The following is a 63,997-nucleotide window of genomic DNA, read 5'->3' on the forward strand; positions in this document are numbered from 1 at the left end:
CCACCTTCTGCGATCGACCATTGATCAGAATTTGAGAAACCAATGGTTTGTCTAAATTGACATAGATCGCCATTCTTGCAAAACGACCTATTGTCCTACTATAAGTATTCAAATCTAATTTGACCACTTTCCCAACCAACATTCCAATTTCTATAATGATTTTATGATTATACAAATAACTAGGAAGAGTAGGGAATCTGATCCACGCCATGAATATGCTTGGGTATACCTGAGCAGGGTCAAAAGCCAGCGTCCAAGGCTGAACTGTCAGGCACTAACCGAAAATGGTCCATAGCCCTTCAAAAAGAGATTTTTCGCAATATAGTTTGTTCTGAAACTTGACTAAGAAATAGTGATCGTTCTATGAATAACTAAACTAGACTACGATCACAACTAAGGCAAGCGCACCTATCGAATGGTAATATAGCTATAGTGAGTCCAGAATATCGTCTGCACAAGAACTAAAAGTACTAGTATTAACTATCTTTCTATTATTTAGCCTAAAAATATAAGGGATTTGTTTTAATCTAAAATTAACTAACTAATTAACTACTGAACACGACAGATAGCGAATTGCAAAAAATACTTGAAGAAAACTTATAAAGAGGACAATACCTAGGAAATAATCCACCTAGACTTCACTTATTATTTTAACTCTAAATCAAACGATTTATTCACTTGTTTTGATCCATAGAAATCCCTAAATCATGTTAATATCTCTTTCGAGACTAAGAACAACTGACTCTAGGTTGATTAATTGAAATCTCTTTCTAATTAAAACCCCTATCGTCGCATTAACTCGATCTATGGATTCCCTTATTAGATTTTACTCTAATTCAGTAAATTTGTGTCGCCCTATTTCTAGGGTTGCATGCAACTCCATTTAATTATGGTAGATCTACTCTTAAACAGGGACTCTTGCTCCACTGAATAAGCACATCAACTTAAATTAATATCCTGAAAATATTAAAACAAGAATTAAGAACACATAATTAAGAACAAGAATACGTATTTATCATTAAATTCAAAACATTAAATAATAAGATCCATCTTAAGTTTCATCCTCCTTAGGTGTTTAGGGAGTTTAGTTCATAATGTAATAGGAAGACATCTCAAATTTAGAAAAAACAACAAGACACAAAAAACCCAAATAAACTTCGAGAGAAATTTGAATGGAGATCTTCAATCTTGAAGTGGATCTACTTCTGAGATGATTTCAATGGCTTCCTTCGATTAATTTCTACTTTCTACTCTATGACTTCTTTAGGTCTTCTTCTAGTGTGTTTATATAGACTTTAGAACGCTTAGAAACCCTAAAAATTGGGTTTTTTTTCACGTAACAGGAAAGTAGGGTGCGAAACCGACACAGACTAGCACATGGGCGTATGGCCAGCTCGTGTGGCTCACATGGGCGTGTGGCCAGCCCGTGTGGAAATGCCCAGGCCGTGTGGATCTTGGAAACAATTCTTTTTGCCCAATTTTGGCTTGTTTTTCGCTCATTTCGCTCCCCTATGCTCACCTAAGTATGAAAACATGAATTTAAAAGATTAGGAGCATTAAAATTACTAATTCACATAATAAATCATCCAAAGATGCATCAAGAATGGGATTAAAAACATGTTACTTTTATGGCTTATCAAATATCCCCACACTTAAGCATTTGATTGTCCTCAAGCAAAATCCTCAACTCATAATTAAAATTAATCTTTCTCAACTTGTAATTTTCATCAATAATGTTTGTCATAATTCACAAATAATCACACATTGATAATTCAACTAAAAGAGCCCTTAAGATTCTAACAATCCAAGTCACACATTTTTTTTAAGACATGAAAACATAGGTATCTCCCCTTATCTAAGTAATTTCCTTTAATTCAAAATTGACAAGATTTTACATCCTTACTAAAGATTCACTCAAGTTACTCAAATGTTTGAGGTTCAAAAATTAAGCACTCAAAAGTCAATTATGAAAAGTCATTACCATAGGCTTGCATGAAAATCAAATTTCCACCACTATAAAATGATATGATACACAAATCAAAAGGTTTTTAAAGGGTTGTAACGGGGCTTGGGTTAAAAGTGTGGATAAAGGCTGAAAAAAAAGGTTAGAATCGAGATCAAAATGATAAATTACCTAACTAGAAAAATAAACTAATACTGAATAATTACATCAATCGAAATTATTAAAGAATAACACGAGCTTCTTCTTAGAATATGAAATTAACCACTTAAGCTAAAAAACATAGAACTAGTAATAATTCAACATAAATGTTTTTTTTCACTTTTTTTTTTTAGAACAATAGATAATAAGAAAAAAATTTAACAATTGAAACAAATGAACATAGTTAAGCAACTAATCAAATCAAATCTAGACAAAAAAGGGAGTCAATAAAACGGGAAACAATTCACAATAAATCAAAAAAAATATTAAAGGGTAAATCAAGAAACGGTTTGTTAGGCTTAAAGAGGATTCTCTAAGGGTTTATTATGAAGGTAGGCTTATGGGATAAGTGGGTTAAAATCTAGGTACCTTTATCATCTTAATATATCAAATCAAATGTGTGGTCTCGACATGTATAATCGAAGCAAGTTCTAGAATAACCAATCAGTATTGACACACTCATAACCAATAATAGAGTGAGCAAGAAAAATATATACTCTAAAGGCTCAAAATCTCATAAAAATTACGATTTTTGATGTTAATCTTGCAAATCTCAAACTTCAAGGTAATACTTCAATTTAGGGAAACAACCTAAAAAAATTTTATTCTGAAAATAGACTTATCATGCTTAATTCTCTAGTGTCTTAAAGTTTAAACAATCAATGCACAAGTATCTATGAATATAATCTAAAACATATGAATAAAAATCACAAATCAATAAGAGTTCATTCTAAAAGTAATATGAGAAAATTACTTAAACACAAGGCATAATTCAGGGATTTTCAAATAACTATATAAATAACCTCCCCACACTTAAGATGTACATTGTCCTCAATGTACAAACAAATATAAATCATAATAGAAACAAAATATTATAAGATAGGGAGATAATTGAAACTGCCCTGAATGGTGGAGGAATTTCCCAGATTAGTGAGAAGTAGAATTGTAGATAAATGTAGGGGTAGTGCAAAATTCTGAGCAACTGATAAGAAAATAAACACAATGTTAAAGAAGATTAAAGGGTTACTCGTTAAGAAACAACCATAATAATTAATATAAAGTTCAAAATAGGAAAACAAAATAGACATAAAAATTAAAATTAAAATTAAAATTAAAATTAAAATTAAAATAAAAGATAAAAATAAAAAAATAAACATAAAAATAATCAGACTCAATGGTCTTCATTATCCGATTGATCAGTGTCACGAGCCGGTGACGCTGGAGGAGCGATATGAAGATACTGACAAATCTGCTGTAAAGTCACATTAATACTGTCGAACCTCTAAGCACAATACTGACAGAAACTAGCGAACTCCTCAGAGGATACTACTAGGGAGCTAGCAGCAGAGGGAGCATATCGGTGACTCGATGGTAGAGGCTGTGGTGGGTTCTCGTGATAGGGAGGAACATCATCAGTGAAGTCCTCTAGGTCATGCTGAATGTCAGACTGGACTAGTCTGTACTGAGGGGGGTCTACTCCACGTCGCCACTCGATCATCCTCATATGGATCATACTAGAGATGCCCCGAAAAGACATCTGGCTGACGAGGGTAAGTGTCAAGGACTGCTCTAGTGTATCAAGAAAACCAAAGTGTCGAGCAAGGCAAGTCACGTAAGGGCCTAGATAGATGGGACCCTTCCTGTGGCGATCTGTCTAATGGTGAAAGGCGAGAGCGATGAATTAAGCTAAGTTGAATATATGGTCGGTCGCCATGCTCTAAAAATAGTACTCGTCAGTAGTGCTTACAACTCCTATGCTCTCTCTCCTACCAGTTAAAGTGTGAGCCAATAAGGCATGGATGTATCGTAGAGCCGACAAAGAAATGCCGCCTTCAAGCGACTCACGTCATAAGGTATCTGACTAGCTGTGAGATCAGTCCAATAGCACAAAGGTGAGTAATGGATGTGACGGTGAATGTGAGGAAAGTTATCAGTACCCATAAACTCATCAGTGTAGATGTCCAAAGTTACGCCAAACTCAGGGACGCTCATATGTTGCACCAAGCCACTAAGTCGAAATGTAATGGTACCGTGCTCGTCATGTGATGACATCACGTGCTGAAGGTAAAATGTCGAGCAAAACTCCAAAGTAAGCTCCATATATGTGGGCTCGACGATATCAAATAAACGGTCAAATAGTGCTGTAGTAATGAAAGCGCGAATCTCATCAGCTAGTCCGGCCTGCTCCAACGCGGCCCAGTTAATGCATCGGCCCAAACCTAGTGGTCGCACGCGTATGAGCTGAAATAAGTCCTCAGGTGGGTCTGCAGAAAATCTGAGGTAAAGATGATGAATCTCGGTAGAGGCGCTTGAGGAGGTTGCACGGGACCCTTTCGCTTTTTTGAAGCGGGGACAGCGACCTTGGATTTACCTCGTGTGCTTGTCATGGTGTGCCTGAAAAAATAAAAGAATTAATCAACAAGCTAATGAATTGAGCACGACCAAAGGTTAAGAATGTCAAATTGAAATAGGCCTACATAACAAATTTCTTAAAAGTAAAACATTTGAATATTCTAAAAGTAAAAGCAAGGAAAAGTATAGATAAATAAATAAATAATAATAGAAGGCAAAGAGAACACCGCACTCAATCTAAGAAAGTAAGAAACAATGAGCAAGGACAGTTGAAATAAAAATCTAAGGATGCATTAGGAAAATGGCTAAAAACATAAACAAAATCAGCAGTAGAAGAAATGATGCATTAAATAGAAAGAAAAATAAGTAGCCACTATAATCATAAAAGAAAAAAGTAAGTCTATAAAATATATATATAAAAATAATAGTGAGTAATATGGAAAGACAATAATAATGATATATAAAGAATAAATAAATAATAAAGAACATAGAAGAAAAAATCGATTGAGAAAAAGGTGGTGACCAGAGCTAGGGCGTGGTGATGGTGGTTCGGGCCTGTGGTTGTGGGTGGGGTTCGTACAACGAGGGGGCTGCAGTGGAGAGGGGAGCGGGCTGGTGGCCGTACGGGTAAAGGAAAAAGGAGGGAAGAAGAAGAGAGGGGAAAAAGGGAAGGAAAAAGAAAGAAAAAGAAAAAAAGGGGAAAGGGAAGAACAAAAATGATATGGAGGTCACATGAACGGTGGTCGGAGTAGGGAAAAGGGGAGTGGCGGCTTGTAGTTGAAGAAGATGGGGGGAAAAAGATAAAAATAAAAAGGGGATTTAGGGTTTAAATAGGGACACGATTCTGTGAGCCTCGTGTTGAGCCATACGATAGTGTGAGCCTCCTGTGGGGCCACACGACCGTGTGGCTCGAATCCTAGTCTGTGTTCGTCGAGGAAAATAATGGCCTGCTCATCACACGATCTTGGACGGGCCTGTGTGTCTAGGCCGTGTGGTTCACACGACCGTATCACACGGTCGTGTGCTATGTTGTTCACTTCTCCCACGCCTGTGTGGTCTCCTACACATCCGTGTGTCTGAACACATGACCATGTGCCTCGCCCATATAACCCTCTGACTTATTTTAAATTCGAAAAATTAAGCTCTAATTTTCACACGGCTTAGGACACACCCGGGTGTGGTCCACACTGCCATGTCGCACGCCCATGTGGCCTCTTTTTAGCCCGTGTCTCTATTGATTTTTTAGGGATTTAAGTTTTATTTCCACATAGTCAAGGACAGGCCCATATGTCAAGGCCGTGTGAGATATATGGCCATGTCACCAGGCCGTGTAACACACTGTTTAACCCCTGTTAGAGCACACGGCTTGAGACATGTTTGTGTGTCTAGGCCGTGTGGGTCAAAAACCTGTATTTAAACATGAAAAATAGATAAAAATAAACTAGTTAGTGGTGTTAGTGCTCGGTTGCCTTCCGAGAAGTGCTTATTTAGAGTCTAAGCTCAACTTACCTCGTATTCACATGGTCACAGTGGATCACAGAGTCAAAACTTCTCTTTCTTACTGTCAATTCCTTTATTTAAATAAAGTTTAAGTCGAGTACTGTTTACCTTTAAAATACCGAAATGTGAATGGGTTACCTCAACTGTACTGTATGGAAAGGGATTGAGTACCGTAAAAGGAGTCGCTCTATTTGCATTGAGCTCTGTAGTGATGATTCGAGGGTCCTTTTTATCTAACAGGACTTGGTCCCCAACCTTGAATTGTTTGGTTCTATCGTTCATCTATTTGTAGCATTCGTCTTTTATGGGTGGTTCTATTATTAGTGCATGAACTAAAACGTGGCTCATTTATGCTTCTTGAAAGTGTTTCCTGCAAATGGGATTAGACCACATGGTTAGTCTTATTAACCGGATTTATAAGGTCATCTTCATTACTTGATATCTCAATCGAATCACGAGCCTGAAGAGTAACCGTTTCATCACCTGCACGAAGTGTGAGTTCACCTGTACCAATATTTATAATAGTTCAGGCAGTCGCTAAAAAGGGTCGCCCTAAGATTAAAGGAATGTCACCGTCCTCTTCCATGCCTAAAACAACAAAGTCTACTAGGAATATGAATTTATCGATTTTTACTAGTATATCCTTAATGATACCCCTAGGAAATCTAATAGTTTTATCCGCAAGTTAAATACTCATTCTAGTTTGTTTGGGTTTCCCACGACCTAGTTGCTTAAATATTTTATAGGGCATGACGTTAATACTTACCCCCAAGTCAGCCAAAACATTATTAACAGCTAGACTACCAATTAAACAAGGAATAGTAAAACTCCCTAGATCTTTCAATTCACTGTGTAGTTTATTCTGCAAAATGGCCAAGCAAACTGCATTCAACTCCATGTGCGACGAATCATCTAACCTATGTTTGTTTGTCAGAAGCTCCTTTAAAAATTTAATTGGTTGGGCATCTACGAAAGAGCTTCAATGAACAGTAAGTTAATATGCAACTTTTTCAAAAGTTTAAGAAATTTACCGAATTGTTCATCTGTGCGGTCTTTCTTTGTTACATTCGGGTATGGCACGTGAGGTGTATATTCTCTGCTCACCGGTTTTTATTTATTTTGGCTTTCATCCGCTTTATCTTTACTTACCATACCTTCTTGCCTTGGCTCTGGTTTGGAATCATCTAACCCTTCTTCATCTCGAACAGTAATCGCATGGAGTTGCTCTCTTAGGTTAGTCTTGGTGTTGCTAGGCAAGCTACCTTGTGGTCTTTCTAAGATCAGCTTAGTAAGCTGACCTATTTTATTCTCGAGCCCTTGAATCGACATTTGCTAAATTTTTAGCGTTGTTTTAGTGTTTTGGAAACATGTTTCTGACACCAAGATGAATTTCGTTAGCATCTCCTTAAGGTTTGACTTCTTTTCTTGCTAGTAAGATGGTTGAAAGCTTGGATGGGGTTGTGATCTTTGATTGTCTTGACCATTCCAAGAGAAGTTGGGATGGTTCCTCCAACCTGCATTATAAGTATTACTATAGGGGTTATTCTGAGGTCTAGAATTGTTACCCATATAATTGACTTGTTCGTTCATAGTGTTATGGTCGTAGGTTAGGCATTCTGGATTATTCATTCCTCCTCTACTTGTGTCACACTGCATCACCGGATGTACTTGCATAGAAACACATAAACCATCGATCTTTTTATTTAAGAACTCTACCTGGTTTGATAACATGTTGACTGTGTCGAGGTTGAAAACACCAGCGGGTTTTGTCCTTATAACTTGCCACTGATAATTATTCAGTGACATCTCTTCAATAAACTCATAAGCCTCATCAGGTATTTTGTTATTTAGGATCCTGCCAGCGGCTACGTTGATTAACTGCCTAGTTGAGGAGTTCAGACCATTATAGAAAGTCTGAACTTGTAACCATAAGGGCAACCCATGGTGAGGGCACCTTCTCAATAAATCCTTATGCCTTTCCCATACATCGTATAGGGTCTCTAAGTCCATCTGCATAAAAGAAGAGATATCATTCTTCAACTTTGCTGTCTCGGCCGGCGAAAAATATTTCAATAGGAACTTTTCGGTCATTTTCTCCCATGTAGTGATGGACCCTCATGGTAGAGAGTTCAATCATTGTTTAGTTTTATTCTTCAATGAAAAGGGAAATAACTGAGGTGAATGGCATCATCATAAACGCCATTAATTTTGAAAGTATCACAGTTGATGGTCGTGAAACTAATTAAAAATTTGACTTAGGCAAGCGCACCTATCGAACAGTAGTATAGTTATGGTGAGATCGGAAATATCATATCCACGAGGATTAAAAGTACTAGTAATTACTATCTTTTTATTATCTAGCCTAAAAATTAAGAGAATGTTTTATCTAAAACTAATTATCTAATTAACTAAGATTATGATAGAGATTAAGGTTGAAAAATACTTTTTGAAAAACCGATGGAGAAGACAATACCCAAGGAAGAATCCACCTAGACTTCACTTATTACCTTTGAGTTAGACGATTTATTCACTTGACTTAATCCGTAGAAATCCCTGATTTATGTTAATATCTCTCTCGAGACTAAAAACAACTGACTCTAGGTTGATTAATTGAAATCTATTTCTAATTAAAACCCCTATTGTCGCATTAACTTTATCTATGGATTCTCTTATTAGATTTGACTCTAATCCAGCAAATTTATGTCGTCCTATCTCTAGGATTGCTTGCAACTTCGCTTAATTATGAATGATCTACTCTTAAACAGGGACTTTTGCTCCACTGAATAAGCACATCAGAAACCTGTATTAATATCCTGGAATATTAAAATAAGGGTTAAATTCACAATTAAGAATAAGAACAAATATTTATCATATAACTCAAATAATAATAAGATCCATCTTAGGTTTTATCTCCCTTAGGTATTTAGGGAGTTTAGTTCATAATAATAATAGAAAACATCTCAAAGGTTGGGAAACAACAAAACATAAAGAAACCCTAAGAACTTCTAGGAAATTGGATGAAATTCTTCAGTCTTGATGTAGATCCTGCCTCTGAGGTGATTCTGATGGCTGTCCTTGAGTATTTTCTGCCTTCTACTCTGCGTCCCCTCCCTAATCCTCTTTTAGGGTGTTTATGTAGACTTTTGAATGCCCAAAATAGCCCAAAATTAGCCTTTTTCTGAGTAGAACTAGACTTGGGCTCGACAGGGACACGGCCGTGTGCCACGCCCGTGTGAAGGTGCTCAGGCTGTGTGCAATTCTGACTTGGATTAATGTCAACACGGCTATGACACATGAGCGTGCGATCTGCTCGTGTGGAAGTGCCTAGGCCATGTGAAACACTGATTTAGGCCCAATTTATCTGTTTTGGCTCGTTTCTTGTTCTTTTCGCTATCCTAAGCTTTCCTGAGTATAAAACATGAAATTAAAGGATTAGGAGCATCAAATTCAATGGAACCAAGGAAAAATCATCCATAAATATGCTAAGTATGGGGTAAAAATATATATATATTATGGTTTATCAACAGTACTCTAAAAAGTTAGCCAAATGAGCATTTGGACCCTCATCTTGCAAACCATCAAACTAAATAAACTGTTGGATCATCTGAATGGTGTTCGGCTTCAGTTCGAAGTTATTTGCGACAATAGAGGTCTCACAATACTCGATTCAGCCCCTGCTAAATTAGGCTTAGCATAGTCATACATAGTTCGAGGAGTAGGATTCTGATTTACTGGATTCTCGGCAACCACAGGAGGTAGCGGATTATTCTGATTTTTAGCCATCTCTTAGGTAGTATTGGTATCGTCCTCATGCTCTTCCTCTATATACTGTAGACTCCACCTTATTTCTTTACGATTTTTGCGAGCTGTGCTTTCAATTTTGCTATCAAAAAGTAGAGGTCCTGACAGTTTCCTTCTAGTCATAAACTAAAAAAACCTGCCAGAAGCAAATAAAAGAAAAATTAGTAATTAAAAATAAAATTAAAAACAAAAATAAAATGCAATAAAATAAAAATGGCTAAAGTAATAAAAATCAAGCGTTCCTAATATATTAGTCCCCGAAAACGTCACCAAAAACTTGATGGTTGTTTTATGAATCACTAAACTAGACTACAATCACGACTAAGGCAAGCACACCTATCGAATGGTAGTATAGCTATGGTGAGTCCAGAATATCATCTCCACAAGGACTAAAAGTACTAGTATTAACTATCTTTCTATTAAGCCTAAAATATAAGGGATTTGTTTTAATCTAAAATTAACTAACTAATTAACTACTGAACGCGACAGAGAGTGAATTGAGAAAAATACTTGAAGAAAACTTATAAAGAAATACTCTGGAAAGAATCCACCTAGACTTCACTTATTATTCTGACTCTGAATCAAACGATTTATTCACTTGTCTTGATCCGTAGAAATCCCTAAATTATGTTAATATCTCTTTCGAGACTAAAAACAACTGACTTTAGGTTGATTAATTGAAATCTCTTTCTAATTAAAACACCTATCGTCGCATTAACTCGATCTATGAATTCCCCTATAGATTTGACTTTAATCCGGAAAATTTATGTCACCCTATTTCTAGGGTTGCATGCTACTCACTTAATTATGGCAGATCTACTCTTAAACGAGGACTTTTGCTTCACTAAATAAGCACATCAACTTGAATTAATATCATAAAAATATTAAAACAAGAATTAAGAACACATAATTAAGAACAAGAATAAGTATTTATCATTAAATTCAGAACATTAAATAATAAGATCCATCTTAGGTTTCATCTTCCCTAGGTATTTAGGGAGTTTAGTTCATAATGTAATAGGAAGACATCTCAAATTTAGAAAAACAACAAGACATAAAAAATCCAAATAAACATCGAGAGAAATTTGAACGGAGATCTTCAATCTTGAAGTGGATATCCTTCTGAGATGATTCCAATGGCTTTCTTCGAGTAATTTCTGCTTTCTACTCTGTGCCTTATTTAGGTCTTCTTCTAGTGTGTTTATATGGACTTTAGAATGCTCAGAAACCTTAAAAATTGGGTTTTTCCGCATAACAGGGAAGCAGGGTGCGAAATCGACATGGACTGGCACATAGGCATGTAGCCAGCCTGTATGGCTCACATGGGCGTGTGGCCAGACCATGTGGAAATTCCCAGGTAGTGTGGATCCTGGAAACAGCTTTTTTTGCCTGAATTTGGCTCGTTTTTCGCTATTTTTGCTCCCCTATGCTCACCTAAGTATAAAAACATGAATTTAAAATATTAGGAGCATCAAATTCACTAATTCACATAATAAATCATCCAAAGATGCATCAAGAATGGGATTAAAAACATGTTACTTTTATGGCTTATCAAATAGCTATTTTCAATATCCATCATTTGCAAAGGTGCTGAAGCTTTCCACATGCTGTAAGTTTTGTTCTGCAACACCAAAAAACCAATGTTATGACCAAGAATTTTAAAATCACAGTATTTTCTATACCCTGAATGAGGATTTGATGGATTTGGTCGAAAAAGGTAATAGAAGGCACGTCATTCACAAAGGTCTTATGAATGTCTCCTTCCAAAAAATCAATGGCTTCCTTCTCTTCCAGGATTTTAAAAGCATCCTCCACCGCAAGGCCAACGAGCATATCTTTCCAAGAGATTGGGATGAGCAGATGGTGAATCAACCTTCATGCCATCATTCGATTCCCCGTCCTTGTCTCTGAATCTAACCTTTCTAGGGATCAACTCTTTCATAATGGATTTGTCAAAACCAGGTTTTTCAAAGAGAGAAATCTCCATTCTTATTATTGATGAAATTGCTATCACAAATTTTATTAAATTAGAATATATATTTAAATGTATAATTATTAATTTTAATTAATAACTCTAAATTAAATACATTAGATAAATATACAATTAATGAAAGCAATAAAGTGTGCATAATAAAATTAAAATATATAAAATATTAAAATAAAGCTTTAGCTTAGTGATAAATTAAAAGTTTTATTAATACAATTGGTTCGGGACCAAATCTCATTATATGCATATTTTTATTTGTTTTTAAATAAAAGATTAAAATACTATCAAATAATATAACTTATTTTAATTACGGAAGGACATTTTATAATTTTTTAACCGAATTGGTAATCCGATTGAAGGTGACACTAACTCGCTTAAAAGCTTAAGTAATAGTATAAAAGTATAGATACATAAATAGATAAAATTTAGAAGACATATATACTTATAAAAGTTTCAAATGAAAATTAAAAATTGTTTTAGTTCAATTGGTAAATGAAAGAATTTTATATGCATGATGTCTTTAGTTCAAATCTCGTTAGATTATAGATTAAATATTTCGGATATCACTATTGTTTTATATTTTAAGTATTTGTTTAGATATTTTTGAAAAGGAGATAGAAATATAAGGCTGATGGTATTGACTGTTGAGTATTTATTAGCAAAGCTATTTAGTTGCTATTGTTCTATGAAAATGTTACAATAAGTAAAAGTAGATAGCGGCACGGAAAATTCAATTAAAATCAATAACAAATTATTGTTTCATATAAAAGTAAAATATTGCATTTTGATTTCAAAATAATGTCATAGGCTCATAGCTTCATCCTTGAGAATTAGATGGATAATGTAAGGTTTTTGTTCTAATATAAGTACGTATTGATATTGATGTATTATTTCGGTTCATCTGTATATATATTTATATTTTAATTTTAGTTTCTTAATAAAATATATGTTATATACATGTAAATATATTTATATGTAAATATAAATTTCAAAATTATTAATTAAGTTCAATAACTTAATTTTTAATTACATTTTGATTATAAAAATGTTAAGATTAAAAAAATCAAAGCTATTTTAAAATATCAAATTTCTTGTACCATCCAATGCAAGTCGATACGTATTAGTGCAAATTGATATTAACCTGCAATGACAAGAGCACATTGCAATTTTGACCACTTAAACTATCTAGTATTGGTTTAGGACTGAGATGATAAGTACCACCTGATATAAACTATACCAACATCATATCTACTAGCATGACCATAAACAAGCTTTTAAAGATTAGGTTTCCCTAGCCACTAAAAATGGAATTTAAGATACAAAGTAATCTTAACTTCATATAATGAAGATAAGAAAAATCAAAGATGGCTATATGCTCAATTGAAGGCAATGGTTGACCTAAAATTTACTTATGTTACTAGTTGTCACAACTGGGAAATCGGGAAAAGAGTGGAGAACATCCTGATTTGATAGTTAATAAGCCCTCTCTTATTGATGAAGTTGAAGAAAAAGGAGGAGTAAGAGTTAAAAAAGTTTACTATTTGTTAATATAGTGGTACAATAAGGGAGAAGTATAGAGAAAAATGTGATGGTGTCAATAGAAGTTGATTCACTCAATTAGGATGGAAAGTCAGAAGTTATCAAGAGTGGAAGTGGAGAGAGTTTGAAGGTTAAGTGTTAGGGTAAATTTTGTAGAGTATAGTCTAGTATGCTTAAGAGTTGATCATTTCTTCATCGGCCTTGGGGTATATAGAGGTGAGGTCATGTGCAGGATGGCATTAACGGGTTAGTCCTGCAATCAAATCATCATTATGGGAGGAGTGGGGTAGATGTCTTCGATAGGATGAGGATATCTGTGACAGGACATATTTTCTCATTCATTTTAATTCAATGGTATGGAGCAATTGAACCCATATGGGGTTTGGTGACCAAAAAGATCACGTTTTTAACAAGAGATCGGGTGCTAGGAGAGACAGGTGGTTGTCTTCCTTGAATGGTTACCTCTCACTTGTTTGGGTGGCTAAGATGGAAGGTGAAGCTTTTGGTGACCTTCCAGTTGGTAATTGTAACACCTCAAAATACACAGGGTTAGAATTTTAATTAATTATCAAGATGTGAGTATTAGTTTTGATGGTTAAGAGCTTAGGATATTTATTAAAGAACCAAGTTTAAAACGCACTTTTCCCATTTTCTTTTATTTTATTTTAGGAACCAAGGTCATCTAAGATATATAATAAAATGGTAAAAATAAATTAAGAATGGGTAGCAATGGTTAAGCACTCTCATTTTCCCTTGCACTCAACTTTAAGCCACACCAAACTCATTTCCCTTATTTCTTTTTCTTCATTTTTGACAAAAAAGGTAATTTACCATTTAGCCCCTCAAATTACTAAAACCCTAACTATTTAATCTATTTTTCTAATTACATGTGAATTTCTACGTCTTTTTCAACCCTAACTAAAATTTTTCCTCTCTTCTCTTTAAATACATCTTTTTTCTTTTATTCCCCTTTTTCTTTTTATAAAAATTTTACATTCTTTGTTGGAAACTAATCTTTTGAAATCCCAAATCAAAATCAATTCATGATTTAACCTGTCTCCCCTTCGAGCATTGAATTTATCATCGATAACCTTCGAAATCCCATCAAAGATCGATAAGTATTCTTGTTTCCAATTAAATAGAACTTGAAAATTTAGGAATAAACATCATTCTTGTCAAATCTTTCAAATCAATTACGACTCTTTTACGAGTTTTATCGAAAATCTTAATAATTTTGATGAATCTTGAAAATCGATATTAATTCTCGCGTACTTGTCATTTGAAAGACTCGTTGTAGGTATCTCGAATCAGACTTAGACGTGAGGATCACTGTTCAAGACTTCGAAAGTCAGGTGTGTGTTCTTTTACGAGAAAATCGAGGCAAAATCAAGTCTAGGTTAGACCACACGGCCAGCCATACGGGCGTATAGGCCACCCGTGTGGACCACACGACCATCTTACATGGCCATGTCCCCCCCGAAACCCTAGATTCTCATTTTTCACATGGCCTAGGACCCTCCACACGGTTGTGTCTCCTCTGTAAGTTAGATTTTCGAACATCACACGGCCACAATCTCTTACATGGCTATGTACCCCTTTCACACGGTCCAGGGTGTCCTATATGGTCCAGTCACATGGCCATGTGTGCTCTGTAACTCAGGATTTACAATTTTGACCTAAAATTTTATGTTTTGATCAGATTAGTCATTGAATAGGTTTCAAACTACTTTTAGCAAATTAAATTATGCAATTAGGTCCCTAATGGTAAGAAATATGCTAAAATTCAAGATTGATCGATTTATTGCAGTATTTATTTATATTTATGAATATTTACATGAGAAATGAATATATTATTTTGCTATTGAATCTATACTTGCGAATGTATGTACGACATGCACTATGATACTATTAACCCGAATACTTGATAAAAGCATCACTTCGCTACTAATTTGTTATGTGTTAGTAAATTAAATACTATCATATTTTGTCTAAATTCAATATGACATAATGCATTGCATGGGTTGGGACAATATGTACAGAGGAAAATCAAGCAATCTATCTGCAAGAAAAATAGCGGTGCAAGGTCACAATCATGTGACAATTCTTATCTGCAAATTGTTGTGTACCTACAGCCAAAGGTAGATTCCATCTACGGGTACTGCTGTGAATCCACAGCCAAAGGCTGATTCCAACGACAGGTTTACATTGTAAAATCTATAGCCAAAAGGCAAGTTTCACCTGCAAAACTTTTGCTGTGAACCAACAGCTAAAGGTGGATTCCAACCGTGAGGACTTGCTATGTGTCCATAGCCAAATGACAGTTATTATTTTCGAACCAGTAGTAGTTTATCCACATCTCGGTGTGTTGGAGAATAGAGTTCTAGGAAATTTCCATTATAGTGCTTAACAATGGGGTAGAATTTATTCTGTTTAAATCTGAAAATGTATGGCATCATTTAAATCATGTGCATACAAATCTGGAAAATTATGTTATGATACATATGCATGAATATATATATATATATATATATATATATATATATATATATATATATACGCATGAATATGATTACTGTGGGCAAATCTAAGAATTATTGTTATCTTTGAAAATTGTTATTGTGTGTTCTGACATATTAATGATGGTTGCACTTGAAAATCCGATAATATAAACTGAATTGCTATCTATGATTATTTTATGCAATGTTAATTAATGTGTTTTAATAACTATCGCATTGATTTTATTGTAAATGGACTCACATTGAGCGTCAAAGCTCACCCCTTTAAATTTTCATCCTTACAGGTTACCCACAAAGTTAGGACGCAGGCACGACATCTAGATGGTCTCAGCATTGCCTATTTTATTTCCAATTTATTAAGGCTTAATCTTTTGATTTATTTTATTTTATTATTTAAGGACTACAATATTTTATTTCAAACTGTGGCACGAGATTTAGGACTTAGGTTTATTTTTATTCTACATGACATTTTATTTGAATTCTTAAGATATTATGCTTTGATTATTAATTAGTATGTATGAACCTCGGTTTTATTAAATACGTAAGTAATTGTCATTTTTCTTCTGTTGCTAGATGATAATTAAAACGTTAAGGAATAGTTTTAAATTACATTTTCTATTAAATTAAATAAATGTTTTAAAATGATTATTTTCAAAACCTCCAATAACCCTGCTAGGCCATCTCGGTGGCTGTGTAGTCTCCCGAATTTGGATCTAACGTCTAGGTCGAGTTGGGTAGGTTACAATAGTAGGTGGAGTGAATTCCTCAAGTGACCTTTCGATTCGCCATGTGTCCTCATTCATGGGGAGGTATAACAATATTAGGTTAAAGATGTTGATTATTGTTGAATGTTTTTCTCTATGTCTCTCAAGTAGTAGTATATGTATATTTATATGAAATGAATATTGTTCATTGGCATGATGTACTAAATAGGTAAGCCTCATGCATATAGATACATATCCTCCTTTAGACTAAACACGTGTTCATAACGTCTTATGCGAACTTGGCTTGTACGTGTAACCCCGTGGGAAAGCGAGCTCGACCTAGCCTGGCTTGCGAGCCAATCAAGGGAGCTCAACCTGCGAGCCTATCCTGTGACCAGATCAAGCGAGCCCAACCTACAAGCCTGGCCAGCGAGCCAATCTTACAAGCTTATTACAATCTAGCCCAAATCCATTTGTGTTTTGGCCGGTGATGGTAATTATCCTAACAACTATTTTGACCAAGAAATCCATGGAATAAAGTTGCCCGGGAATGCAAAGTTAGGAGAAGGAAAACCAGAGTCATGCTTTTGTTTTTACTCGTGGAGAAGCTCTTCAAACCATTGGTATGCATGAAGACAGTTCATTGGAAGAAGCGCTGGATGGAGAAATTTATGGTAATGTGGTGAAAGTTTAGTTGCCAAGCTAAACTGATTTTCGTGTCAAAATTTTCATATGGCACGTCTGATCCTCCTGAAATACTTAATCCATGATTCTTCCGAATATGTAACTGGTAACATTTTCATTGTTGATACATTGCCAGGTATACCCATATTTTCTTCGCTTTGAAGCTCTTATTAGAAGACTAAAATATTTGTAGTATTCCTTGATAGGAGTCTTCCAGAATAATAAGCTTTGCAGTAACTCCTTAAACAATAGCTAAAGCCATCATTTCATGCAAGATTGTAAACAAGGATGAAAGTCATCTAATCCTTCCTTGTTTTTCACCCTGTATACTGGCGACCTGTATAAATATTTAGCCAGCACAAACGAAATAAAAGCAATCATATAACATAACATGACATGTATAAATATTTCTGCCTCCGCATGAAACCACAGTTTATCAAATCAGATATTCGTCTAAATCTTGAAACTTTAGCTAGAGATCAGTAATTGGTTAAGAACACATTTTAAAACTTGAACAAGTTTTTATGAACCTTCAATACTAGTCTACATGTCAGAGAAATTCTGCTCATTGTTCTATTCACAGTCTTGCTATCTTCACTTCTAATCACTTCGGCTTCACTTGAGATAGACCCGGACAAAGCGGACAAAGCTTCAATTCCATTTACAACCTGGAAAGAGAACCGTGATAAAATGATACTTGGCTATGAAAAATTGTTTATTGATACATCTGAGCCAATTTATTAGAGGTAAAATTCTTTTTCACCTGTCGAATACAATTTCATTTCTTACCTTATCCAATCGATGTACTGCATTATCTTCAATACCATGCAAGTAATCTGTAGTCATAAGAACAGAATTCTCATATTTATATTTCCTTTTCTGAAAGGTAATAAAGACATATCCTATAAACAACACAACTGAAAGCAGCCTAGGACATCAACTTTCCTGAATATGCATCATCCTTGAAGATCAATAAACTGCGAGGCATCAACAGGACGGAAAAGGGTTGATGTTTATCCAGCCCATCATTTCCTTCAATTTCCGCAGCCTTCACATCAGAAGTTTTATCTACTACACTTTCCATCACCGTACTTTTGCATGAATTTAATCTTGAATGAGGAGTGAAGTCCATCACAACAGGTGATCCTAGAGACAGGATTGCTACAACAGGGTAATAAGCTGGCCCGTCCTGGTGTGGCTGTAAAACAGATAATTTCAGTACTAAAAATTTGATATAGACCATAGAGAGTATCTTCTTTTCTTGGAGGGGGAAAGAGCAATAGAAAATTTTTCCTAATCCCAACATAAAATATGATACCAAGAAACTGACACGGTAGCATGATATTCATTTACTACAAATGAAAAAGGAGATATCTAAGAGTAGTAATCGGAATTTAATATCAGTTTTCTAAACATTAAGAGTGTGCTTGGTTGAGTAGAAAAGTAGAATGATGGAAAGAAATAGTGGGAAAATAGAAAAAGAATAAATTTTGAGTGTACTTGATAGAAAAGTGAGAGGAAAGAAAATAAGAGAGATGGCCATTTTCCCTCCTCATAAATAAAAGTAAATTATTTCATATTGGAATGATAAGTGGAGATAAAATGAAAGAGACGTATAGTGATGCATTTTTCACAAGTTTCATTTCATTTTCTTTCCCCTTATTTTTCAATTCCACCAAGAAAAAAAAAGAAAGAAAATCATTTTTTTTTCTTTCCCCTTATTCTTTCCTACTAAGCACGCTAATGGAAAGAAATAATATATTTTTCTACTCTTTAAATTTTTCATGTTTCCAATTTTCTTTGCACTCTACCAAACAAAAAGTAAGCATTTCTGAAAAGCTTCGGGAGAACGTGTTATGTTAGAGTAAAGTAATTTTATTACAAAAAGGAAAAACCCATTTACATACAAACAAGAAAAAAGCCAGTACAAACCATTATTCCTTGGTTTGGAAGGTATTCATTGATAAGAACATGGTTGATTGCTGAAGGAAAAAGTCCTGATTCTTCACATATTCTTTTTGTAATATTAGCTAGCCAAGGTGGCACTACAAACAACAAACAAAAAAGGAAGGCATAGTTAAACTTGCCACCAACAACACAAAACCTAGTCTCAAAGCCTATCCGAGATGGGGAAAATGAAAAAAAAAAAAAAATTCTACAGCTTAGAAATGGCGTGCAGAGTGCAAATAATCTACTTACAATCTTGTGACAGAAGACCCTTTTCATGAACAACACCGCCTGTCAATGTCAAAAAAATAGGAATGCAGTCCATCAGAAGAAGAAACAGAACGCCATCTTTACTTTTTCCATAATATGCATCTAGCTTTCAGAGATTCTAAAAGTGAGTTAGAATAAAGTATTTTAACAAACCCCAATTCTGGAGTCTCCTATTCTTCAAAGATTTCCACTTTGATATAGGTGCTTGGTAAATCTGTGTGTCAATAGAAAATGGGATCAATGAATTTAGCTTTGGAACAATCATAAAGAGAAAAGAAAGAAAACAACAATCATAAATACATTATTTAGGAGCCGAGCTTGCTCAGAATCTGTGATGAAGTCAGGGATGTAGAACAATGTTGGCAAATCCCCAACAATGAAGTTATTCAAATTTTCTTTTCTCGCCATTCTCCTACAACCGACATTGCTAGTTAGTTAAAATAGAATCCAGAAATCAGCCAAAACAAAACAGGTCAAGCAAAACTAACACACAGCAACCAAAATTTTTTAGGCTGATCAGATTATAATTGGGTTTATCTTCTTTTCTTTTTCTTCGTTTTTTTTTTTTTTTTGGATTATCAATTTCATTGAAAACAAGAGCAAACTCCCATTTCCCTTTATCTATATTTTACATAAGAAGTATGAAAGATGTTTATACACAAAAGCAGGTGCCCTTCTGAACTGATTTTTCTTACATCATGGTGCATCCTATACTCGTTAATATACTTTTGGTCATAAAAAAGGAATGCATAGATATCAAATTTACTTCATGTTTTAGGTTCTTCTCTAATGGATATATATTAAATCTAAACAGAGAATGGTAAAGATGACAGAGAAATTAATAAAATAAGCATAAAACCAAAAGAAGTAAAGACGAGGACTTTGATATATTTAATCTTAGATTAAAGTTTCACCTGTAGAATAGTAGAAGGTTGCAGAGGATGAAAGGATTGCTTGCAGTTGCAGCACTCGTACTAGTACACGCCTTTAGACGCAAGCTCCAGCCCTTCTCCGTGCCAATTTTGCCCCAAAAAAGAAAACATCTATTTTCATCAATTGGGACCAGAACAACCCAATTTCATTACTCATATTAACTTATTAGCAATCTAACCTCTATACAAATATCATTTTAACCCGGTATTTAATTTTTCATAGTAATTGATTATTTTTTTAAAATTTTAATATAGTTTTAATAATTTTATATTTTTAAAAATTAAATTAATTAATTGTTGCCGTGGATGTCACTCCCTAATAAGTTGCACCCCTCTTTTTGTGAAACCTATCTTTTATTATAACTTGTTTTGTTTTTTTTATTTATTTATTATTTTTATTTAGATCCGAGATTTCGAGGAAGGAAGAACGAAACTAAAGGAGGATTATCCAAAAAAGGAGTTCACAACCCGTAAATATAAAATGTTGGTGCAAGTGCTATAAAGGATAACATTTGTGTAAATGGATGAGATAGAAGTTGACGGGAATGATTATACCGACACTAATGCATTGGATCTTATTAGAATTCCTAATGTAAGTATGCTTGGACAAGAGTAATATTTAGATGGTTAACCTCTTGGAAAGTCCTCGTGTTGCATTACTCTTGTTGCGATGTAAATCTTTTACTATTACTTGTTTAGATTCGAAGTACTAAGGAAGGAAGAATAAAACAAAAGGATGGTTCAGAAGAGGAGATCACAGTCCATCAAAGTAAAATGTTGGTACAAGTGTGATAAATGATAATTGTTATGTAAATAGATTGTGTAAAAGGTGATGAGTGCGATCTTACCCGCACTAATGCATTGAATCACATTAAAATTTCACAATCAAGTGTGTTTGGGCGAGAGTAATATTAGGATGAGTAATATTTGAAAAGTTTTCATGTCGCACCCTTTTGTTTGGAAAATGGATCTTTTATTATTAATTGTTTTGTTTATTTGTTTATTATTTTTATTCAAATTTGAGGTTTCAAAGGAAAGAAAAATGAAAAGGAAGGATGATGGTCCAAAAGAAGAATCCATAATTTGTAAAGGTAAAATGTTGGCGCAAGTGTAATAAACGATAACTTTTATCTAAATAGATGATGCAGAAGTTAACAGTGCGACAATACTAGCACAAATAGATTGGATCCATATGAATTCCATAGTTAAGTGTGCTTGAACGGAAATAGTATTTGGATGGATTATCTCTTAAGAAGTTCTCGTGTTACACCTCATTTTTTGCGAGATAAATATTTTGTTATTACTTGTTTTATTTTTAAATAATTATTATTATTTTTACTCAAATTTGAGGTTACGGAAAAGGAAGAATGAAATAGAAGAAGGACGATGAAGAAGAGAAGTTCACAACCTATAAAAATAAAATGTTGGTGCAAGTGGGATAAAAAGTAACCTTTATGCAAGAAGGTATTGGGAGGCGTATGGCACTTATGGGCGGAGGCTCATGCCATCCTTGTTGATTTACAATTTGCTCATAAATTTGGGTATTGCTTGTGCACACTTAATTCCCTTCGCATGTATTTAACTTGATTGGGAATGAGTCGAAAACATTAATTTATTTGTTGCAGTATGTAGGCCGAAAGAGCAGCCTTGGTTGATTGGGCTTAACTATCATCGGTTTGGACTACCCCCGAACTTCATGACATTGTAATTCACATGGTTGATAAAACTGCCCTTTGCCACATTTTACTAGAAAGAAAAACTTAGCTATGGTTGTTAAAGCACCGACTCTTGAATCAACGAAACCGAAAGCAGTGGTTGCTTTGTCCAAGTTATTTACGAAAGACTTTCATGTCCACAATGTTTTTCATTTATTTTGGACTTGGATTATATATGCAAGGTTGCAGCTAATAGAGGGCAAATGCAAGGAAAACCCCAGAACTGAAGTGGACACCGTTAAATTTAATGTTAATTTGGTTGGCCTAGATGATGACGCCACATTTCACTACACCGCACCAGTTTGTTTTTCACAAATCCAAATCCAAACCCAAATCCAAATTTTCTTCTCCTTGTAGCTAGATCGGTTCTACACTGTTTCAGATTGGAATATTAAATATTTACATGGTATGTGAAAATTAAAATTAAGAAGAAACACAGAGCACCGCAGCAAAACCAACATGCAATACCCAATTTATATTTGATTTCATAATTATTTGCAACTACAGTGAGAGAAAACAACAAAATATATATGTCGAATCTAGATTCTCCTCGGAATATACATGCATTACATGCGTTTTAGATCACACAGAGGAGGAGATATCCAAGTCTGGCATCTTAGACGGTGAAAATGCGAGGAAAAGGAGAGCCAGCATCATCACAACTGGGATTAAGAGGAGGACGAAGGGCGGAGGCGGCAATGGCGGCAACACCAGTGGCAGCACCAAAAGAAGCACAGCGAACACGGCCAAGAGCATGATTCGGCTTTAAGCTCCACCTCATGAAAATGTTGCATGGAGCAGGAGACGGCGGCCGAGGGGCAGGACCAGACCGCCAGGGGTTGATGGTTTATGTTTTTAAAGAGAAAAGAGCGTTTGGGGGAGAGGAGCAATATTTGTTGATAGGTGATGGTATGTAAGATGGGAAATCTGAAGTCCGTTTTAGGACGCGCACAGCGCACACGCTACATGTCCTGATTCACCCAATGCCAAACGTCTCAGTAAATTAAATCACTACCTACAAATGCTACGCTTCCTTTTACATAACCGCAATTTTAACCCAAATTTCTTTTATGGGGGATAAACTGCAATTTTATTATTTGATAGGGACTTTTTTTTTTTTTTGGTCTGCTCTCTAGATTTACTACCATAAAAACAAATCATGCCACTAGACTAGAGCTGTCACTGTTGTTTAAATTCACGATGTGAGTTTTTGGGGTCAACACCAACTATCCTTAAGCCAATATATATATATATATATATATTTGATTCACAAATAAATTGCTATACATAGATTCATCTAAAACTTCATATAATGGATTCGGATTCCTTTTAATCTTATATTTTATTTACTTTTTAATTATAAAAATTATTCTAAAACTCATTTTAATATTTTTGAAGTTACAATTATAATTAATATATTTATATAACAGTAATTACAATTATATAATGCAAAACATCAACAAAATCACAATTATAATTCACATGTCCGCATAATTATGATTAGAATCAACCAATGAAATTTAATGCACAAACAAACATATTAATAATCGAAATATATACAAATATGGAACTCATGTGTTTTGATTTAAATAAAAAAAAAAAGCTAGGTATTAAAAACCCACAATGATATTTATACATGGTGGGAGTCGACCTAGTATCACAAAGTTTCTACTTTGCCATCAAAGCAATACTACCACATTGACAAAAGAAATTTAATATTAAAATAAACATCAAAGGTTAAGCGACTTAGACATAAGCAATAAATTCTTTCATTATCTAAATTTGTTTCAATACAATTGTGAAATAATTCTAATATTAAAATATAATTTAAATTTTATATATTATATATTGAAAGTTTTAGAACCATACTTGCAAGCAAATTGAATAATGCCAATTATTTTTAGCACTTATGAAGAACAATAAAAAATACAACAATATGTTTGTGCAGTTTAGTTTGCATACATCAGCGAGACCTTAGCAGTGAGGTAATACATTATCTTAGTACAAGTAGTTACAAACACAAACTTTCACAAAAATAGGATCTCACTTTGTACTAAGATCTAGACAAGTCCCCTCTAAATTTACTCCTTTGACAATATAGGATAAAAACCAAGTAACACACTTGATTTTACACTTATGCATACAAGTCTTCTCAATTTATAATGAAATGAGACTTGCTAACATACTAGATAAATGACAATCAATCTTCCAACAAAACAACAAGATAATAAGCTAAAACAATAATGAATTCAGATTTTTTAATTTTAAAATTTTATGTACTTTTAATTATAAAATCATTCAAAAATAATTTTAATATTTTTAAGTTACAATTATATTTAATATATCTATATAACAATAATAACAATTGATTAGTGCAATAAATAAACAAAATCACAAGTACGATTGATACATCCGTACAATTATGACTAGAATCAACCAATGCAATTTCATGCACAAATAGACATATTAATAATCAACGTATATACATATATGGAACGCACGTGTTAAGATTTAAATAAAAAAAACTACGTACTGGAAACGCACAAATGATATTTATGCATGGTGGGAGTCAACCTGGTATCACAAAATTTCTACTTTGCCATCAAACCAAGACCACATTGACAAAAGAATTTTAACATTAAAATAAACATCAAAGGTTAAGCGACTTAGACATAAGCAAGAAATTCTTTCATTATCTAAATTTTTTTAATACAATCGTTGAATAATTCTATTAGTAAAATATAATTTAAATATTATGTATTATATTTTGAAAGTTCTAAAATGATATTTGCAAGCAAATTGAATAAGACCAACTATTTTCGACACTGATGATGAACAATAAAGAACACAACAATATATTTGCATAGTTTAGTTTCCATACATCAGCAAAGCCTTAGTTCTGATATAATCTATTTTCTTAATACTTTGTACAACAAGTAGTTACAAACACTAAGTCTCATAAAAATAGGATTACACTTTTGTTCCTTAAATCTAGACAAGCCTTCTCTAAATTTCCTCCCTGAAAATATAGGATAAAAATCAAGTAACACACTTGATTTTACACTTAGTGCAATCTAAATAAACATTCATCACTAAACAGAAATAAGTGCTCTCAAATCAGTATATAACCTATACAAGTCTTCTCAATTTATAATAAAATTAGACTTGCTAACATACTAGATCAGTGACAATCAATCTTCCAACTAAAACAATAAAATAATCAGCTCTAAGAATAATGGATTCGGATTCTTTCTAGTTTAAAATTTTATTTACTTTTAATTATAAAATGACTCTAAATATCATTTTAATATTTTTGAAGTTACAACTATAATTAATATACTTATATAACAATAATCACAATTAATTAGTGTAATACATAAACAAAATCACAAATATAATCAATACATCCGTACAATTATGACTAGAATCAACCAAAGCAATTTAATGCACAAACAAACATATTAATAATAACGCATATGTTTTGATTTAAATAAATAAATAAATAAATAACTACGTATTGAAAACCCACAAATAATATTTATGCATGGTGGCAGTTGACCTGGAATCACAAAGTTTCTACTTTGCCATCAAACCAAAACCACATTGACAAAAGAATTTTAATATTAAAATAAACATTAAAGGTTAAGCGACTTAGACATAAGCAAGAAATTCTTTTATTATCTAAATTTGTTTCAATACAATCGTGGACTAATTTTACTAGTAAAATATAATTTAAATATTATATATTATATTTTGAAAGTCCTACAATAATACTTGCAAGCAAATTGAGTAGTATCAACTATTTTCGGCACTAATGAAGAATAATAAAGAGCATAACAATACGTTTGTGTATTTTAGTTTGCATACATCAACGAGGCCTTTGTAATGAGATAATCCATCGTCTTAGCACTTTGTACAAAAAATAGTTACAAATACAAACTTTCATAAAAATAGGATTTCACTTTTGTACCTAAGATGAAGACAAGTACCCTCTAAATTTCATCACTAAAAATATAGGATAAAAATCAAGTAACACACTAGATTTTACACTAAGTGCAGATTAAATAAACATTCCTCAATAAACAGAAATAAGTGTTCTCAAATAAGTACATAACTTATACAAGTCTTCTCAATTTATAATGAAATGAGACTTGCTAACATACTAGATAAATGACAATCAATCTTCCAACTAAAACAACAAGATAATCAGCTCTAAGAATAATGGATTTGGATTCTTTTTGTTTTAAATTTTATTTACTTTTAATTATAAAAATCATTCTAAAAATAATTTTAATATTTTTGAAGTTACAATTATAATTAATATATCTATATAACAATAATCACAATAAATTAGTGCAATACATAAACAAAATCAAAAGTTCAATCAAAACATCCGTACAATTATGGCTAGAATCAACCAATGGAATTTAATGCACAAACAGACATATTAATAATCAACGAATATACAGATATAGAACACACGTGTTGAGATGTAAATAAAAAAAATTACGTATTAAAAACCCACAAATGATATTTATGCATGGTGGGAGTCGACCAGTTATCACAAAGTTTCTATTTTACCATCTAACCAAGACCATTGACAAAAGAATTTTAATATTAAAATAAACATCAAAGGTTAAGCTACTTAGACATAACCAAGAAATTCTTCCATTACCTAAATTTGTTTCACTACAATCGTTGAATAATTCTACTGGTAAAATTTAATTTAAATATTATATATTATATTTTGGAAGTTCTAAACCGGTAGTCGCAAGCAAATTGAGTAGTGCCAACTATTTTCGACAATGATGAAGAATAAAAAACACAACAATATGTTTGCGCAGTTCAGTTTCATACATTAGCGAGGTCTTAGCAGTGAGATAATCCATTATCTTAGCACTTTATATAACAAGTAGTTACAAACACTAACTCTCACGAAAATAGGATCACTTTTGTACCTGAGATCTAGACAAATCTCCTCTAAATTTCCTCCCTGAAAATATAGGATAAAAACCAAGTAACATACTTGATTCTACACTTAGTGAACTCTAAATAAACTTTCCTCACTAAATAAAAATAAGTGCTCTCAAATTAGTATATAACCTATACAAGTATTTTCAATTTATAATGAAATAAGACTTGTTAACATACTAGATCAATGACAATCAATCTTCCAACTAAAACAACAAGATCAGCTCTAACAATAATGGGATTCGGAATCTTTTTTATTTTAAATTTTTATTTACTTTTAATCTGAACACAGTTAATCTGAACAGGAGTTACTACCAACTCACCACCAGCCATACCCTTGTTTTATTTACATAGTTCATCTCAGTTGTATTAAGAAACAATGAAGAGTTCAGTCATTGCTTGGAGGCTCACCTTCAAAACTCAAAAGTTGGCCAACATTGCAAATCAGTTTAGGTTAAATCAAAACGACTCCATGCAAGAAGTGTTGAATTTTTCATATTTAATAAAGGAAATATTTAGAATGTTCCATAACCAGTTCAGTTTATAGGGGCCGGAGTCAATAAAAATATCAACTAAATCACAAAAATGCAAATTCTTACTAGGAGAACCAAACAGAATTTTCAAGGCCTTAAATTTTCCAACAGAAAACGAAGGTAGCATTTCAGTAAAAAATAATTTTCCTCCAAAATCATTAGCTTCTCCAATAAGCTGAATATTCATTCCAGGAGTCAGGAAGCATGCAAATGACTGCCCAGCATTACAACTAATAAATCTATGGACAACAATAAAACTATTTTAGCTTGCATGAATCAGGATTACTTATAGCACTCACATCAGCTATTCAGAATTCAGATCTAACGTTAAATTAAGCTTCCCTGCAAATCCAGTGTCCCCATATATTTCTTTGCAATCACACCTGCTACAAGACCACAAGCAGCACCGTCAACATTGTATATTTTTAGTCTTGTGTACCTCTTTCTCCTTTTCAATTGCAGCAGAGATCTGTAAAGAATTAAACAAAACTTTTTATGCTGGATACTGGTAGCAACTCATACTACAGATGATGTAGAATAAATTAAACTCAATTCACATTCTTCATAACGTAATTTAAATATCAAAATCCATCTTATCACTTTGTTACCTTATTTCGCAATTTTGTATTTATATCAACCAATTTAGTTCCTATTGTGGTATCCAACCTAAACCAATTGGCAACAAGTGGAACAGCCTGATATGAGCATAAAGGCTACAATAAACAATAAACTCATGACTTAACCAACGTCTGGTAAGCTGATAATAGCAATTAACAATCTAACATGCAGGTCAAATACTAACAACTGAACAAAGGGGCCTAGCATGTGAACGAAAAAATATGGGCAACAAACAACATGACCAACGACCTACAGAACCACCTAGGCTCATATATCATCTTAGTATCCAACCTAAAAATCAATTAATAATAGGTGAAGAGGGAAACTCTAATCGCAAGCCAAACAAGTCGGAAACCTCACTAACGTAGGAAAGTACCACTTAGAATATGTTACAGGGCAAAGTCTGATAAATTTTTTTATGTCTTTCCATGTCAAAACTAAAGGTCTTTTCTGAACTCAAAACTAGTTTATTGCATGTTGAAAGATGTCGATACTTTCCATCTAGACCTCTTAACAAACCTTATGCCTGAGCTTAGTAGTGTTTTTTATTCAGATAGCAACTTAGCATAAGGATTACTAACAGAAACAGCCACATGCAAATTTGATTCTAGAGTTCATGGCCAAATTATTAGTGGACAGGTCTTATTGTAAAACTTTGCAACTATGATTAGACTGAGATCCTTAACTTGAAAATTTTCTTGGAGTCTAGAACTGCAAATTTGTTACCAAGGAAGTGCAAATACTGGCACAGGATAAGGGCTCAAGTATGATATCATATGGACATAACATGACAACTTTTAAGAATTTAGGATAGACTTGAAATGGTACCTTAACAGAAGAATGTATTTTACTTAATTAACTATAGAGTAATATATCTTTAAAATAATCATTTTTTCATAAATAGTTATTAAGGTAGATTTATGATCAAGAAAACATCTTTGTAAATAGACTTAATAGCCTTCAAGGTGGACACTTCAAAGATATTAAAACATAATGCCATGAGCCGACAGCTATATGTGATTATGAGTTTTCAAGATCATAAGAGTTCCTTGTTTCTTTACTCAAGTACCCCTTCTCTCTTGCAAAGCGACTGACTTCTACAATTACCCTTCTTCTCTTTTCTAACCCAGCTGTGGACCACTATCAGTTCCCCACCTCCATTCTTCTATGATTTAAGTCTCAAATTAAAATTATCTGAGATAAAAGTGGCCATGGAAGTCAAGACACCTAAGCCACAATACTTTGATCCCTTTAATTTGTACTATTTCTTACACCTTTCTGGTGAAAGGTGGTACCATTTCCATTTTTGCTTCAAGTGTTACCCCTCCCTTTTTTGTGTTTTATATTTCTGCAAGGATAACCACGTTTGCACAAATTTTTACAAATTTTATAATTTTTTTTCAATATTCAGCCAAGTTAAATGCATACCTGGGCACTTTGAAAGCATGGATGCATAGAACATAGACACAACACCAGTATACACGGGGTTGAGGCATAGCCATTCATACACAATAAGATGACACAACTAGAGAAGTAAAACCTGTAGAAACAAGATAAAACAAATTAAAAAGACATTTGAAATAGAAAGGACTACTGGAAAATCTTTTTGTTGACTATATCTCATAAGGTGGGCCACTTAATATCCCAGTCAAGAACAAAGTCATTGATCATGAATATGAAATTACTTATATATGGGTACAGTATTATAAGCATATATACCAACAAAATTTTACATTAATAATCAGTCATCCAAGCATTACCTCAGGATCAGAAAGTAAAGTATCATCGAGAACAGGATGATTAGAGTGAACTTCTTGATTCATGATTTCAGTACTGCTACATTTGGCAATTCAACACTCTACAAAGCAAAGACAGTTCTCATATTGTGCGTAGAAGAAAATAAGCATAGTTACCGGAAAACACTCATGTAATGACAGCATGTGTTGACTTAAATACATACCGATGAGATATAATCCAGATCAAGATGTTGGGTTTTTTACTACGGAGATATCTGGTGGTTCTAATAAATCTGTTTGTCCAATCATATCATCCAACTTCTCATTATCCAATTGTGCTAAGATACCACGCCTCTGAGCAAAATAAAATTTATTCTATTAGAGTGGGATGAATGCAGTAAAGTAAATGTGAGCATGATAACTAAAATGAAGTCAAAATTGCGAAAATTGCAAGGGGAAATCTCATCAGAAATATTATGGATTACCTCCTCTGCAACATATAAAAGAAATTAACAAGGTCACCAAACACACCAGGAATCTGTGCTCGAAGTTCTTCTTGCTAAAGTTAAATTAATATACATATTATAATAATAACAAAAGGTATGGACAATAATTTACATAAAATCACAAGGAATTATAGCATAATGAAAAGGGTTTCCTAATACCTGACTGACAACAACAACTGAACAGTTATTTTTGTGGCAAATGCAAGCTTTAACACATCAAGTGGCAACCATTGCCATAGAACCAAATCCTTGCTCACGAGCACCCATTGCTGCAGCTATTAGAAAATCAACTCCACCTGTAAAACCTCTATCAATTCTAAGAATTACCATCTCTAATGAGTGTCTGCAAAAGATCAGCAGTGTAACATTGTTCTTATCAAATGATAAGTAAATTTTCATGATTTAATTTGGTAGAATAAAAAAATCTGAGGGTCTGTGAAAATAAATCTATTTTGCAAAATTTATTTCCAGAAAGTCAATTTTTGCAAAACAAATGGACCCTGTATCAAGTTCAATAAGATACTAAAAGCATACAAGATCATTTGAGCTTAAAGTTTTTCTCTTATGATTTCAAATCTAAACAGACTCAAGCTTCAATCTTTGACTTAAAACATGTAGACAAGTAGCTGCTTTACTCTACAAACAATTGCAGAAGATCAATGAACACAAGGCCCTAATTTTCACAGTATTTATAACAAATAAAACAAGACCAAGACATGCTTTTTATGGATATCTGAATCTGGGATCATTGCAATGACTAGAAAGCTTAAGCGGGGCCCAACAGAAACCCATTATTCCTCCAAAAAAGAAAGGTTGAGTTGAATGCATACCTCAGACAAATAACATTATCTAGTGGAGCAAAAATATTTGTGCTAGAGCTGGAATAGGGTGATGAAAATGTTGATTTAAGTGGAAGAGTTAAAGAAATATGGAATACAGATTTTCATAATTTAGTGCTTTGTTGTTGCCCGAAGCCAGAAGATTTTCCCATCATTCCTGCAGGCTGGATTCCTTATGGAACAAGCCAAATATCTAGAACTTCAAAGTGAATTGGATTCAAGCTACATTAAAATTGGATTTAAGAAGAGAAATATACTGAAACCTTTAGTATAACCTAAATAACATAGTTCAACCAGTTGTATCATTTACAATAATACATTAACCACCATTTGCTAGATAAACTTAGTCACATGCAAAACAAAAATTTCATACAAGAGTTTAAGACAGATGCAAGTAGCTATCAATTGTTTTTAACTCTTGATAACAATTGATGGAATCATCTCTTGTCTGTTTCCAATGAAGTCTAAGCACGGTGGCTTAGCAGCTCCATAATAAAAAAAAGCCATCATTTTCGACAACTCATCTGCAGTTCGAATGGCTGAAAAAACAGAAGATTACAGGTTCATGTAATCAATAACAAAAAAGATGCAAGAAGCTGAGATTGCTACTGTTACATTAAGCAAGTACCTTGCTCACGGTATAAAATTTTCCCAGCTTTAGTGAATATTATTTCTGGGAAGACTGACACTTTTAGAGCAGAGGCCAAAGCATCCTCGACTATAGCATCAACTGCTACACACTGACAAGAGGAAAGATAAATTAGGATCAACAATTTAAAGAAATGCAACCATATCAGAAACAATAACATAGATATCGTACTCTTGGTGAAGGCAGCCTGCAATTCCATATGATGTGCACAGCTTTCTCCAGCTCGTCCCAAACTCTTTCATTTTCTTTTGGCCTGCAGATTATCCGTATTTTTAAAGGAGATGATTATTTATTGCAACTCAATTATTGTGTTTCTATTAGTATATTGAATGCTGAAAAGGTGAAGAATTAAGAAAAGCAACCTTTTGTAGCGGTTATGGACAAGAATGATTAAAGGACTAATGTCCTTGAATACAGTCTCTTCCCACTGAGCAATCTTAATATCTTTGATTGGACGAATATAGTTATCGTCTTGCCACACTACTTCCTTCTCACTATCATAATCATCATCGTCATCGTTTCCCTTCTTGGCATTCTTGATAGTGATCTTATCAAAGAATTGACCCAGGTTGAAACCCCAGCCATCAGCGTCTTCGGGCCAATTTGGATCATCATCATCTACAACCAGCGGATAATCAGCCAGGAGTTTTTGCATCTTGTTCAACTTTTCAGCAGGGTCAATCTCCTCCTGAATTTCAGGATGGTTACTGATAACTTCCCTGATCTTGGCTCTCCATTCACGTCGCTCATCAGCATCAAAAGGATACGAATCGTCCATCCGACCCTTTTTAGTTGATGACTCATCGTCATCATCGTCACTGTCACTTAATTCCTGTCCCATAAACTTTTTTCCAAATTTTTCTACCATCCCGTATGCTCTTACTCCATTTCTTATGGAACTTGGATTCTGCATTATCTAACAATTAGTAACTAGAAAGGTGAATTTGACCTTAGGAAATTTATTCCGGAAAAAAAGGTGGGGGGGCGGGGCAGTTTGCACATACATACCGAAGAAGGCATCTTAAGTAAATTTGAACGTAAGGGCTTCAGTTTATTCTGTTTTGGAGGAGACATCCAATATTGAATATGGATCGAGTGTTGCAATGCCATTTCTTTCAATTCTGTGAAACCTTTACCAAATTTATCACTGCAAAAAGAAAAAAATACACACTTTCAAATGCTTGCATGGAAGCAACCGAAATTAGAAATTAATAAGCCTACTTAATGTCACCAGTTTCATCATCCGAATCCAATCTTTTTCTCTCTTCCTTTGAAAAAACTAAAACCCTCCGCTAAACCACAGAAGATGGCATGGGGTTGTAGCTGTATTTGTAGATAAGATCACCCATTGATGGGCTTCCTTACATTAAACAGAATGCCCACTTCTTATTCGCTAAAGAACTTGGGCCAGTAATGCTTCTTTTACATTTAGCCTCAGACAGATGGGAGTGGAAATTCACACACGTTAGGGTCTTTCGCGGTTTCAAATGGCGACGAATCGGCAAATGCCAAACCGCAGCAAACGGGCCACTATACCACGCTATTCTCTTTGTCGCGATAATACTCCTTCCGTTCAAACTAGAGAAATTCCCATCCTAAAAAATACAAACAAAAAAATCCCACATCCAAGCACAAAAATCAGAATCCACTAATTAGATAAACAATTATAAAGAAAAGGAAAATAAAAAGTGGGGATTCAGAAAATAATTTATAGATGTTCTGCTGTTAAAATTACAGTGATTACCAATTTACCATGTTAAATTATCATGTGGTATTATTTTATGAAGACACGATGATTTAAAAAAAAAATTGCATGTTGAATAATCATTGATTAGCTTAGCAATTCATTAAAGATGTATTTTGAGAAAAATAAAATAATTTAAGCGATACTATTAAGAAAACACATTAATTCTTTATACAACCAATATAACCTACCTCTAATTAAATTTTATATTGAACAAAATAGTTCTTCAAACACTTAGACATTTTCAATGTACACGTAACAACGCTTTTATGAAAATACATATATCATAATAAAATATATATTAATAGTTCAAGAATCATATTAGACATAAGTACCAAACATGACATTAACTCACATTTTAATAATAATCAACACTTAATTTCACATGCTATATTTAAAATTTAGAAATATGGAGCACAATTAATTTAATTTCATAATTAGTTTGCTATTATATTTTATTTTGAAGTTATTAAATATAATATAATTCTAGAAGCAATATTTTCAAGCTCTACAGATGAGAAAAAGATAAAAGTTGAGAAATCCATCAAGTTTAAGTTGGAGAGAACTGAAAGAAGTTCGGAGTCTTAATCATCCGCCAATCATAATAATAACACCTCAATAAGAAACACTGCCTTTTTCTTTTCTTTTTTTTGCCAAAAGCGCGCACACATACATGCGCACCATCATGTCATATGATCCCTCTTCAGTGACTTAGAAAGTTTGAGATCTTCAAAAAATGCAATGCTAACATCTCCAAAAGGAATATGGCACTCCACCGTAGCATCTTCAAAACCTTCAACAAAAGCCATTTTCTCATGATGTTTCGTGCTTGTCCTCTGAATCTTGAGGTGCCCACTTATAGAAGTATATGAACTGTATTACTATCTGCAAAATGCGATAAGGTTGTACAAAGTGTAGGAACATACCACTAGGCTTTGTTACGATGCCAAACTTGAGTATGGATCTAAGAAGGGGTATGCTCATTTTTTCTTTTTCAAAATTCTCTTGTATTTGGAGCATCATCACCCCATACCCAAACATGAGTGTTGCACTCATATGCTTCAAGAAAAATGAAAATTTGGAGTAACATAACAATCAGGTGACTGCAGCAAATAGCAACTCAACTAACGAGGAGAAACAAAAAAGCAACTTTAGAGAGATCTAAACATTAAAATGCACTGCTGAACAAAAAGAACCAACATCTTCTATTAAATGACTCTACAAAACACATCGATTAAGAACAGTTAAGATGAATGAAACCATAACCATCCTTAATAAGGATACGAAAGTATCAAGCAGAACACATCCTCCTGCATCCACCAACCATGGTAAATTTGGTCTGATTCTAAACCAATCCATGCTTCTCACAAGTATGCTATTATAGAGAAAGAAAAATAGGAAGGGAAAGAAAAACTGGGACGAGTCAATCTCAATAAAAAGGCCAATATGACTCAAATTAAGTCAAATTGTAATGATGAGTAGCTACCTTGCAACATATGTAGAGTTTCCAACCAAAGCAAAGATAAACATAAAAGGGTTAAGTCCCTGCATGCATGGAAGAACATGTCATTCAAGATTCAGCCCCTCCATATAAATTGACATAATTACAATATTTCCCCACCCTCCCTCCCTCTCTTCCTCAGGCAGGGTTCCTCTTCCGCCTTTGTTTTCAGTTTTTCAGTTTTTTAATTTGGGTGGCATCAATAAGGAGCTATATTTCAAGTGCCATGCATGTGCTGCTAGCTTCCAAAGCAATTCTTTATTTCAACAGGCTAACCAGCATATGACAAAAGCCTTTAACTTCTTAAAAGCTTTATAATAAAAAAATCTTCTTAAATCTGAAAATGAGCTCTAGAGGCAAAATGTTTAAGTTCTAACATGGAACTTTAGAGTAATGAAAAGCGCACAAAGGAATTGGACAAAGTTTTTGGGCAGAAAAAGATATTTATTCTAACTAGTTTTAATACAAAAGCACTTCCCAAAATATAAATAAATAACCTCCATTTCAGAGAACACCACCGATCAAAACCAAACAAAATGTCAATAAACTGCAATGTTTGTTCCAGTGCATTAAACAACCATACCCAAATCCATGCTCGTGCATGACCATTTAGAACTAAAATATTTAAAGAATGTACTTACCTCTACATTGCCTCTTTCAATCTGCAAAATTGATCACGAAAATTACATTAAATTCAACAAGACAAATATAAGATATGCTAGTTGTCAGCATAAAACAAACAGTTGCTCATACTTTTATTAAAAATATGCTTTGTGAGAAAATAACATTCTATTGGCGCATGCCATATAATTGTTATAAGAGAGAATATCAGTGAACTCTGCTTGGAGAAACATATTAATGATACTTGAACTTGTCAAACCATTCAGCTGACAGAATTAAACTTCTAATAAGAACTTGTTGATTCTTATAACTCACCGAAGATTACAATGTGATCTACTTAAACCCAGAGTTTCAGAATTACAGAAAATTGAGTCAAATTAAACTATCATGAAAATTGTGACAATTAAAAAGTGATACGTTATTATGTTTGGCTAAATCTATAGTTTTAACTGGAACACCCTTTGCTGTGTCAAACTTTAGTTTCAAGAGGTAGTAAGTGGATGGCATGTACTTGAGCAGTTTCTCTTGCAAGGGAAAGGTAGGGCTAAGAACAAGGTATCCCAAGTAATAATGTAAGCTTTTAGGCTAGGTTGGACCTAAACGACTATGCATAAGAACCATGTTATAAACTTCTAACACAAGTTCAATCAAACAGTGTAGTTCAAAGTTCAAAGGATTCGAATCAAGTAAACAAAAAGAATATTTAGCATTTAAAACCTTCCATGTAGTGTAAGCATGAAAAGCTTTACTAGTTATGTCAGTGTGAACCTTACATTTAAGCAAATTTGGGGAAGGCGTCCACCCATGTAAATAGCTGCCATTGCCCAACCAAGAAAAGTTCCAACCTTGCTGCCTCCTTCAAAACCATTGTCTCCTAATGATACAGCATTTGCCTGAAATCCAAATTACAAATAATTCAGTAGTTATTGATACTTCTTCTCCTCATTAAAGTTATTTAAGAAACCAATATGAATTCAATCTAAATTGAAGAAAAAGAGCATAAAAACAAAGAGATAGAGCCAATAAGCATTCAAAAATGTAGCTTTTCCAGTCCCTATCCCTAGAACATGATAGCATCCACTTTAAGTGCTTATCCATAACAAAAATGAATACCAAATTTTGACATGCAAGAAGTCAAATAAAATACATCACACAGGAGGTATAAGCTAAATAATGGTTAACAAACATGTTGAATAGAGGACCAGGAGAAACTGGTGACAAATTATAAATTACCTAAAATGGTTTACAATCTGGCCATAAGTGTAAGTTTGCTATTCTAGCAAATGGTTGCACATAGAGCAATTTCATTGCAGATTGAACCTACCTGGAGGAGCTTTCTTCCTGTTTTAATCACAAATCCTTGATTTATTTTCTCATTCCCTATGTAAACTTTACTCACGGCTGAGAGCTGGAAATTAAATAAGCTGATGAACATTACTGCAGACACCTGAAACAAAAAAGGAAGAAGAAGAGACAATCTCTATATTATGTTCCTTTAGGACATTTTGGGATGTTAGTTCTCTAAGTTACGCTATAATCACCAAGCATAACAATGATTTGGTGCTTGAAGGAGGGGTAGATTGTTTGGCAACATATGCACTGAGCAATGGCTCTTCAACTAAATTTCCTGAATGAGGAGAGGTCATTCTTTGTGCAAGAAGGGATCCGGCTGTTGGAGTATGACTACTTGATAGAGATCTTGCTGACCTAACACATAAATAACAAAGAAACAGAAAATTATTAAATAATAATAGTATGCAACATTCAGAAGGGCATAGCAAAATATGTAGGGTTTATTTTCCCTCAACCGATCGATGTGACACACATCTTCAGATAGTTCAATTCATTACATATCCTATAGATCACAGTAAACTTGGTTCTCATCACCTTAGGATCTCAAGAAAGAAAAAAAGAGAGAAAACTAGCCATAAGTTTATCTTAGTCCATGAAGCATGCATGCCTCTATCAGTTGCGTTTTCTTCATAATAACTATTATGGCATAAATGGAATTTAACTAATATTTCTATTTAGAACTGCACAGCTATAGTAATGTGGTTAAACCAATTCCAAGTCCTTGATTGATGGAAATTCCATCTCTTTATTGGGTGGAGGAACCAATTCTAAGTTAGTGGCGCCAACAAATTTAAAAAGAATCAGAATACAGACACAAATAAATAAATGAAAAAGAACCAAATTGTGTATTCCTCATTTTATAGAAAATACAGGTAATATGAGAGCTGTAAGGTAAATACTAATTACCTGTAGTATAATTCTCTGCCAGGAGAACTCTTTGGAAGGGGAATAGGAGAACTTGATCTGTCAACATCAGTAAGTTGTTTCACACGAAAATTGCTAATGCTTTTTCCAATCTTGTCCACTCCCTCAGGTTGGTACTCTTTCGAATCCTACACGTGAAACACATTGGGGAATTCTGGAGTGTAGCATATCAAAGAAAAACAAAATATATAAAAAACGATAATCAAAAGTCAAAATTCAATAAAGAACTTTTAATACTACTGCAAATGCTTTCAGTGGTTATTCTTACGTTTCCTTTAATTCGTTGGAAACTAAAAAAAGGTGTGGGAAAGAGATCTCCACAACCATATTGAAGGTAAAGAAAAAGTTACTTAGACTTGATCCATCAAGTTAAGACTTTCAAACAGCAAAAATGGAACATACCAAGTACAAAATCAGCGCATAATTTGTATACTAAAATCCACCATCTGAAAGGATTACAGATTTGGCTACTCAAAGGATTACAGATTTGGCTACTCAAATCCACTATCTAAATATGCTTATTTCCAAAATAAAAAATGCAAAAGTTTATGCCTGTGGACAGTATCATACCTTGACATACAAGGTCAAATGCCTTGCAAGCTTAAGTATTAAATTTCAAAATGATCCGATCTTGAATTGTGTTAATCATATCAAGTATAATGAAATATAATAATATCTTTTTTCTAAAAACCAGAATTAAATATAATAATAAATTAATTATGCTACGTGCCTCAAATTCTTAGAACAACCTCTTAGTGGATGATGCCATATTAAGATTTATCCTAAATGTGCTGTCCAAACACAAATCTATTAGTAGAAAAGGTAAGGAAATTTGTTCTCAAAAGCTAGGCTGAACAAACAACAAACTGAAGTACTTGGACAAGTTAAGACCACAAAAAGAATGCTTTAAATTCTCCTGATACAAAAGTTTATCATTTCCATTCATTCTTTTCCTCCTTTCTTTTATGGATTTCCAGTAAACTTGAGTACTATTAGTTTCCATTGATATTGATTTTAAAAATAAAATGAAAACAAGTCTTACCTTTATGCTTCTTAACTTGCTAAAGCAATAAAATCCATTTAGACACATAACTCCATAAAAGACCATACTCTTTTTTCTCTAACTTTTGACTTAATCAAATTAAAAGACTAAATACGGGGTCTTGTATATCATTTAAATACAGCCCGAAATACCACACAAGTTGGTTTTCTTTGAATGAAAACTCTCAGTCATCTGTGCTGCACACTATGTACTGTAATAGCTTGTTTCCTTTATTAGGTTCACTAGTTTCCAGAGTGCAGAGGTTTAACTTATTTGACTCTGAACAGGGATGAATGGTAACATAAACTTTTCCAAGAAAAATAAATTTTAATGTCTAACCTTGTTGCACATATTATTGTACTTTAATCGAGGATAAATGTGACCATAGTATACAGCTTGTGCTGCCAGAATTAAGGTAGTCATTGTATACAACTGCAGTTTGACATCATTGCAAGAAGCCCACGTAAGTCCATAGTTGAAAACATTAGAAAAATAAAATAAACGAACGACATTCTGAATGTAGAAAATGTTCTTACAACTGCCATGTAGTATTGGGTTGGAAGCTGCAAAGAGAAGCAAAAAAGTTTTAGCAAACTGGTTGTAATTTGTAACAAAATCCCCCATAGAAAATAAAAATAATTATTTTCATTTTAACTCGTGAAAATTCATTCTTAACTATAGTTTAATACGAGAAAGTTTTTCGAAATAAGAAAACATTGTTCCTAATCTGAAACGCCTTTTAGCAATGAGTACATGTTTTACGATTTTCATGAGTTATGCTTTTTACTTTTTGGTATTAAACAAATGCATTTATCAAAGAGAATCTAAAAGTGATAAGAAATCACTTTTTACGTGAAACAAGCATTTTGTCAGTTTTAAATAAATACAAGGTATAACTAGCATTTAGAAAGCAAAAGTGAGTAATGAAAGTAACAATCAAGCACATTCTTTTATGTGAAGAAAGTAGACATTGTCAGTGAATCTCAAAGTCATAAAGGTAATGCAATGAAAGGAAAGAGTGTTAAAGTAACAAAAAAGTTGTTTCGTTTGAGAAGCACAAGAACAAGGCAATAAAAGAGGTAGGTCAGTAATAATCTATCAAAATAAATGGTAAGGTCATCAACTCCTACCAGACATATCATTTTTCTATTGGTATTGCCAGTTCATTTCAATGTACTGTCATGATTCTATCACTAAGTTAGAAAATTTGTTTATACATTTATATAAAAATATCACATGAATAAGATCAATTAGATTTCAAATATAAAATATTTATAAATTGTATCAAATAAATTTCAAAATTTGACCTTATTTTCTTTTTTAAGCCTTAAATAAAATTTTAAATTTATTTGCTTTTTTACCAGCTGCTACATCATATTTCGAATGGTAGGGGCTGAATTTATCGGAAGACACCGATACAAACTGGAATTCATACCGGAACAAAAAGTTAAGTTGGATGTTCTGGTGAATTACCGGAACAAGACATTCCGGCCGTTTTGGTACAGAATTGACTTCTCTGATAGATAGACACAGTAACATCAGAAAGGGATACAGGGGGAAAAAACAAAGAGGATACTAAAAATAACAAAAAAATAATAATCCAGAAGCAAACATGTAACTTACAAACAAAATATAAATAATTAGCGTGTCAACAATCAAGATATATATAAATCTTAAATAACACATGAATCAGTAGATTAAAAAGAAAAAAAGAAGCACTCACGGTAGCAGGCTCAAGAACACAACCGAAAAGATTGAAAAGATCCCTGGAAAGAGAAGGTACATCAAGTTAGAGAAACACAAATGGTGATAAATTGCATTTGGTAAAATAGGGAAATATAAAGGGTAAAGAAAGGATAAAGTGAGAAAAAGAATATGCACCCAATAATCCAAGTTATCAAGAAACCGAGGGAGAGGCCTTCAACGGATTTCTCCTTATAGTTGGTGATAATCTGAGGGATTTCAGCGACGCCCCAACTTAGTACACTGATCAACCCCAAGCCAAACGAAACTTGGTCTCTCGGGCTGCAAATACAGTCGTCTAAGTAAACTCTCGCCCATTCCCAGCATTCCCCACTTGTCCCGCACGTCGCCATTGTCTTTGCCTCTGCTTCTGCCTCAACCTATTATCTCTTACTTGATATATAACGCAAACTAGTATTTATTCATCAAATCGCGCCTTCTTTGGAAAATTTCCTTTTCGGTACAAACGTCTTCTTAGGAATGAATTAACTACTAACAAATCAAATAAGACAAGTGGATTGACGAGACGAGATTATAAAGAAAATCACGGGTCTTAGATGAGCCTCACTGAGATAATACAGAAGAAAGGTCTGGGTTGTTGTCTTTACATTGGTTTCATATATGTATATATATATTAAAAAAGCGGGTAGGAGTCGGGCACTTTTATCTTGCTCATATCCTTTTCTACCGCTAGTTTCCAGCCTCTGCAACTCACTCCCTTAATACTTTCTATTATTAATTTTTTATTTTAACAAAACATAAAAAATATTTAACATTTATCCTTCTATAATAAAAATCTAAGAAATAAAATAAAAAAAGTATTAGATTTAAAATTATTTTTTAAAATTTTTAAACAAACACGACTTTTTCGTTATTTTCCATTTTGCATGAGGAAAATAAAAATCACGTTTATTTCCTTAAACCAAATAATGCCTTTGGGTCTCCTGAATTAAATTAACTTTTGCATAGTATTGCAGTTAAAATTCAAAGTAATGATGACTAAAATGGTCTAAACTTATCCAAGGTCTTAAAAAGCCATGATTTCAGCTCTAGAAATGTGTTAAAAGCTAGTTTGGCATTATTGTACAAAAAGTTGTAGTTAGAAAAATACTATTTATTAATTTCAAGTATTTAATATTATTGTCAAAATTATGATTAAAAGTGTTTATTTTAGATAATCCATTGGATAGTAAAAATCTATATAATAACAATTACAATGACTATTAAGTAATTTAAATTAAATATATAAGCCATATATTAGATATTAATAATATAATGATAAATATTATTAGTTTAATAGTAAAATAGATGAAATTTTAACAAAAATTTAATTTATTCTTTGATCTAACATATAAATACTATTTTGTTAATTTTTAATAAAAGGGCAAAATATAATCCGTTTATTTTTTTTTATAAAACAATAGATATTATCATTTCTTTTCCTATAAATTTAAGAAAATACTTACATGAAAATTATACTCAAAATATTATAATTTTGAAACTCAATTTTACTATTTCAGTGATGTTATATATACAATTTTTATTTAGATTATGGATCAACATAATAAACAAAACATTGAAAACCGTTTCATCTATTTTCTATTTTATATCATAATATTATTGTGGAGATCTCGATCTCTGGTATTTATTATATTTTTATGGCAAGATGAATCTCCAGTAGTTTATTATAATGTTTCACATCTGCTCTAATCAATCATATCTTATTATAATGTTTAATATAAATGACATCCATATGTGCCTGATATACTGTTAATATGTTTGGTTTTTTATTCTTCTTTGATTACCACTCTTTTTTGTTTGTTCTTGGGGACACTTTTGTTACACTCATACTTCTTTTGACTTCTTTGATTGCTTTTTTAAAGTTTTGTTGAAATTTTGAGTGAGCAATGCAATCCATTTCTAAAGTTTTGGAAGTCAACACTTTTTTCTCCTTTATTTGATTTCATCAAAATTCATTTCAAAGATATGAAGGGTTTCAATGAATTCATCTATCTACAAATTCTCAATGTCTTTTACCTTCTCTATGGTCATGACTTTGATAGAAAATCTATCAAGGAGAGATCTCAATACTTTTTTTACCAACTTAGTGTTAAAATATTCTTCTCTCAGAGCAAATTTCTAATTCGATAGGTCACACCGTTTAACATAGAATTCATCTATGGTTTCTGAATCTTGCATCTTAAGATTCTCAAATCTAGTGGTCAGCATTTGCATCTTGGATTGCTTGATAGTGTTGGTTCCTTCATGTACAATCTTAGAATATCCCAAGCTACATTAGTAACTGTACACTTTGAGATTCTCTTGAATTCTTGTTGGTCAACTCCACAAAAAATAGTATACGATGCTTTAGAGTTAGCATTGAAAAGGTGTTTCTCATCTGTTGTCCACTCCAGCTTAGATTTGGCCACTCTTCCAGCTTCAGTTTCCACCATGAGAGGTTGTCATCTAGTGAGAATAAGTGTCAAGCCTTTTCATCAATAGACTTAATATGAGCCTTCATTCATACTTTTCAATAGGTGGTGGCGGAGCAAGTTTTTTTTTTTTTTTTTTTGGGGGAGGGGACAGAATTAAATTATATATTTTTACGATTATAAAGATGCAATTTCACCATTTTAATAGTTTATATCTTTATAATTTTTAAAGGATTAAATCAAATTTTTATTATTCTTAAGGGGCCAAAGTGTAATTTTACTATTCGTAATTTAAAATTATATAACCGGAACCCCTGCCAAACCCCCCTTGGCTCTGCCACTGCCAATAGGCATAATTTTTACAATCTGACTGTCAGTATATATTTTTCCAAGTGAATTAATTTCATTGGTGGACTTGAATCATTTCACGACATCATCACAACTCAAAGATTTATTTCAATAAATTACGACTCTTTCAAATAAAATAAATACAAACATATTAACAGCATATCTGCAAGCAGATATTGGAAGCTTTGATCTCATAAGCATAGGTCTAGCAATAAGTCATAAATATTTAATAAATGATTATGATAAACCATTTTGAGCATGATAATGAGCAATGAAATGTTCAACATAGATTCCAATTGACATGTAATAATTACAAAAAAAATTTGAAGTAAACTCTCTTACATTATCTAAACGTACTAACATGATAGGTTGATCAGGAAAACTTGGACTTAGCTTTATAATTTGAGCAAGAAATTTAGAAAAAACAATATTGCAAGATGAAAGTAAACAAGCATGTAATCATCTTGTGAAAGCATCAATTAAAACCATGAAATACCAAAATGGTTCACATGGTGGATGAATAAGCCTACAAAAATCTTATTTTACTTTCTACAAAAAAAGTGGAAGATAAATAAGCTAATAATCAAATTCCCTTGAGTACAAGAAATACAAAAATAATCATTAGGTAAAAGGATTTGCTTTATCTTTTAATATATATATATATTCAATAATACATCACATTATGGTAGAATGTACATGACATAATTGATCATGCAAAAATATAAAAGTTTTAGAATCTAAGTATTTCTAATGTGTAAAATTTGGTTCCACAATCTTAATTTAGTGAAACATAATCCATACAATAAACTTAAAAGTTACTCTAATATGGATTTCCGATTTGAAAGTATATCACTTGTATTTATTGTTTCAACATGATACCTGTAGCTACATATATATTTGAAATTTTAGTATATTTCTTCTACTAGAGTATAATGCATCTTCAATACATGATTGTGTTTCATTTGGAAAAATAATGAGGACTCTTCCGGATCGTTCATTTCATTTGCACAACCAAATATGGTATTAACACTAACTTCAATTATAAGAAATCTATACTGTTGCGGTACCACTTTCTAGTAAGCATATCTCATCCTCCATAATATGCTATTTTGCATTATCTAAATATATAAAAGTATATTTGAATAATTAGAGAGAATGGTAGAAAATATATATCATAAAATAAGGATATTTAAACATCTCTATTGTCACTTCAAAAAAGTTAGAAACACCAAAAGGGTAATAATAAGTAGGATGAAAAAGTTCAGATAAATCCACATCAACGTTTTCTCCTTTTCTTTTAGGGATACTTTGAAAAGATCAACTAAAAATTGTAGAGTGCAACATATTACAGACCAATGACCTTTAGTACCACCTCCATAACATATAGTTTCATTGATTTGCACCTTATTATTCTTTCCAAGATCTATCTCATGCTTGAGAAAATGTATCCATAGATAGGCAACTTGGCAAATAAACGATAGGGCACTCGGGTATTTTAATTTTTCATCAAACCTCCGTAGATAAAGAGATTTAGTATATACATATATATATCCTAGGCAGTTTGTGTACTTTTTCCCATAATTTATCCCTCTTAATGGAAAACATTAAAACTCGATACCAGAGGATTATTTAGAGAGATTATTTATAAAATATTGAAGGGCAAAAAGGTTAAGAGCCTTCTGCCGACACCTGAAACATCCAGCAAAGCACATTTCCTTCAAAATGCATAGTTTGAGGAGTACAGAATAAGATAGTAGAACAGAAATGTCACAAAAAAGTTCCCCGCAGCACCATAAGTTTCCAACTCTGATGCTTAAAGACCTAATCCAACAGTGCGACCATCCCTTCGTCTAAGTCCGGCTGTGTACTGCTTCTCCAAATCCAGCTGGAGCTCCCGCTGCTTCTCTGCATCTTGATTGTCAGCTTTATGCTCCACCTTCACATCCCCTTTCACACCCTACAATCGGCCATAGGTACCAAGGCAACCTCAGACTTCAAATATGTGTTAGTATGTGAAGGAACTAATCGATAGAATGCATCATAGCACATGCAATAGTTTGTTCCGTACATGGTTGCAATGACCGACTTGTATGGCAACCAAGTTGCTTAGTGAAAAACAACCAAAGCATAAAAAGAAAAAAGGGTTTTACCATGAGTTTATTGAACTTCTCTTGTCGCTCACGATCACCAAATAGTGCAGTATCCCAGCGATGACCAGACTGCCATCAACCAAATATATAGATACAGGTAGCAATCTATTTTGAACGCAATAAATTTCCAATAATCTTGAAAATCTAGCTAATACAGCAGAAATACCTCTTCTGCAGGAGTGCTTTTCTTGCTCCCCCACAGCAATTTCTTTTTTTGCTCCGTTGTCATATTACTGTGGCCTGCCCCAATGAGGTTCCTATTAACTACATTGACAATCAATTCAGTTACGGTGTAAAAGCAACAGGGAGAAATAAGCTTTCATGGAAATCCACCAGCCAGCCTTTAATTTGCCAAATAATACAAACATAATGACTTAATAACTACTATCAGATAGGAAATTGTCGTAAATGACAAATGAGACTCCGTTTAATTAAAGCCCATGATTATTAGAGACAGAAGTATGGTAAACTTTGATGCTTCATGTCATACAAAAGACGAGTAAGAAAGATAGCCAATTATAATAATGTCTGATATGATAGCATATGTTCTTTGTAAACCTAAGCTTCAAATAATTTATAAAAAGAGCATGCCATTGACTCAAATTTCCATCAGAGACTACAGCTACTTCCATGCTTTAATTCCAAACAAATTGTTCATTAATGCGTTTCGAGCTCTAAGTTCAAATAAGAAAGAGAAAGATAAAGATGGGACCCTTAAAGCGAATCTTAAGAATACCTAATTCAGCAGCTTTCATTGCAGCAACTTTTGCAGCATTTAGGTCGTTAGTGATGTCAACATTACTGCTATGGACCTGTCCCCTGGTCACTCTTTCAACTGTCTCCTCAGCTTGCTCCAAATTTGACAATTTTTCATCACCTATAGTATGAGAAGACATAGAAACTAATCACATAGTAATAAAATAGTGGTAGAATAAACATCTACTGGGAAAAAGTTATGAATTTAACTGCTTCTAAATTTTAAATCAAGCCTCAGAAAAAAAAGCCACAATATCTATGATTACCATCCTTACCATAATCAGAGCCCTTGCCCAAGCTAAAGAGTTTCGACTTCTTAGCTGGAGACTCCTGATTTTTACTGTCAGATATAGACTTGTCTTCAAACTGCTCCTTTCCTACTCTACCATACCTATCCTTCTTTTCCACATTAACTTCCCCTTCATCATATTTCATTCTCTCCTTCTTTGAAGGCTTCAGGCCATCCATATCCTCGTGCCCACTCCTGTAACCATCTTTAGAGGGACGTTTATCATTGTCCCTCTCCCTCACAGAAGATGAATCATTCCAATGGCCCCTGGATTCTTCATAAGAAGTGTGATCTGCTTTTTTATCTCTCCAGCTTCTATGGTAGTCCACTTTTTCATCTCGACCATCTCTGTCCCACCTCCTTCGATCTCTATCCATCTCTTCAGAAAGAGAGTTGCCATGTCTCCTACCAGAGCCAACCCTGTCAAAAGACGAATCCTTATCCTTATAACGCTCTAGAAATGGTGATTCTTTCCCCTTGTCCCTGCTCCTATGTCCAGAACCATCATATCTATCACGAGAATATTTTTCAGCATTTTGTGAATAGTCTTTTGACCTACTAAGGTCACTTGCTTGTCTTGGATGATCAGAATGATTGCTAATTCTTGATTCTCGATCAGAACGGGAGGAAAATCTATCATACTTGCTATCTTCATCTGCACGCTTGTCATGCCTGGAGTAACCATGAGAGCTCCTGGAAGACTGTCGATCGGAATATCTATAAGAATCACCATTTCTACTATACCGATTCCCACGAGAATCCCTATCCAACTCTCTCCCATCTCTCCCCGGTCGAGTATCAGCACTTTTTTCCAGATCATCCCTTGAAACTATGGGACTAATGCTGCGGTCACGCTGGGGAGAACTTCCTGTAAACATCAAAATCAGAAATGGGATTTTAGAAATGTGACATTTTTTTTTTTAATATAATTCAAACTTTCAAGGTCCAGAGTTGGAAGAGAAGAGAAACATGAATATTTTGTGTCAAGATGATAGTCATAAAAGCATTTGCTTAAAAGAAGAAAGATATTTGGGCTCTTAAAATTGAAGGTTAATGTTTCAGACATTAATTCATTAGTCCAACAGTCGGTCAAGTTCTGAATACCATAAATTAGTCAAGACTTGTAAAATGGATAGGCTCTATTTTGTGTTTCTAAAATTTACTCCTTACATACAAATAGCAATCATGAGTAAATATATTTGACAGGCAAAATCAATCGAAAAAAAAGCTTCCACACATTTCTAGTATGATTAAAGAATTTTAACTCTCAATGCAGGACAAAATCAACCGAAACAAAGCTTCTCATACATATTAACTTTCATGGTTTGTATCATCATACCTAAATATATTAACCAAAATAGTAAGGGTAACAAGCAAACAGTACATACAGATTTGCTTATCCCAAATTCTGATTCAAGCGATATATAACCAGCAGCAAAGACCAAACAATATCAAAAGCAATTTTTAAAAAATGACTATTCTCAATTTAACTATAAGGAATCGTGACAAACCAACTGCTTCATGCAAACATAACTGAGCATCAGAGTGATAAATTGACAACAGAAGGGTCGGACTCACCACGTATTTATGACCCATGTGACACATGATGGAAAGGAAGAGAACCTTTAGGCAAAAAAGGGTATGTGGCAGAAAACTAAGCAGTCAAGAAAGTCAAGATAAATCTCCAAGCAAACTAGGAAGTGAGGTTTTCATTTTATGTTCAACTAAATTAGGTCATTATTGTGGTCACAAGGTTTACTGTTAAGTACCGCTTTATGCTTGGGTTAGGTGTATTATAGCACTAAAGAGTTATTGGGAATTTGTTTCCCCTATGTTACTTGGACTCGGGTGTGTTGGATATGGATCTGTGTCAGGCATAGGTATATTTAATTTTTTCTGTCTTTCCATGCATTCGAAGGATCCTTGGAAGGTCATAACCCCATCCTCATGTCAGATGCAGATGTCAGACACAGTTCCAGAAAAATGAAGAGTCAGTGTAACAAAGGTTTTCTAAACAAGTCTCAGTTCACACTTGTGGGAGGAGAGTAATTATTCTTCTTAGGCATTCATATTTTAATCGTTCATTACCTTTAGACCCTAGAATAGACATCAAACCTAAACCAAAATCCACAAGAAAGCATCCTTCGAGTTTCAAGCCAACCTAATCCAAAAGAAAGAATCCTTCAAGCTTCAACCTAACCTTGAATCACTGTCCATACTACTGTTCATATCCCAGACCAAAAGATAGATTCAATCCATTTTCTGTTCCTTTATCTTTTTCTTAATCTTATATCGCCCTCAAAACTGAGTTTTCCTTTCTAAACCAATAAAACCCTTAATTGTTTTTAGTTAACTGTGATGTCCTTCCACTTAAGGAAGAACGCAGATTTAAACGAGTGCGAAGGTACAAATTCAACAAAGAAGAACGTTCAACAAGAACCAACAAGAGCATAGAACAAAAATTAACAATCAAACCTTCAGATGAAGATAACCCGCTGACTGGAGAACGACGCCTATATTGTCGGTTAGATGAGTCAGTAGAAGGCTTACGAAATGCTGTTTTTGCATCAGAACTATTAGGCGAAGTCTGTAAATTGGAGTCCATGAAACCGACTTGCCTAAAATAATACATATTTCTGCATTAGTTTAACATAATAAAGCAATAAAGGAACAACACGTTCAAAGACAACCTATTACGTTGGCTGCTAACACTAAGAAATTGATGTTATTGGAAGAAAATAAAAAAGAAAAACTGGATTTTCCTTTTATTTTTTGGGCGTTTGTGAAATCAAACCTAGCTCGCTTCGTTACAATCGTGGAATAATTATAAATTACAGAAAAAAAATCAATAGAAAGTAGGGATGAAAGATTTTTTCGCTTAAAATCATGTTGAGGCAGAGAATCGAAAAACCCCACACAAAAACTAAACAAATCCTAAAATACCTAACCACATACAAACCAAAACCCAAACAACAAATAAATAAAGAAATCGAATTATATATTAAGATTACCTTTGAATTGGTAAAGGCTTGGAGTTTGGACAACGTTTAATCTCGCGTGCGATGCAAAATCAAGATGGAAATCTGCATGAAGGAGAGGAAAAAAAAGCCAGAGCTCAGAAAAAATCAGTTATGCAGTACGGCTAGCACTCTTGCAAGATAAGGAAGAAAACAAAAAAGTAAAACGAAAGCAGAAGGAGATGAGGGAAACGAGCGAAAAAGGAAGGGAAGGGTCCTATTGTATCAACTATTCATCCCGGTGATGACCAAATATATATAATCCAGTAAACAGGGTTTTGTAAAATATCGGTTAAATTGAATACACCCTAAAATTAAACCAAATAAACCGAAATAATTTGATTATTCGGGTTTTTCTTATCCGGTTAATTAATTATGGTTAAATTACACTATTAGTCACTCAATTATTAGTAAATTTTCTTTTTAGTCATTAAATTATGAAAAGTTGGTCATCCAACTATTCAATTTTGTGATGTCTTTTCGGTCTCCGGTTGCCAAACAATGTTTAGATTTTAAAATTGTCATAATAATAACTTTAACTCTCAATATTTATAAAATATTTCTATTTAGTCTTGATTTAAAAAATCAATCCTATAACATTTACATATTGTATAATTTAGTATCTCTTTTTCTGCAGTTTTGTAAAAAGAATATCAAATTACACAATATATAAATATTGAGAATTAATTTTTTTTAGCTTTTTAGTTTTCAGCACTAGAAAGATCATAATTGTAAAAAGATTTTTTTAAGAATTTTTATGTTAAAAAAATGGTTCTCTAGTATTTAAAAACTCAAATCTTACTTGTGTCAAACAAAAAAAATTATATAAAAACTTTAGTGCTAAATACTAGTAAGAACAGTTAGGGCTTTTTTTTGTGACAAAAAAGAGCTCGAAAGCCACTACCTTGATTAACCTGAATAAAAAATTATAAAGTTATGGATTTCACTGAGATAATCCATTTCAAAAAACAAATTACATTTTTAGCTAATACAAGTTTACAAAGATGATCTGTCGCATTGTTCTTAGATAGCCCAATCCACCTAACTACAGACTTGGAAAAGAAATCAAGCATATCGATGGTCTCCTTAACACGATGAGCAAAGATAGAAATATCCTCTTTAAAATTCCAAACCCAATTAACAATGCTTGCACTATCAGATTCGAAAATGACTTTCCCAATGTTCTTCGTGCGAGCCAAATTAATGCCTTCAATCAACGCGCAAAGTTCAGCCCACTCCACAATCATACGCTCATCCTTACACACTATTGTACCCCCAAAACAAAGCCATCACAATTAGGGGTGAGCATTCGATCGAATCGAATCGAAAATTTTTGAGTTAATCGAGTTTTCGAATCTTATTTTATCATCCTAACTTTATTTGAAATTTTCTCGAATCGAGTCGAATGAGATGAAATTCGAATCGAATCGAATCAAATATATTTGTTCGAGTTAAGTTTAAAAAAAATAACTCTAGCATTATTTATTTTTATGTAATTTTTCATAAAAATAATTTTCTTTAAAGTTTTTAAACATGATCATACAACAAAAACTAAAATAAATAAATAAATAAATGCAAGCAACACAACATCAACCCAAATAAACAACATTAGTCCAAAAAACAACAAAAACAATACAACAATATTATAATAAAAAAATATAAGTAAAAGTTTTTAATTTGAAGGTTTGAATGAACTAGAAGAAGAAGAAGGATTTTAATTTTAGGATTTTTTTTTTGAGAAAAACAGAGTTTAAGGTTTGGTGGAAATGGAGAGGAGTCTGAAAGAATAAAATAATAATTGGAATTGGTTGCTGGGGCATGGCATGGGGGTTTGAATTGATTTGGAGGAGGAATTGGGTTTTGGGAAAATAAATTTTTGGGCAAACGGGCTTGGGGTTGGGGTGGGGAAAAAATGGGATAAAATAAAATATTTGGGCTTAGGGGTAATTGGGTTTAGTAATTAGTAAAAGCCTAAAATTTAAAAAAATTTAAAAATATAGTTTATATTCGGTTTATTCGAATTATTCGAGTTATTCGAGTTATGGGAATTCGAGAATTCAACTCGACTCGAACTCGAAATTCAAAAAAAAATTCGAGTTGATTCGATTAATTCGATTAACTCAATTTGAATAATTTGAAATTCGAAATTTTTTTTTATTTTTTCAAATCGAATCGAATTTTGCTCACCCCTAATCACAATTGTGCATAATGTCCCCAAATCCAATCATATCATCAACCACCGCAGCATCAATATTTACTTTAGGGAAACAATTAGGTGGCTTTTCCCAATGTTGAGTACAATAAGTCTTAGGAATCATTTTCTCGTTAATAAAGTTATGGACCCTAAAATCAGAAGCAAGAGTCTTAGCCCGATCCCAAATAACAATAGCATCTTCATCATTGCCCCAGAAAAGGGCATTGTTTCTGCTATTCCAAATATTCCAAAGGGTTGTGACAAAGCCTTCGAAAGCCTTCCTATCCAGTAAGCGCATGGTTTTTTCTATCCAATTGATACACCTCTCGTAATCAAAGTCCAGCAACCGACCATCAATCCCACTATAAGAGAGGATCACACAAACCTTCAAACAAAAGAGCATGGATGGTCGTCTCATCCCTAGCACCAGACCTCAAGCATCCACGATCAACACTTTACTTAAAGGATGAGATCTTTACATTTTTTGGAAATACTTCATGCCCCACCCTCCAAGCGAAAATGTAAATTTTAAGGAGACTCCGAAGCTTCCAAACGACACTCCAAAAAAATTGATATGGGTCGAAACCAATTTGCTTGAGAATAAGCCAAGAGTAGGCAAACTTTGTAGTATAAATCCCCTTCCTATTATGAAACCAAATAATCATATCTGGCGGCCCGTTAGGAATGATAGGCAACTCACAAATATGTTTCACCATTCCTTCCCCATAAAGCTTATGGACACGTTCGCCATCCCACTTAAGTAGTTAGATTTCTATAAATCGTAGACCACCCTCTCCCAAATACCCTCACAATGGCACTGCATGGCACTACAATTAAGACCTTCGAAACCTACTGATCTGACCCGATCCTCATATTCATGCCATCCCCGACTTGCTAACCAAAATCAGTTTGCTGCCGTTACGATACTAGTCCATGTAAAAAAAAGTTTATCCACCTCTTTCAGGTGGAACACTTCACCATCCAAAAAATATTTGACACTAAGAACTTGTAAAAAAATGGTATCTCTGTGATTGATAAGGCGCCACACTTGTCTACCAAGTAATGCAATATTGAACAGCCTAATGTCTTTGAATTTAATCCCACCCATACCCTTTGGCGTGCATAAGACATCCCAAGCCATTATAGCCCATGCTCGGCCCTTTGACCTATTGGCCCACAAAAAACTTCGCATCCTAGAAATCATATTATCGATTATGCCCTTGGGAACACAAAAAATTAAAAGAACGTAAGTAGAAAAATATTGTAATACAACTTTAATAAAGACTTCTTTACCACTATAGGATAGTAGCCTTTTCGACCAACTATTTATCCTATTAGAGAAACGATCGAAAATGTGTTGAATGCTCCAGCTTTATTATTACCGATGATAAATAGAAGCCTGAGATAATTTTTCATGGTCTCACTAACAAGCATCCGGAACCATCTTTCCATCATCTTAACAAAAACATCATTTGCAACATTTCTAGTTACTCTTAGATCAATCGAAGGTTCTGAACCATAAGTCTGAAGATTATTGATTTCCAAACCTTTATCAACAACACCACGAGAATCCAAAAACATCTCAACTACACATATATAAACAAAGTTTAGCAAATCTATAAAGGACTAGCCAGAAACATGTAACATGCATACTGTGGTGTAACTCATCTTTTAATTGTCCGAGAATCGACTCAACTTAAGCTTTAATACTAACTCGTAACACCTCAATCCCCATAAATCGACTGAGGCATTACATAAATAGAAGACAAACTTAGCTCAATTTTTAGTTCAATTGTGATCCATAAGAACTTCACTAGGTGAAGAATCAGAAAACATCTTCAAAACACAAGTTTATTAAACAATATACGCTACAGGATAAAAGTAAATAGATTTAAATCTTTGGTTGAAGACTCTTCTTTAAAATACAATACTAGTAGTAACGATTACTTATAAAATAGTTTGGCGTAGACAAGTAGAAATCATTTCATAAATCATAACTTAATAAACTTTAACAAATCCCTCAATGGGTAACATTCTTATAAAGATGTAACTGAATAAGAAAGATATTTATTGCATAATTAGTTTTAGAATAAATTTATACACCACCCCTAAAACATTTGCATGTTACAAACAAAAACAAATGAAACTCACTGTAGATATTGCTTCTTCTAGATAAGTCACTTCAAATAGCCTACGAAGAAATATCACCTGGAATAAGGAAAAAAAATGGGGTAAGTTTGAAATAACTTAGTGAGTTCCAGCTAGGAAAACTCAACACTTAAATAAGAACATATTACACTGCAAGTTCATAACACAGACTAATACACAGAATTCAACACGCCGAGACACATGGGCGGACACTCTCATCACATTGGCGAACACGTAACCATGGCGTATAACCTTTTAGGCGAATTCTCACATCTGGTGCATACCATCTTTCATAACATTATGCGCACACTTATATCTTTTCCTCCAAAGAAAATTATAATCTAAATAGAATTGATACTTCTTTATCAAACACGATCTTTTCTCACACTTACCTTTGTATCACAAATATCCCTTCAGACAAATTCATATATGCTTTCAAAACTCACTAGGGCAGATTCAATATACCAATCATTAATTCTTAACAAATACGCTACGTTTATCAACATGAATTATAATATACTTCTTAATAATTAATCATTCTTTTAGAAATTGACCGATATACGTATCACACAACACATATAGAATCATATTAACTTATTCTTTTCGATAATAATAAATCATATAACACATACAAAGACATATTAACTTACTCTTTATACAATATTCCTTGGATTGAACCTCGAATCCCACATATCAGAACAAATCTTACGTATCAAATAATTTCGAACACCTACGTGTTCCTGTGAGTTCAGGGCTCTTTGTCATGGTTAACAATTAACATGTTTACCGTAGGCAGCACCCATAACGTTAGGCTAGTTAGCAACTAACATGCCCTACCAAACCTAACACTCATGCCAACTGACAATAACCAACATACCCTACCAGTGACCGCCAAACTAGTTAACAACTATCACGTCCTACCAGTGCCAATCATATATCCCCATCTTGTTAGCAACTAGCTTGCCCTACCAGTAGTCACACTTATCTACCATTCTGGTTTGTAACTAACATACCTTATCAGTAGCTCACTGTATCTGGATACCGAGTTCATATCCTTAAGAAAGTCATATATGTTTCATATCACGATCATGCGCACACACAGCCAATTTCATATAACATATTTCCAATATTCCAAGGTCATGCTCTCACCTAGACTCTAACTATGACAAACACACTTTATTGTTATATGCAAGACAAAGAAGAATAGCATAGTCTAGAAATTCATCGGTAATCTCAATGAAATTTGCTATACTATATCTACTACTTCATGCATAACTTTATCTTTCGAATCGGTCAGTTGCTTCTTCTCCCATAATGAACTATACTTAACAGGATTTCAAAGTATAACAAAGCAAAAGAAAAGAGAAAAAGAATCCTCACTACAAAGGTTTTCATTGATATGTATCTCATAGCTTTCTCTCTCAAAGCTAACACGTAGATAGCATGCAATGCTAACTGATCGCCTCCAATCATACTAACGTCTAGAGTACTGTAGTAAAAGATATGGATATATAAGGCAGTATACACAAGTATACGGGTCTAATTTTAATATAGTTATAATGGAGTAGGTGAGTACTCCGGTGATCGTACCCAAGATAGGTGAGTGCTAGATTAATTTTAACCTAAATACTGAAAGACCTAATTCGTACTCTAATTTAGTTATAGTATGAAAGTAAAATACAATGAGTTTTTAATATTTTTGTAATAATAAAATAAAATAAAATAATAATAAAGAATTAAAATTCAATAGATCAAATAATAGAATAAGTGAAATATGCTTATGGGTGATTAACTCACTTCAATAATTCCCATCAATTGTCATTTCGGGTTCCTCATCAATCAACTAGCTAGTATCCCAGCAGGATTTTCTGATCTTCCACTCAAATAATGAGTCAGTAATGACTACTTATCTTCTAACCTTATAGTTCAGACTAGTTTGGGGTAAAGGTGTTCACGGATAGGTCAAACCAGTTTTGGGTTAATTCTCACATTAATGACTTCCTAGGGTTGTCAGGCTTAGGGTCTAGGTTCTTCCTTTCCCAAACAACTGATCCGTTGAGTAAACTTATAAAATAGTTAGTAAGTCACACATCCGCTCGTTAGTCCTCAATAGAGGGATTAGTTCCTCATGGTTTTCATAAACAATATGGAATTGATATAAAAAGAGAACATGATAAATAAATTGAGGTGTAGAGTTTAAGAAAACACCTGATTTATGTTCAAGATGAATATGAATCCATAAAGTTTGATTGTCTTCATAAATCAAATCTCTCGAGATAAAATAAGAACAACTTGAAAATAAATCTAAAAACCTAAAAGAAAGAAAATTTGAACTAAAATTAAAAGTAGAAACTACACTAAAGAATTGATGTCTATAACATGTGACAAAGGAGCCTATTTATATATTTTAGGTGGCTGTGGTCCTTAACCCTAGGTTAGATGATGTTCTCGAGCTTTAAGTTTGATTGTGCTGACCAAAATACCCCTTGACTCAAGTTAATTTTTGTCTAGAGTTGATGTCACGACACACTAAGACCTATGTTGTGACAGAGGAGTTAGTATACTCCTATTGGGATATCTTTATGGATATGTCACGACACCTTTAGGCTGTGTCGTGACATCGAAGGTAGTTTTGTGATTTCTTTATTCTGCTCTTTATGTTGTGACACTGTTCATTTCGTGTTGCAACATAGTGACCAATATCGATTTAGTATGCCTTCTAATGGCCTCTTGCACACTTACAAAGTTCATTGGCTCATCCTTAGACTTCATTCGACCCTTGAGATCAATAAAAGATTCAATTTATACATTTTATTAACTTTGAGAAAACTTACAAAAATATAATTAAAACTTAATGGAAATGATTGCTTTCAAGCTCCTAAAGTGCGAAATTAGTTTAACTTGCTACACTAAATTACAACAGATCACTAACTCATTTTCTAACATGGCCAACATAATCACTCTAGATAAATCGTACATTAAAATAATCATTAAAATTCCATAAATTCCTAACTAGGCTTAATAAGGAATTAACTAAACAGAACAGTAGGCACAAGTGCATAAATAAGAAATAATCAGATTCACAATCCTACAAATCATTACTAGCATAAACAAACAAAAGGACTTAATATACAAAAATTTAGAAAAGAAACACTTTTGGCGGGTTCCTCACAATGACCACTCCAAAACGCAAAACTACAATTTAAACTTCGCCCAAAAAGTGAAACATAACGGATTTACCTATAAATCAAACAGTCCACTACTCATGGTTCACAAATTATACAAATACCTCAGTGGCGAATAGAACATAAATCAATCTTACCTTGACTTAAATTTTTACTTAACTTTCAGCCCATACAAATCACTAACAAGACTACGCTGGGCGGGGTATTACAAACCTAATGGAGAGAGATCTAGATCTTGAGTACAAATGTGAGGTTGTTACACTGGTAAATAGTAAAACTTAAATAATTATTTCTACAAGATTGAAGATAGTGAATTATCTCTTTGAGCAATGCCCCACAGACTAGGTGGAAATCAAACTGCATAACTGATTGTGTTCGCGTTTTTGTTCTTCAACTGTTATGTCTAGCAATTATAATTGCTTATATTTTTCTTGTAATAATCGAGTGTTTTCTTCAAATTGGCATCAGAGTTTAACACTTGACATATTAAGTGGTGTTCTTGGTGTTGATTCTTGCTTGAAACAGAAGGTTCATCTATCTCTCATCTCTTTATGTTAGATGGTTCCAACTACACCTACTGAATATTAGAATGAATGCATTCATCAAGTCTATGAATGAAAAGGTTTAGTGTGTTATGTTTACTGTTTAGGAAGCTCCATCAAACTGACGCTTTTGACATAAAAACTTCTTAATCTAAGCTCATTTAGACCATTGAAGAAGAGAAGTTGGCTAATGCAAATTCTAAAGTATTGAATGATATATTTTTTAGAGTTGATGGCAAAGAATTCAAAAGAATATCCAATAGTAGAATAACAAAAGAAACCTATGATATCCTTCAGATTGCTAATAAAGGAACAAACATCATAAAACAGTCTAAGTTGAAAATGCTTACAACAAATTTTGAGACTACCAAGATGCAGGAGAATGAGTCTATTGGAAAGTTTTATGCAAATATGTATGATTTGTCCAACTAAGCTTGTGCACTTGGCCATGAATACTTTAATTAGAATTTGGTTAGAGAAGTTCTTAGATCTTTGCTTAAGAGATTTGTCATCAAAGTCATTGTCATTGAGACCAAGAAAATTGATAGGATGAGGATTTATGAATTGATTATATTATTGCAAACATTTGAGGTCAATCTTGATGAATCAAGGAGGAGTATATCTAAAGGTGATCTATTAGAATTAAGTGATCCAAATCATTATTTAAATAAAATACAGTGGTAAAATAAAATAAAAGAAGAATCCATATAGAATTACATTTATTTTATTTTATTTTAGAATAAGGTTTTTTAAACCTTATGAAATTCCATCTATTTGATATTAATTAGAATAAGGTGTTTTAGTATTACTAGAATATGGCTTTACAAGCCTATAAATAGATATAGTCTATTCCTCTTGTAATTGATTCGAATTCGACATAGTGAATTTTCTTTTCCTCTGCTCGTGGTTTTTTCTTGAAAGGACTTCCACGTAAAAATTTGTATGTTCTTTATTTTATTTTTATTTTATTTTTTTAAGCAAATTGGTATCAAAGCTTCCGGGTTATTCATCTCGATCACGGTAATAGTATCTTTGAAGTATGAAATTTCGCTGTTGGATCGCAACACCATATTTACGTTGTGGCAGAATAAGATGTAATCAGTTCTTGCGCAGATGAATCTGGAGGATGCCCTGCTAGGGATAGATAAGATGCCTTCGACATTAACAGATGAAGAGAAGATGCGTAAGGATCGAAAGGCATTAACACAATTACATCTGCATTTGTCCAACGAAATTCTGTAGGATGTGATGAAAGAGAAGACTGCCGCTGTATTATGGAAGAAGCTAGAACAAATATGTATGTCGAAAACTCTAACAAGTAAGTTACATATGAAACAGCGTCTTTATGTTCATCGTTTGGAGGAAGGTGCGTCTGTACACAAATATTTAACAGTGTTTAAATAAATTCTCTCAAACTTAGAGGCCATGGAGGTTCAGTATGATAAGGAAGATCTAAGGTTGATTCTACTTTGTTCGTTGTCCCCGTCTTATTCAACCTTTAGAGACACGATTTTATATAGCCGCGAGTCTCTCACAGTTGAGGAGGTTTATGATTCTTTAACTTCGTATGATAAGATGGAGCATCTTGTGGTTAAACCCGACTCTCAGGGAGAGGGTCTCATTGTTCGTGGGAGACAAGATCGGAATGCTGATGATGATCGTGGTAGGACAGAAGAACGGAATCCTCGTGGTAAATCTAAGGGTAGGTCAAACTTTTCAAACAAAGGTAAAACTTGTAACTTTTGCAAGAAGAAAGGGCATATTAAATCTGAATGTTATAAGCTACAGAACAAGATTAAAAGGGAGGTTGCAAATCAAAAGGGAAAACAACCAGAAAATTCTGGTGAAACTGATGTTGTAGAAGACTACAATGATAGTGAACTTCTAGTCGCTTCTGTCAATGATTCTAAAGTAAGCAATGAGTGGATACTTGATTCAGGCTGCACCTCCCACATGAGTCCTAATCGGGATTGGTTTACAACTTATGAAACAGTATCTGAAGGTGTTATTTTGATGGGAAATAATGCTTCATGTAAAATCGCAGGTGTTGGAACAATTAAAGTTAAGATGTTTAATGAAGTTGTTAGAACATTTAGTGATATACGACATGTTCTAGAATTGAAAAGAAATTTAATTTCGTTGAGTACTCTTAATTTAAAAGGATACAGATACACAACAGAAAGTGGGGTTTTAAAGATTTCCAAAGGTTCTCTTGTTGTGATGAAAGGGCAGAGAAAGACTGCTAAGTTATATGTTTTGCAGCGTTCTACTGTTACTGATGATGCAGCTGTCGCTTCTTCTTCCTTGTCAAATAATGATATTACTAAACTTTGGCATATGCGCCTAGGGCATATGAGTGAGAATGGCATGGCAGAATTGAGCAAAAGAGGACTTCTTGATGGGCAAGGAATTTACAAACTGAATTTCTGTGAGCATTGTTGGGAAGCAAAAAAGAGTTCAATTCACCAGATGAATCCATAACACGAAGGGAACGTTGGAATATATTCACTCTGACCTGTGGGGGCCATTCAGAGTGCCTTCGAGAGGTGGAGCTAGTTATATGCTAACCTTTATTGATGATTTTTCCAGAAAAGTTTGGGCGTTTTTCTTGAAGTAGAAAAGTGATGTGTTTTTCGTATTTAAGTCTGGGAAAATTATGATTGAAAAATAGACTGGAAAACAAATAAAATACCTCTGTACAGACAATGACTTAGAGTTCTGTTCTGATGAGTTTAATAGATTGTGCAAGTCAGAAGGGATCGTGAGACACTTGACAGTTCGCCATACTCCACAGCAAAATGACATTGCAAAACGAATGAACATAACGATCATGGAGAAGGTTCGATATATGTTGTCAAATTCCAACTTATCAAAGTCGTTTTGCGCCGAAGCAGCCTCTACTGCATGTTTTTTTATCAACATATCCCTATCCGTTGCTATTGAGAAAAAGACTCCACAAGAGGTATGGTCTAGTAATCCTGCTAATTATTCTGATTTAAATATCTTTGGGTGTCCTGCGTATGCTCATGTTGATAATGGAAAATTGGAACCGAGATCCATTAAATGTGTTTTTCTTGGTTATAAAGCTGGTGTAAAAGGATATAAGTTATGGTGTCCTGAAAATAGAAAAGTTGTGATTAGCAGAAATGTTGTTTTTGATAAAATTGCTATGCTACCTAACTTATCTCTTAAAGACTCTTCCAATAAAGAAAATCAAAAGCAGGTGGAGCATCAGATTAATACAGAGTCGACTCCTCAAGCCAGTACAAAAATTGAGAATAGAGTTGCTTCTTCACCGCAATACTCCATCACCAAAAATAGAACTAGAAGAGAAATTAAACCTCTTAAGAAGTATGCTGAGGCTGATCTAGTTGCTTATGCTTTAAATGTGGCTGAAGATATAGATGCGAATCAAGAGCCATCTAATTATTCTGAGGCGGTTAGCTGTGAAGACTCAGAAAAGTGGATGTTTGTTATGCAAGAGGAGATGGAATCACTTCACAAAAATAGAACATGGGATATTGTGAAACTTCCTAAAAGTAACAAAGCTGTTCATTGTAAATGGGTGTTTAAAAAGAAAGAAGAGACTCTAGGAGTTAAAGAACCCAGATATAAAGGAAGGCTTGTTGCAAAGGGTTACAGTCAAATTCCAAAAGTGGATTTCACAGATGTGTTCTCCCCAGTTGTTAAGCATAGTTCGATTCGAGCTTTGCTTGGTATTGTGGCCATGCATGATTTGGAGCTTGAGCAGTTAGATGTAAAAACTACATTTTTGCATGGAGAACTTGAAGAGGATATTTACATGTAACAACCAGAGGGTTTTACAGTCTCAGAAAAAGAGGACTATGTTTGTTTGTTGAAAAAGTCCCTTTACGGTTTGAAACAATCACCAAGACAGTGGTACAAGAGGTTTGATTCCTTTATGATTTCTCATGATTTCAAAAGAAGTAGTTTTAATAGTTGTGTTTACTTTAAGAAAAATAGTGATGGCTCTTTTGTGTATCTACTTCTTTATGTTGATGACATGTTGATAGCAGGAAAAGATAAATGAGAGATAAGAAATGTCAAAACCCAACTAAGTGAAGAATTTGAGATGAAAGATTTAGGACCAGCAAAGAAGATATTTGGTATGAAGATTCTCAGAGATAGAAAAACAAGAAAATTGTACTTAAGTCAGAAGGGGTACATTGAGAAAGTTCTTTGCAAATTCAATATGCAGAGTGCTAAGCCTGTTAGTACTCCTTTAGCAGCCCATTTCATACTTTCACCGGCTTTGTCTCCATAATCAGATGATGAGATTGAGTACATGTCACATGTTCCATACTCTAGTGTAGTGGGATCTCTCATGTATGCTATGGTTTGTTCACGTCCAGATTTATCATATGCAGTTAATGCAGTTAGCAGATATATGGCGAATCTCGGTAAAGAACATTGAAAAATAGTTCAGTGGATTTGAAGATATTTACGAGGTACTACTGATGTTTGCTTACAGTTTAGAAGAACTAGAGATGGAGTAATTGGGTATGTTGATGCTGATTTTGCTGGAGACCTTGATAGAAGAAGATCTCAAACAGGTTATATCTTTACAATCGAAGGTTGTGCAATTAGTTGGAAAGCCATTTTGCAAACTACAGTCGCTTTGTCTACCACTGAAGCTGAGTACATGGCGATTATTAAGGCTTGTAAAGAAGCCATTTAGTTGAAGGGACTCTTTAGTGAACTCAATGAAGACCTTCAAATTAGTACAGTATTTTGTGACAGTCAGAGTGTTATCTTTCTTACAAAAGATCAAATGTTTCATGAAAGAACAAAACACATTGATGTTCGATATCATTTTGTTCGTGATATTATGACTCGTGGTGATATTGTTGTGAGCAAAATTAGTACTCATGAAAATCCTGCAGATATGATGACTAAGTCACTTCCTATAACCAAGTTTGAGCATTGCTTAGACTTGATTGGTGTTCATTGTTGAAGTTAAACCCTTAAGGGGTTTTATGGAAGATGTGGAGAATTTGTTCGTTGAGAGTTCGCGATGAAGAACTTGTTCATTGAGAATTAGTGTCAAGGTGGAGATTGTTAGAATTAAGTGAACTGAATCCTTATTTAAATAAAATACAGTGGTAAAATAAAATAAAAGAAGAATCTATATAGAATTACACTTCTTTTATTTTATTTTAGAATAAGGTTTTTTAAAACTTATTAAATTTCATCTATTTGATATTGATTAGAATAAGGTGTTTTAGTCTTACTAGAATATGGTTTTACAAGCCTATAAATAGACATAGTCTATTCCTCTTGTAATTGATTCGAATTCGACATAGTGAATTTTCTTCTCCTCTGCCCGTGGTTTTTTCCCGAAAGGGTTTTCACGTAAAAATCTGTATGTTTTTTATTTTATTTTTTTTAAACATGATCAATGAAAAATAAATTAATAAAGCCTTTAAGAAGTGATTTAGGAAGATAAAAAGTTCGATGCTACCAAAAACTTTATCAAAAATAAAGACAAAGGGGTGGTGACCAATGATGAAGCTATCAAGGATAAAAATAAGGGCATAAAATGTCATGAATGTCATGGATTTGAGCACATATAAGTTGAGTACACTAATACCCTAAAAAAATCCTTATGTGTTACCAGGAGTGGTGAGGGTTCTTCCAGTAGTTCAAAGATGATGATGATCATGTAAGAAACTATGTTGCTTTCACCACACAAGTTAGTACACTAGATGAAATTGACATTAACGCTGATGGTGATTCAAGTAATGAATCTAATGTTGAACTTTTGTAGACCTACAAGGCTATGTTGGAGAAATAGGAATCAATTTGTGATATTAATGTTAAATTGGTGGATGAGATTTCATGTATGAAGAAATAGAATCAAAAGTTGATCAAGCAGTTGGGGGGGTGGAAAATTCTTTCTTAAATGTCAAGACTGGTTGTTTGGAGGCTACACAAAAGGATATTGTAGCAATTCAGTCTATGTTGAAAATATCTAATACTACTGGTTGGAAACTTGGTGAGATACTTACTATTGAAATAATAAATCCA

General features: G+C 33.5%; 4 protein-coding genes and 1 non-coding gene across 8 annotated transcripts; 1 reads left to right on the forward strand and 4 right to left on the reverse strand.

Annotated features, from left to right (window-relative positions):
• Positions 1-7,949: 7,949 nt before the first annotated feature.
• Positions 7,950-8,056, forward strand: LOC128281151 (small nucleolar RNA R71). The gene has a single exon (XR_008271363.1). It is a non-coding gene; the product is annotated as a small nucleolar RNA R71 (small nucleolar RNA).
• A 9,570-nt stretch (positions 8,057-17,626) lies between these two features.
• On the reverse strand, positions 17,627-20,581 carry LOC108455812 (uncharacterized). The gene is made up of 8 exons (XM_017754361.2): positions 20,376-20,581; positions 19,762-19,873; positions 19,615-19,675; positions 19,444-19,482; positions 19,177-19,289; positions 18,190-18,442; positions 18,034-18,080; positions 17,627-17,912 (listed from the first exon to the last, which is right to left on the reverse strand). Exons 2-8 carry the CDS (start codon positions 19,867-19,869, stop codon positions 17,748-17,750), a joined length of 786 nt encoding a protein of 261 aa, XP_017609850.1. The 5' UTR covers positions 19,870-19,873; positions 20,376-20,581; the 3' UTR covers positions 17,627-17,747.
• A 7,131-nt stretch (positions 20,582-27,712) lies between these two features.
• LOC108457205 (thioredoxin-like fold domain-containing protein MRL7L, chloroplastic) lies at positions 27,713-33,615 on the reverse strand. 3 transcript variants are annotated; one of them, XM_053019099.1, is made up of 11 exons: positions 33,182-33,614; positions 32,969-33,107; positions 32,323-32,867; positions 32,132-32,213; positions 31,940-32,051; positions 30,632-31,850; positions 30,191-30,320; positions 29,991-30,088; positions 29,659-29,770; positions 28,221-28,278; positions 27,713-28,081 (listed from the first exon to the last, which is right to left on the reverse strand). In XM_053019099.1, the coding sequence occupies exons 2-6, from the start codon at positions 33,068-33,070 to the stop codon at positions 31,723-31,725; spliced, it is 969 nt and encodes a 322-aa protein (XP_052875059.1). In that variant the 5' UTR covers positions 33,071-33,107; positions 33,182-33,614; the 3' UTR covers positions 27,713-28,081; positions 28,221-28,278; positions 29,659-29,770; positions 29,991-30,088; positions 30,191-30,320; positions 30,632-31,722. The 3 variants fall into 3 exon arrangements, with proteins under 3 accessions (XP_052875059.1, XP_052875058.1, XP_017611612.1); XM_053019098.1 differs by lacking the exon at positions 28,221-28,278 and having other exon boundaries at positions 33,192-33,615; XM_017756123.2 differs by lacking the exon at positions 28,221-28,278.
• A 513-nt stretch (positions 33,616-34,128) lies between these two features.
• Positions 34,129-41,650, reverse strand: LOC108457510 (probable vacuolar amino acid transporter YPQ3). The gene is made up of 12 exons (XM_017756626.2): positions 41,027-41,650; positions 40,869-40,911; positions 39,682-39,708; positions 39,485-39,577; positions 38,086-38,231; positions 37,368-37,533; positions 37,151-37,273; positions 36,600-36,719; positions 35,847-35,867; positions 35,191-35,249; positions 34,989-35,079; positions 34,129-34,589 (listed from the first exon to the last, which is right to left on the reverse strand). Exons 1-12 carry the CDS (start codon positions 41,239-41,241, stop codon positions 34,518-34,520), a joined length of 1,176 nt encoding a protein of 391 aa, XP_017612115.1. The 5' UTR covers positions 41,242-41,650; the 3' UTR covers positions 34,129-34,517.
• A 3,643-nt stretch (positions 41,651-45,293) lies between these two features.
• LOC108457037 (uncharacterized) lies at positions 45,294-50,184 on the reverse strand. 2 transcript variants are annotated; one of them, XM_017755839.2, is made up of 7 exons: positions 49,875-50,184; positions 49,339-49,481; positions 46,850-47,731; positions 46,555-46,695; positions 45,985-46,082; positions 45,819-45,887; positions 45,294-45,625 (listed from the first exon to the last, which is right to left on the reverse strand). In XM_017755839.2, the coding sequence occupies exons 2-7, from the start codon at positions 49,466-49,468 to the stop codon at positions 45,482-45,484; spliced, it is 1,464 nt and encodes a 487-aa protein (XP_017611328.1). In that variant the 5' UTR covers positions 49,469-49,481; positions 49,875-50,184; the 3' UTR covers positions 45,294-45,481. The 2 variants fall into 2 exon arrangements, with proteins under 2 accessions (XP_017611328.1, XP_017611329.1); XM_017755840.2 differs by having other exon boundaries at positions 45,294-45,660.
• Between the last annotated feature and the right edge of the window lie 13,813 nt (positions 50,185-63,997).

The sequence above is a fragment of the Gossypium arboreum genome, chromosome 9, assembly GCF_025698485.1.
Source record: "Gossypium arboreum isolate Shixiya-1 chromosome 9, ASM2569848v2, whole genome shotgun sequence".
Taxonomy (NCBI): domain Eukaryota; kingdom Viridiplantae; phylum Streptophyta; class Magnoliopsida; order Malvales; family Malvaceae; genus Gossypium; species Gossypium arboreum.

Bases quoted from the DNA above. Each gene is read 5' to 3' on its own strand.
- LOC108455812 (XM_017754361.2), bottom strand. From the start codon at position 19,869: ATGGCGAGAAAAGAAAATTTGAATAACTTCATTGTTGGGGATTTGCCA. The intron at 19,676-19,761 runs GTATTTATGATT...ATTGACACACAG, and splicing joins AAGCTCGGCTCCTAAATAAT to ATTTACCAAGCACCTATATC. The intron at 17,913-18,033 runs GTAAGAAATGAA...TTCTCTTTCCAG, and splicing joins CAGTACATCGATTGGATAAG to GTTGTAAATGGAATTGAAGC.
- LOC108457037 (XM_017755839.2), bottom strand. From the start codon at position 49,468: ATGGACTCCAATTTACAGACTTCGCCTAATAGTTCTGATGCAAAAACA. The intron at 46,696-46,849 runs GTAAGGATGGTA...CTCATACTATAG, and splicing joins GGGCAAGGGCTCTGATTATG to GTGATGAAAAATTGTCAAAT. The intron at 45,888-45,984 runs GTATTTCTGCTG...GGTTGATGGCAG, and splicing joins AAAGCACTCCTGCAGAAGAG to TCTGGTCATCGCTGGGATAC.
- LOC108457510 (XM_017756626.2), bottom strand. From the start codon at position 41,241: ATGGCGACGTGCGGGACAAGTGGGGAATGCTGGGAATGGGCGAGAGTT. The intron at 38,232-39,484 runs GTTAGACATTAA...TTTCACGTGTAG, and splicing joins ACAATAATATGTGCAACAAG to GATTCGAAAGAGTACCAACC. The intron at 35,080-35,190 runs GTAGCTACTCAT...TCTCTATAATAG, and splicing joins AACTCTACATATGTTGCAAG to CATACTTGTGAGAAGCATGG.
- LOC108457205 (XM_053019098.1), bottom strand. From the start codon at position 33,070: ATGGCATTGCAACACTCGATCCATATTCAATATTGGATGTCTCCTCCA. The intron at 32,052-32,131 runs GTACGATATCTA...TCCTCTTGTCAG, and splicing joins GCAGGCTGCCTTCACCAAGA to TGTGTAGCAGTTGATGCTAT. The intron at 31,851-31,939 runs GTACTTGCTTAA...CTGTTTTTTCAG, and splicing joins AATTTTATACCGTGAGCAAG to CCATTCGAACTGCAGATGAG.